At 43.5% G+C, this 72,089-nt stretch overlaps 1 protein-coding gene across 1 annotated transcript; it reads right to left on the bottom strand.

Moving 5' to 3' along the window:
* Positions 1–7,292: 7,292 nt before the first annotated feature.
* GABRA6 (gamma-aminobutyric acid type A receptor subunit alpha6) lies at positions 7,293–48,311 on the bottom strand. Its single transcript, XM_075900192.1, has 10 exons — positions 48,070–48,311; positions 47,738–47,856; positions 47,139–47,206; positions 44,159–44,379; positions 43,988–44,070; positions 42,726–42,869; positions 42,137–42,289; positions 35,713–35,972; positions 14,636–14,902; positions 7,293–8,332 (listed from the first exon to the last, which is right to left on the bottom strand). The coding sequence occupies exons 1-10, from the start codon at positions 48,105–48,107 to the stop codon at positions 8,282–8,284; spliced, it is 1,404 nt and encodes a 467-aa protein (XP_075756307.1). The 5' UTR covers positions 48,108–48,311; the 3' UTR covers positions 7,293–8,281.
* Positions 48,312–72,089: the final 23,778 nt, after the last annotated feature.

The raw sequence follows: 72,089 nt of genomic DNA on the forward strand, positions 1-72,089 counted from the left end.
GGATTGGAGACACCCATCGTTCCCCACCTGGGGATCCCAGCCCAGGAGGAAAAGGAGGAGGAGCTGCAGGAGAAGGAAGAGACAGCAAGCACCATCATGCTGGAGCCAGTACCTCAGGGCCTCGATGTCTCCCACCCTGAGGGATCATCAGGTGAGTGCTCTTAGTTTTTCACACGCACAGGGTGGGAGTGGCAGGCACTGAGAGGATGTGATGCGATTGTCACTCGGCCTTCTCAACCTGGCCCTCGCACTGCAGTCTCTGCACGTGCAGCGCCAGTCTGTGCCATGCAGCCCCAGGAGGCAGCCCCGAAGTACCCAGGGGCTCCTGCTCACAGGCTCTGGGGAGGCCAAACACACTTCTGGCCCCCCGGCGGGGATGCCCTTCCAGACACACTTCTGACCCCAGGGGGAGGAGGAAACCTCTTCCACCACAAGCGTACCTTTTTCTGATAGTTTTTTCAGAAGAGGTTTTTCCAAAATTTGACCCGTCTACACTGGGCCAAATTTCACTCCTCGTTTGGAAGAGCCCTTCTTCCTCATGGAAGGAGGAAAACAGGGCTTCCGAAAGAGTGCATCTGGTCTTCCACAAAAAAAAGTGGAAGAGTAGACTCATTCCCTGGAAGTGGTGGAGTTTTTCCGGGATCCCGGAAAAAACCCATAGTCTAGACGTAGCCTTAGCAGTAAAGTAAAAAAAGTGGTTGTAGAGATCACAATGATAACAAAAGCATATTGAGTTTTCAGGCTCTAATGATCTCCTTTTAAAGGCACTGATCAGTAATAAAGACCTATAGGATCTTAAGCCAGGGCTGAATTACTGCTTGCTATCAGTCAGCTAAAAGGAGAGAGCTGCCCTGGGGGTGGGTGTGCTCACTCCAGTTGTTTAGCTCTGCAAGATAATTAACTGTTAACTGTTGATATGTAAATACAGCTCATACCAGGAGGGGGAAGGAATCCAAGGTGTGGCTATGTAAATCCCATTCAGCCAGGGCTGATGGAGGATCAGTGTTGGAATGGAATGTGGTATATTGTAACTAATTTGGGGCTGTTGTGGGGGTCACAAATCATGCTACCCCTAAATGTGAGAACTGTAAAATATGACACCAGTGCTTTCAGGAGAGACACCATGATTGTAAGAGGTCTCAGAGAAACAAGCCTCCCCCCTGCCAGAGTTGAGTGAACTGAGTTGTGGGGGAAAGGGCTTGAGGCAGCCTGCTACATGGCTGCCAGGTATGAGCTGTAAGGCTGGCTCAACCTGCCCCTTACCCTCTGGTTTTAAGGACAGACCTAAAGCAGACTTCATGAGTGGGGGGGCGGTGTCTAAGCTGTCTAAACGGGCCGTGAGAATTTGCGCAAGAACACTGCTGAACTAATGTAAGATTGTCAGTGTTCTTGAGCAAAAACTCTGACGCTCCCACTCGGGGAAAAAGACCTTTTGTGCAAGTGTTCTTGCACAAGAGGGCCAGTGTAGACAAGGACAGGAATTTTTTGTGTAAGAAAGCCCCGATGATGAAAATGGCTGCCGGAGCTTTCTTGCGCAAAACTGAGTCTATACTGGGCAAATCTTTTGTGCAAAGGCACTTGCCAATATAGATGTTCTTTTGTGGAAATACTTTTAATGGAAAAACTTTTCCGTTAAAAGTATTTCCGCAAAATCATGACAGTCTGGATGCAGCCAAAGAGTCTTTTCGCTAGTCCAATGGAAGCTGGAATCTTTGGCTAGCCTAGGTGGTAGCTAAAGAGTTGAAATCACTAAGAGCTGAAATTACTGTTTGGCCAGGAGCCAGACCCATTGCAGCAGAGGGCAGCCAGCAGAGTGGCTGGCAGGAACCACTGGCGGGAGGCCGGTAGGAGCAGCGGCAGGTAGCCAGTGGAGTGGCTGATGGGAACAACTAGCGGGCGGCTGGTAGGAGCGGTGGCAGGCAGCCAGTGGAGCGGCTGGAGGGAACAACCGGCGGGCGGCCGGCAGAGTGGCTGGCGGGAATGACCGGCAGGTGGCCGGTAGGAGCAGCACAGACAGCTCAGATTTGTTTTCCGCAAAAAAGCCCCGATCGCGAAAATGGCGATCGGGGCTTTTTTGCAGAAAAGCGCGTCTAGATTGGCCATGGATGCTTTTCCGCAAAAAGTGCTTTTGCGGAAAAGCGTCCATGCCAATCTAGACGCTCTTTTCCAAAAATGCTTTTAACGGAAAAGTTTTCCATTAAAAGCATTTCCGGAAAATCATGCCAGTCTAGACGTAGCCCTCCAGTATAAATAAAAGGAAAAACTATGTAGCACTTTGAAGACTAATAAGATGTTTTAATAGGTGATGAGCTTTCATGGGCCAGACCCACTTCCTCAGATCAGACTAACATGGCTACCTCTCTATTACTATACAGTATAAATGATGCTCTGAAAGATTTATCATGTAGTTATGACTGGAAATTGGAATGCAAAAGTGGCATGGCTCTGTGTGTGTGTATCATATTTACACGTTGACAGTGATTTCTATGTCTAGTGTATTCAGATGACACACAATATTCCAGCATAGTAACATCAAGCTGATATCTGAAAATCAAGCGTCATTTTTATTCTTTTGTACATCTTCTGTCAAAACATTTTGGTATCAGAGTTCAAATGGAATTTTTGCTTAAGATAGTTGAGACAAAATGGAATGTAACTCACTCTTGTCACAGCTATGTTGGCTCCATATTGTTAATAACCTGTTTTTCTTCACTAAGCTTAGTGGATATATGTTATAGCAACACAGTGCCTTTTTGCAGTCACTTTTCATATCTCTCACATAAAGGGAGACTGAAAAGATTGGGATTGCTTACCTTAGAAAGCAGGACATAATAAAAATATATATCAAAATGAATCATACTGAGGAAGTAGAATAGTAGCTTCTCTTCTCACTGTCTCAAAAGGGAAGAGCTTTTCAATGAAATTAAAATGGGGATAAATTCAAAACAGGAAAAAGGAAATAGGTTTCACACAGTGCAGAATCAGACTAATATATTTTCATTTCAGCTACATATGCTCAAGTGTCTCAACCTCTTTATATATCTGTTCTTCTCCATTGCTTTGCTTTTGCTGTCAGTGCTAATATATGTCCAAGATAGCTAAAAATTTATAGTAGTTGCAAGTAATTACATTTATTTAAGCTATAACTTTGACATTATTAATATTACTATATAGTACTGAGTATACCCATAAGGAAGATGCAAAGGATTAAAGAACCAAAAACAGATTTATTTATTTTTACTAATATCTAAGCAGATACACAGAGGCAACTGCTGTTCATGTTATCCAATGTAAGAAAGAATTCCCATTGAAGTCAGATGAGGAGAATTTGGGCCTATACTATACAGAATATATACAGTCAAAACCTCAGAGCTCAAAGTCAGTTTTAAAGGCGCCAATACATTGTGATAGGTTTATGATACAAGCATTGAACCAATATATAGTTTAGAACACTGTAATCAGTTGGAGCTCTAGGTACTGAGCAAGCTTTAGGACCATGTGCAGCTTGACCTGCCTGCTCACAAACAGGAAGGAACTAGTAGGGGAAGTAGATGTGGGTGGCAACCTGGACAGCAATGATCATGAGATGGTTGAGTTCAGTATCTTGACCAAAGAAATAAAGGAAAGCAGCAAAATACACACCCTGGACTTTAGAAAAGCAGACTTTGACTCCATCAGAAAATTGATGGACAGGATCACTTGTGATGCTAACATGAAGGGGAAAGGAATCCAGGGGAGCTGATTGTATTTTAAAGAAACCTTATTGAAGGCACAGGAACAAACCATCCCGATACACAGTAAGAAAAACTAATATGATAGGCAACCAGATTGGCTCACCACTGAAATCATTGGAGAGCTTAAACACAAGGGCTGTGTCTACACTGGGCCACTTATTCCGGAAAATCAGCCGCTTTTCCGGAATAAGCTACGAGCTGTCTACACTGGCCCTTGAATTTCCGGAAAAGCAATGACGCTCTACTGTACAAAATCAGCCGCTATTCCGGAAAAGCTACGCTGCTCCCATTCAGGCATAAGTCCTTATTCCGGAACACTGTTCCGGAAAAGGGCCAGTGTAGACAGCCCAGTAGTCTTTTCCGGAAAAAAGCCCCGATAGCGAAAATGACGATTGGGGCTCTTTTCCGGAAAAGCGCGTCTACATTGGCCACAGATGCTTTTCCAGAAAAAGGGCTTTTCCGGAAAAGCATCCTGCCAATGTAGATGCTCTTTTTCCGGAAATACTTATAACGGAAAACTGTTCTGTTTTAAGCATTTCCGGAAATTCATGCCAGTGTAGATGTAGCCTAGTGGAAACTTGGACAGATGACTAGGGAGGAGTATAAATATACTGCTTGAGAATGCAGGGGAATAATCAGGAAGATGAAAGCGCAATTGGAATTGCAGCTAGCAAGAGATGTGAAGGGTAACTAGAAAGGTTTCTACAGGCATGCTAGCAATAGGAGGGTGATCATAGAGGGTGTGAGGCCTTTGCTGGATGAGGGAGGTAACCTAGTGACAGATGATGTGGGAAAAGCTGAAGTACTCAATGCTTTTTTTTTTCCTTTGTCTTCACAGATACGGTCAGCTCCAAGATTACTGCACTAGGCAACACAATATGGGAAGGAGGTGGGCAGCCCTCGGGGGAGAAAGAACAGGTTAAGAACTATTTAGAAAAGCTAGACATACACAAATCCATGGGAATTTAATGCATCTAAGGGTACTGAGGGTGTTGGCAAATATCATTGCAGAGCCTTTGGCCATTATCTCTGGAAACTCATGGAGACTGGGAGAGGTCCCGGATGATTGGAAAAAGGTAAATGAAATGCCCATCTTTAAAAATGGGAAGAAGAACAATCCACAGAACTACAAACCAGTCAGCCTTACCTTAGTCCCTGGAAAAATCATGGAGGGGAATTTCAAGGAATCCATTCTGAAGCACTTGGTAGAGGGAGAAGTGATCAGCACTAGTCAACATGGATTCACCAAGGGCAAGTCATGCCTGACCAATCTGATTAGCTTCTATGTTGAGGTAAATCTCTCTGTGGACATGGGGATGTCAGTGGATGTGATATACCTTGACTTTAGCAAAGTTTGTGGTCTCCCACAATATTCTTGCTAGCAAGCTAAGGAAGAATGGATTGCATAAATAGACTTTAAGGTGGATAGAAAGCTGGCTATATTGTCGTATCCAACGGATAGTGATCAATGGCTCAATGTCAGGTTAGTGGTTAGTTTCAAGCAGAGTGCCTCAAGGAAGAAGAAGCATTACCAGAAGAAGCATTACCAGAAGATCTAGAGAATTGATTTTTCCCCTTTATTTGGCACAGGTGAGGCCATATCTGGAGTATTGCGCCCAGTTCTGGCTTCCCGCCCCCCCGCCCCCCAGAAAGGATGTGGACGCATTGGAAAGGGTCCAGTGGAGGGCAACCAAAATGATTAGGGGGCTAGAGCACATGATCTTTGAGAAGAGGCTGAGGGATTTGGGCTTATTTAGTCTGCTCAAAAGAAGAGTGGGGGGGGGGGGGGTGATAGCAGACTTCAACTTCCTGACAGGAGGTTCCAAAGAGGATGGAGAGGGACTGTTCTCAGTAGTGACGGATGGCAGAACAAGAAGCAATGGTCTCCAGTTACAGTGGGGGAGGTCTAGGTTGGATATTGGGAAAAACTATTTCAGTAGGAGGGTGGTGAAGTATAGGAGTGCATAACCTAGGGAGGTGGTGGAATATCTATCCCTAGAGGTTTTTAAGTCCAGGGTTGAGAAAGCCCTGGCAGGGATGATTTAGTTGGGATTGGTTGTGCTTTGGGCAGAGGTCAAAACTCAATGACATCCTTAGGTCTCTTGCAGCCCTATGATTCTATTATTCTAATTCTCAGGATTTGTTCCAAAGCTTATATTTAGATTGAGCTGTTTTAACTAAAATAAGGTTAAATACATAATTAAGCTTTTTCAATTTCAGTTTAACTTTCCCTTCGTCTCTATACTTTTATATTTTATAAAGAAAATTGTTTAAAATTATAAATTAAGATTAATGGAGATTGCCTATCTCCTAGAACTGGAAGGGACCTTGAAAGGTCATTCAGTCCAGTCCCCTGCCTTCACAGCAGGGCCAAGTACCATTCCTGACAAATTTTTGCCCCAAATCCCTAAATGGCCTCCATAAGGATTGAACTCACAATCTTGGGTTTAGCAGGCTAATACTCAAACCACTGAGCTATCCCTATTTTGAAAACTTTTGTAGATTAGTTACAGAAGGGAGGGTATATGTATTTTATAACATAAAATGTTTATAAAACAAAAATGATTTTACATGAGCCAAATATCCATTTTAATATTCAAATAATCTTTGGGCTCCTAAAGTGTAGTTTGTATATTTATAAATTATAAAATACAAAGTTGGGGGTCTCCATGTTCACTAAAGAGATTGCATGAAGACTAAAAATGGAGAAAGCTTTCACAATTCTAGTTTCAGAACAAATGAGAAATAATTCAGTACACTTACAAGGACATTCTAACATGCCAGTGTGTTGCCTCTGGAATAAAATAAACTGCATATAATGACATATCTGTATGTAGGCTGTAACTACTATATTAGTCCAAGTGTACTGAGCATGAAACTTACTCTCCCTACATAAAATACATATAGGTGGTAACCTAGGCTATGTCTAGACTGCAGGCTTCTTTCGAAAGAGGCTCTTTCGAAAGCATCTTTCGAAAGAGCCTCTTTCGAAAGATCGCGTCTAGACTGCAGGCGGATCTTTCGAAAGAGAAATCCGCTTTTTCGAAAGAGAGCACCCAGCGAGTCTGGATGCTCTCTTTCGAAGACGGCCTCTTTACATTGAAGAACGCTTTCTTTCGAAAGAGGAACTTTCGAAAGAAGGCATTCTTCCTCGTAAATTGAGGTTTACCGCCATCGAAAGAAAAGCCGCGTTCTTTCGAAATAATTTCGAAAGAACACGGCTTGAGACTGGACGCAGGGGAAGTTTTTTCGGGAAAAGGCTATTTTTCCCGAAAAAACCCCTGAGTCTGGACACGGCCCTAGTGTGTTTTGTCTGGTTGCCAGACCATGAGAAGCTACATACATACTGAAGCAGAAGGAAAATAGTCAGACACTAAATTGGTGTAAATTGCCAGAGCTCCAGAGAAGTAAGTGAGAAACTGACAATTTATAAGAGTAGAGAATCTAGTCCCGGAATTTAAACTCAGCATGATAAAGACATTTGGTTTATATAAGCAAAACATCTTTAGCAATGAATCTATGAACAACTGTAGCAGCTAATCATTCCATTAATTTTAATTGCATTTAGATTAACAACAATTCAATATAAATTTTTAGTTCATTTCTACTGCCTGTTGTTCTTGTTCTCAACGCCTACCATATCCAGTGGACTTGCTAGAAAGAAGGTTCAGGTTTTATTTGACTAAGTTCTCTCCAATTATATTCTTAAATAACAAAGATAATGGAGCTGAAGAGTAGATATATAATAAAATGTCAGAAAAAAGAAATAAGTAACATAAACACTACAACAATGGCTAGACCTTTCTTTGTTATGGGAGCATGAATCAAATTATAAAGAACTTCAAATCTAAATGTGATGCCAAATGAGCTGGTAGTACTTTTTCTGTGTACAACTATAGGCAAGATAAAGTGCAATATTGTCATTAAACAGATCAGATTAATAAGTCATGCTTTATATGACCTGTTTCCTTCATCATGGCATATGTTGTCTGGTATTTTTATAACAGTGTATGAATATTCATTTGAAATTTACATTTAAATGAGATGATAAAAATTAGGATACAGACAAATGTATAGCATTAATCATGAAAAACTGATATGGTTCAGCCCTCTGACAGAACACTTCAGCAAATATTAGGTGTAAATTTACAACAGCCCCATTGACTGCAGTGGAGCCAAGCCTATGCATGCTACCTCCGAATCAGGTTTTCATTAGTACTCTTTAAAGTACTTAGAGGAGATGTTGTTACAAGGAATATCAATTTTGATTTAAGATTTATCTTAAAATAGTCATAATAGAGCAAATATAATTCTCAGTCATAAGTGATTTAACAAAACAAGAAATTGAGATTGCACTCCAAATCAGCACTTCAAAACTTTGTACAGAATTTGTCCCTTCAAGTGGCCAAGAGCCTAAATTTCCAGATGGTGTCCCACATAAATACGTTATATATTACATTTACAGCAGGCAGAGATAGACACTCCTCGTTTGAAGTCACTAAGCTATATATGATGGCCAATGATTTGTCAAACGTATGTTCCATATATTAGTCAGGCTGATGGTCATTCCGAAGATGCATTGCCATGGGTTCAAAAAACTGGAAAAAAAGATTCAAGAGAAATGTACCATTAACGATGTATACAAGGAATTTTTTTTCCTATGGTGGTATGCGCTATACCCACCCCTACATTTGAATCTGGTCAACACAGCACAGCTTTCATATATACAAAATAAAGTAGCCAGAGAGATGAAATTAGAGTCAAACTGACTTCTTTGGTAACTGAATAGAAGCCCAACATAGAGCAAGCGAGCAATTTTCCAAAAGTTTGCTAGTTATTTGTGAGATTATCTGATCCAGCTGAGTTGTTGGCCCAGGAAAGAGGCAGTCTGGAATTATACCATTTATGCAACACCCCTCCCCCCCACTCCTGATGTTATGAAGTATAAATTCCATAAAAGAAAACAGCATAGAAGGCTACCAGGTCCATTCAAGTTCAGTTAGTTTCAGTAAAGCCTCAGTGAACCAACTTTCTCCAGCCATGCCCCATAATCCAGATCTTGGGAGGACCATACAGCATAAGACGTGCTGTGTCAGCACTCTACCACCAGTGGATTCTTCTCTCTAGGGAAAATCCTCTACTGCTTGGATCCACTGGGTTCATCACTGCCATCAGGCTGGCCAAGAGCAATTCCAGGCTGCAAGGCAGAACAGTCAATAGGAGTCCACACATGCAGCGGTTGTGCCCACATGAACACTGTACACCTAATTTTCAATGGTGTTATGCCTGCACTGGCTGTTGCCAAGATCTGTCAGCTGCGCTGTGGGGCGCACTCTTCCAGCACAGCCAGAGTTTCTACATGCCTATCTGGCTGCTTTTGATGTAAAAGGGTCTGGGCCCCTTGGCAATTGCTCCCTTTCACATGCTCTTTCAAAAACTGCCATGGATCTTTTACAAATGATTCAGAGCTTGCTTTTATGTCTCATCTAAAAATGGTTGGCCAGTTTCTGAGCTAGCTCAAAGTGGCATTATTCTATTGACCTTGCTCAATGGAGCTACATTCAATTTAAATCAGCTGAGGAACTGACCTATTAGTTCTAGTTACACTCTCCACCCTCAAACATACTGGAACCATTTTGATTCAATACAGACTAGTGGTGGGGTAAAAGTACCACTTTCTAAAATACCTAAACCACTTATTGTAACATGTACTGTATTATTTTCTTAAAGGTCTCTCATCCAATTACTTCACCAGACTAGTCTTGCTCAGATTATGAGATCTGACTGCACAAAGTAGATATTTAAAAAATGCAAACACTCTTGCAAGATGTCGTTCACTTGTGAAGCCCGTGTGCTAAAACTATAGCTTCCATATTATAGTGAATCAGAACTTATAAGGGTTTGCATCTGGGTTCTCTTGTGGGCCCTAATCCTGCAGAGTATGTAAGTACATGTGTAACTTTGCTCTATAGTTAGTGGAGCTGTTCACCAGTTCTACAAAGCACTTAAGCACATTTGTGATGGGGGACGTATCTGAAGCAGCACGGATCTCCCTAGTCCCTGATTATATTACTGAAGGGATATTTGGATAATTTTAAGGTATTTATTTTTAAAAAAGATGTAGTAACTAACTGATTTTAAAAAATCAGTATTGTTATATAAAAATATGCCTAGCCTGCCATTTTTTGAAAGTAAAACTCAATGAATTAAATGTGCAACTTCTTTGAAGTAGACATAATTCTCCTGATTAATCTCCATTGACTTCTTACACAAGTTACAGGCAGTCCCCGACTTACGCGGATCTGACTTATGTCAGATCCGCACTTACGAACGGGGCTTTTCTCGCCCCGGAGCTCACGGGCAGCGGGTCGCCACCCGTGTCCTCCGGGGTGAGAAAAGCTTCTCCCAGTCTCCCTGGTCTGCTGTGGGGGTCCAGCAAAGCCGCTGGACCCCCCCAGCAGACCAGGGACACCCGAGCAAAGCCTCCCAGGAGGTGGCTTTGCTCTGGTGTCCCTGGTCTGCTGGGGGGGGGTCCAGCGGCTTTGCTGGACCCCCCCAGCAGACCAGGGGGACAGGAGCAAAGCCGCGGAGCACACCCACAGCGGGACAGCCAGGCGCGCCTGGGCTGTCCCGCTGCGGGCGTGCTCCGTGGCTTTGCTCCCCATCTCCCTGGTCAGTAGACCAGGGAGACGGAGCAAAGCCGTGGAGGATGCGGGCGGTCCCGCCACCCGCGTCTCCCTGGTCTGCTGGGGGGGGGGTGCAGCTAGTGGCCCCCCTCCCCCCCTCCAGCTAACCAGGCTTTTCTTGCCTATGCCTGGGGTAGAGCAGCTGGGGCGCTGCCGGGTTGGTCCCGCAGCGCCGCTCCTCGGCTCTACTGTACCAACCGGGCAGCACCCCAGCTGCTCTGCCCCAGGCGTCCTGATTCAGCCACTGCTGGTCAGTTTCAGCAGTGGCTGAATCAGGACTCCTGGGGCAGAGCAGCTGGGGTGCTGCTGGGTTGCTCCAGTAGCGCCGAGGAGTGGTGCTACTGGAGCAATCCAGCAGCACCCCAGCTGCTCTGCCCCAGGCGTCCCCAAGTCAGCCACTGCTGAAACTGACCAGGGGCTGACTACAGGAAGGGGCTGACAGGGGCTGACAGGGGCTGACTACTTCCTGGAATCAGCCACTGATCAGTTTCAGCAGCAGCTGACTTGGGAACGCCTGGGTTTCTTAAGTTGAATCCGTATGTAAGTCAGAACTGGCGTCCAGATTCAGCCGCTGTTGAAACTGATCAGTTTCAGAAGCAGCTGATGCCAGTTCCGACTTGCATACAGATTCATCTTAAGAACAAACCTACAGTCCCTATCTTGTACGTAACCCTTGTACAGGGGACTGCCTGTATATGCCGATCTAATGTAGTCAGGGTGTGAAAAATATAAATGACATTCAAAGATGTTATGGCAGGATTTAATTTGTTAAAACAATTTATTTCAGTAGTGCATCCCTTGTTAGTAAATTTAGGCCTGATTCTGCAGTTGTGTTGCATTTGGCCTATTTATATGGCCCGGGCTCTGCAGAATTCACTTATGTCTTGAGTAGCTAGAATTAATAAAGCAAAATGACTATAGGTGTTTAAGACCATAATAAAAAGTTAGTGAGATAGTATAATAGATTGTAATTCTAACAGTGAATATCAAAGCCATTACTCTTCATAAATGAGTAAATAAAAAAGCAAAATGAAATTTATGGAGAGGTCTGAAAAATACTTTGTGATTAAACTCTTTGGCTGCGTCTAGACTGGGAAGATTTTGCAGAAATACTTTTAACGGAAAAGTTTTTCCACTAAAAGTATTTTCACAAAAGTGCGTCTAGATTGGCATGGATGCTATTGCACAAAAAGTGCTTTTGCGCAGAAGCATCTGTGGCCAGTCTAGACACGATTTTGCGCAAGAAAGCCCCGATCGCCATTTTAGCCATCGGGGCTTTTTTGTGCAAAACAGTTCTTCCCTGTCTACATTGGCCCTCTTGCACAAGTTTTCTTGCACAAGAGGGCTTTTTCCCGAGCAGGAGCATGAAAGTATTTGCGCAAGAAGCACTGATTATGTACATTACAAAGTCAGTGTTCTTGCGCAAATTCAAGCGGACGGTGTAGACTCCTGCTTTTGCTCAAAATCTTGCCAGTCTAGACGCACCCTTTGTTATTTGAAACAGACCAAGTATCAATATTCTGCAAATTGTTCTTATCAGCCTCTTGTAACTTGATCAATCCAATTCACTATTTTTTCTCTTTTTTTCTTTTCCTCCCTCTTCTCCCGCCTTTCCTTATTTATTCTTGGATCTGGACTTTTAATATTCCAGTCATCTGAAAAAGTGAGTTGTACCCATGAAAGCTCATGATACCATCTACATGTTTTGTTAGTCGTTAAGGTGCTGCTAGACTATTAGTTGTTTTTTAAGTTTCTCCTTTTTGTAGTTCTGATTCAGAATTTCTGCATATTGTAAGGCTAGTATTGAAAATAATTTCTCAGATGTGTGTCTTTTGGGAGCATTTAAAAGTGAAAAATGAAAAATAATTGCAGTCAGCACTATTTGAGAAGCCTTCAAAGTTTAGGTTTTATATTTATGGTTCATAGATATTAATTAAAATATAAATTTTTCATAAATATTGTGGGAAAACCAATAGTCTTTCATTTTCCATATCTGAAATTATAATTTTAGAGCAAGATCCTCATCTGAGACAAATCAGAAAACCTCCAATAAAGTCAGTGGAATTTACACCACTTTAAAATAGCTGAGGACCTGCCCGCCCCTCCTCCCATACTACCAGAAACAATGAGCAGTCCTGTGGCACCTTAAAAGCAAACAGATTTATTAGATCATGAGCTTTCATGGGTAAAACCCACTTCACCAGATGAGTTGGAGTGGAAATTACAGAATCCGGGGTATATAGCGTAGCAATACAAGTTACCTAACAATTGTAGGACCAGTGTTAAGTCAGGCTGGATGTTTCTCATTTATAGAATGTGAATTAAAAATGCAAATATCAAAGACGGGGAAGTTGACCTTGTAGTGCATTAACCAGTTTAAGATCTTTATTCAAGCCTGGGTTGACAGTGTTGAACTAGTAAATGAACTCCAGTTCAGATGTCTCCCTCTGTAATCAGGTGATTTATTTATTTATTTATTTATTTATTTATTTATTTATTTATTTTGTAGAAGGATGTCTACTTTTAAATTCATTATTGAATATCCAGGGAGGTTAAAATGCCCTATATTACCAGTAACCTGCATCCTACTTCAGAAGACATTCAAATCTGCACTTGAAAGAGAATCCTCTGAACTGGCATTCATGCTAAAATTCGACACTCTCCTTGGAGGCCTGAACAAAGACTCCAGCTATCTTACCCATTAAAAAGATAGCTTCCCTAATTATCACCTCTAACACTATTAACTCACAGACATCTACCCTTCCCCACCTCTAATATCATTATCTCACAGGCATTCAACCTTCCTTCCCCCCCCCCCCCCCCCCCACATCCCCCTTCTGTTCTGAAATGTGATTTGTCCTTTTCATATGTGTTCACTTTTTTTTTAATTGTATCCTTTGGTATATATGGCTGTGACTATTTTCTTCCACTATTTGATCTGAGGAAGTGGGTCTGGCCCACGAAAGCTCATCATCTAATAAACCATCTTGTTAGTCTTTAAAGTGCTACATAGTCCTGTATTTTGTTTTAGCTACACCAGACTAACACGGCTACATTTCTATCACTATTCTATATTACCAGTGTATGTAATAGTTATACATTGTATAGATTTGCTTTAGGGGAACCTGAATATTTCTGATTAGCATGTGCATACATGTGTGTGTGAAACAGAAATATATACTCTATTTGTTGTGTATTCAATAATGTCCAAATGTAGCTATTCTTTCTGTAACCACATGCTAAGTGTATTCGTAACATAGCAACTAAGTTTACACCTTATGGTTTGTATCATTCTTTTGTCTCATCATCTGTAATTAAGAGAAAAATAATAAGTTTACAGGAAAATTTAAGACATTAGAAGAAAGATTTATGATTTTAATGACTGCCTGAGAATGATAAGCCAATCATTATCCAAGGAGCATTCAATTTGCATCATATGTATCTTTTCCACACCACTAGGAATGAAGCTGGGAACACTAATACATTGTGCAGTTTAATGCAAATAAGGCTATATTTTTAAAACAGAGTCAAGCAAAAGGGGACAGTGTGGTGCACGTGCATGTATGTCTGTGTGTGCGCATTCAAACTTTATTGAAGTAAATAAGATGCATCATATATTAATATATGTTATACACATAATAGAAGATATTTAGAGAGTGTACAATGCAAGTGCAGCCATTCTCCCTCTCCTCCCCCCATTTAATATTTAGAATGTATCTTAAACTTTTCTTTCCTTTTTTTTAAGGAGATAATGCAAATAAACTTATCCTCTTAAGGCAATCATGGGAGATAGTAGAGGTTTTATCTCCTTTATTGCACGACTGCAACAAATACTAGTTCAGCATTAGGTCAAAAGAAAAGATTTTTAATTTATTCTCTATGAATCACATTATTTCCTTGTCTTCAAAACTCCATTCTCACTGGTTGCTAATTTATGTTATTACACATTTCCATGCTGCAAAGAATTGAGTAATTGAAGAGCTAAGGCTACATTTTAAAAAAATACTGGCCACTGAAGTGGTGGACTCTTCATCCCTAGAGGTTTTTAAATCCTGGCTTAACAAAGCCCTGAGTGGTATGATTTAGTTAAGGTCAGTCCTGCTTTGGGCAGGGGGCTGGACTCGATAACCTCCTGAGGTCTCTTCCAGCCCTAGGATTCTAAAGCAGACTTCCATTCTGTAACAGTTAAAACAACTATTAGATACGATTACTTACTTCCATAGTGTCTTTTGAAAGGTAAACAACCCAATATACCAAGTTGAATCCTGCAAATGCCACTGGAAAGAGAATCCTGGAATATTGGTCTATTTTACTGGTGCCTCCAATTGCTGGTGGTGGTGGCAGTGGGGGAGCTTGTGGGGGAATAGGTGTTGGTTGATTTTGAGATGCACTGTTAGAAATGATGCTGGCTTTAGGGGACTGGTCCATCTGAGAGGTCATGGAGTTCATTCGCTTCTTCAGGTTACAATTCGAGTCAGAATGCTATAGAGAGAAAACGTGTATTGTACAGTTACCAGATTCTCAGCTGTGAGATGTGAGACACATGTTTGCAGTTTCTTTCAACATAGCGAAATTAGGCTTTCTTCTAACTTTCTATTTGACTTTCTGTTTTTTAAATTTCTATTTGCTCAGTTTAAACTATTCACAACACTAATACATAGCTACGCAAAAGGTCAGAGTGAATTCTGGGGTGTATACATGTGCACCACTCGTTTGACATGAAACATGCAGATATCTGAAGGAAATATTTGGCTTAGAGCTTTGATAAAAGATGATAGAAGAAAAAGTGTTCTACATATCATGTGTTATCATCGTTATATATAGGATTTGGATGAGGGAGAAAAAGACAATTGATGAGGAAGCATAGAGAAAAGACAGATGTGAAAATTCAGAAGAAAAGATATTAAGTTACTAGTTATATGCAGTCAAGACATAAATCTCATACTTCTCTCATGTCAGTGCATCAGTTTACAGGGCCAAATTTTACCCTCAGATATGTGCACACAAATTCCACTGAAAAAGCTTCATATAGATAGCTGAGGACAGACATTGTCTCTAAATAGGATATTTTCTGCCACAGTTTTATAGCATAATCTAGGTATAATCAGGGGTGGCCTCAGGCGGGCTGCGGCAGCTGGCGCCCCAGGTGGAATGCGCGATCGGCGCCCCCTCCTGCATCGCCATCAATGGCGTTAATTGTGTGACGTCAACATCAGGCGCCCCGCCCCATTGAAGGCGGCGCCCTAGGCGACAGCCAAGTCGGCCTATACTCACGGGCAACCCCTGGGTTTAATAAAAATGAAACCCTGCTGTTTCTCATGCTTGTTAGAATAGCGTTGATCATCACTGAGAACTGACATCAACATATGTTCCTCCATTACTCCCCTTGCCAAACTAACCCTCTCAGAACTCATCCAGGCCATGATAAACATAAAATTCAGCCAAACCCACTGAGACACTCTTTTTGCCTTCCCTATAAAGGATCCAGAGAATGCACAGTTTGTCAAATATTTTCCCATCCTGTTTGATTTAGACAGATTGAAAACAGGTGACTGGTCTCATTAGCATGGATGAATTCTCCCATGGCACTTTAACCACCATGGTGGTATCAGTCCTCATTTTCCCTCAGTCTCTCTTCAGTCCACTAATCATCTTCATTGCCCTTTGCTGGAATCTCTTCAGTTTGTCCACATCCTTTCTGTAGTGCCCCTCCCCCCTGAAACTGGATGCAATACTCCAGATGTGGCCTCATCAGTGCTAATAGAGGAGAATAATCACTTCTCTCAATTTGATGGCAATGCTCCTATTAATGTAGCCCTATAGGCCATTAACCTTTTGGACAAGGGCACACTGTTGACTCATATCTCATATGCTGTAATCCATAGGTCCTTTTCTGCAGAACTGGTGCTTAGCCAGTTGGTCCCTAGACTGTTTCAATGCATGGGATTCTCCACAGCTAAGTGTGGGATTCTGCACTTGTCTTTGTTGAACCTCATCAGATTTGTGCCAACTAGCTGCCAACTAGACATTGAGATGTTGATCACTGTAGTAAGTTGAGGGTCAGTAACATGGAGTCAGCAGGCCTAAATAGAGGCCTGTAACATGAAAACAGCAACAGACCTGCAATCTAGTGAGCAAGACTTTGGTTCAGTAACAGGAGCCAAGAAAGAGGCCCTATTGATAAATTGTGTGATTGTGTAAGTTAGGTCAAGCATGGAAGGACACAGGAAGGTACTGGGTACAGACTGTAAGCCAAAGGGGAGTATTGGAACATCTTAAGAAGAAATGTCTTGGTACAAAAACTCCCAAAAAACTAATGCACATATCGACCTAGGTTCGGGACCAGGTCGAGATTGACAGCATGAAGGATAATAAGTAAGCTCCCCTTCCATAAGGTGAGGGGTGGTAACTAGGCAACAGAGGGTGGTAACCTGGTACGTAAAGAAATGATGTAAGTTGTTTGTACCTGTCTATAAAAGGACACCGCAGAGGGTGCTCTCCGGCCGACCTTGGGGGGGGCGCACTAGGCGCCTGAACGGCAGGTGTCATTGCCTAAACTTACAGAGTGCACAGTAGCTTAACTTTGACTAACTGCTGTTAATATCTGTTATATGGCAATAGGCCTGCCCGGTGTTGGTACCTTGTCAACGCGGGCCATAGTGCCCAGTGGTGTAACATTGTACTGATCTCTGTTACCAACTGGTAGAGCTTCGCATTTGACAATAAACCTGCTCGATTGATTTCAAACCTTGCCTGCATCTGTCGTTTCCGGGGCCTCTCAGAGATCTCTTGTGTTGACCCAAGTGCACGGGGTCTAACACTCTAGATAAAGGGAGTACTGATTGTTACGCACACAGCCGAAAGTTTAACAACGGAGTAGAGGTCCTGTCAGGAGCGCGCCAGGACAACCCTGACCAGACGACGCTGACACTGACAGTCCAGACCACCGAAGGTACCGAGGTACGAAAACACTGAGGTACGACAATCACTACTTTGATTGGGGATGCTGTGGAGGCTAAAAGTATGACTGGATTAAAAACATAATTAGATCAGTTTATGGAGGATAAATTCCTCAATGATTATTACCCAAGACAATGAGATGGTGAGGGGTACAATCCCTTAAATTGTGTGCCTTGTGATTCCCAGAAACTAGATCTGGATGACAGGTGATGGAGCACTTGGTCTATTCATTCCCCATGCAGTATATGCCACTGGCCAGTGTCAGATGACAGGATATTGGGCTTGCTGAACTGTTGTCTGATCCATTATGGCCATGTCTATGTTTTTATATTACAATTGTGTAGTACAATACAATGCAGTTGGATACATAATTTTCATTACAAAACTCTATAAAATTAATTATTTGGACATTTATTTTAAGACAAAAAATCATTTAAGAACATCCTAGCATCTTATTGTAAAAGTTTTATGGTTTAATTCTTCAGCTGCTCCATTCATTGGACTTCATTTAAATGCAAAAACTACAGGATTGTTTTTTATCATATAAAAAGATAATCAGGTGTTGAAACTATCTTGTTATTCTCTGATATTCTATAGCTAATATCATACACTTACGAATAACAAGATAACTTGACATACCTGGTATTGACAATATATCTTATATTTGGTAAACAAAAGGGATGTAAAATAATTTTAGTATTCGGTATCACTGCTAGATTATGAGAGAGAACCACACACCCCTCACAGGAGGCCAAATTCTGTTCATGGATGCACACATTGAATTCCCATTGAAATCAATGGAAATTGTGTATCTACATCCACCTGCAGAATCTGATGTAAGAAGACATGAACAGAAGGCAACGGGGGAAAAAACTCCTGTTTGCACAACAGATTTTTCCCCTCTCTCTCCTGTTTTACCTCCATCACCCTGCTTCTTTCCTGAATCTCAAGCTCCCTCCCCATACTATATCAAATAATTGAAGAGTAACATGTTTTGCAGATGGATTATAAGTGACATACATACTGTGAGTCTGTGTCTATCTAGAGCACAGATGTTTGATTTTTTGTATTTTCTAGTTACACTGCAAGCAGCAGACAGGTTGGGGGGAGGGAGGGATCATCCACAGATGTGTCACAGAAACAGAAAAAGGGTTTATCCATGTCCACTGGCACAATCATAATAATCCATCTCTCTAAACAGACTGACTGAGCCCAAGCCATTATTTTCACTCAGAGTCACTATTCTATTCTGATTTTGTGCCCTGCTTTCCAAACCAGAATGTTGGTAGACACACAACATGTAGTATAAAAGGGCTTGGTCTTTCCACAGAACAGGAGAATGAGCAGAATTTTGTAAGTACTTGTTATTTCATCAGATTACTTGTCAATAAGCAGCATTCTAATTACCAGCTTCCGCCTTGCATTACACTGGTGTAAATCAGGATTCACTACATTGAAGTCATGGAGGTACAATGATATATAACTACACAGCCCAGGTAGACAGATGTAGACTCACACTAATGCTCTACAAATGGTTTGTAGACAGGACTTTAAAATTGTTGTTCAGGGTATGTCTACACTACAGAGTTTTGTCAGAAAAAAGGCTGGTTTTCTGACAAAACTTGAATTAAGTCCATGCTGCAAACATATTCTTTCGAAAATAAATCAAAAGAACCGAGGGGTTTTTCCAACAGCAGTACTCCTCTTTCTACAAGGAAGGATGCCATTTCTAAAAAAGCTCTTTCAGAAAAAGGCATGTGTAGTCGGGGAAAAGGGTTTTCTTTTGAAAGAAGTGGCTTCCAGTAAATAACACAGGTGTCCTGGTGGACACTCCATACAAATTAATCAGGACTCTATAGTTTTTGTCTCCTTGTCCCTCTTAAAGCTGCAGGCACCCTGGACAAGACTTATGGCAGGAAGCTGGCCTGAGAGCAGCCCCCCAAGATCCTCCTGGCCCTCACAGGGAGCAGCCCCACACGTCCCAGGACCCACCCAGGGGGACCAAGAGGGGAGCACCCTCTTGGTCTGGAGCAGAGATCATGTCACTCTTCGAGTTGTGGGGTGAGAAGGAGACATTGCAGGATCTCCGCTCCAAATGCCGCAACGCAGACATCTTTGAATGCATGGCCGAGTCCCTGGCGGAGTGTGGACACTCACCCCAGACCTTAGAACAGGTCCAGAGTAAGGTCAAAGAGCTCCGTCAGGGATACATCAGGGCCAGAAAGTGCAGCTCACGCTCAGGGGAAAGACCCCACACCTGTCCTTACTTTGATAAGCTGCACCAGATCCTGGGAGGTGGGGAATCCATTTCCCCACCCATTATGGTGGACTCCGGCCTCGAGACCCCTGTCATCACCTGGCTAGAGGTCACGGAGCAGGAGAAGGAGGGCCAGGACCAGCAGGAGGAGAAGGAGAAGACAGACACCATCACCGTGTCCCTGGAGCTGGTGCCTGTCAGCCAGGACATCTCCCAGACCTCATCTGATGCCAGGGAGTGATGTTCAGGTGAGTACTCTCAGTTTGTCACACACACAGGATGGGGGAGGCAGGCACACGGGGCAGGGTGCAAGCATCGCTCGGGCTGGACATAGTGCTCTGTTAGCGTGCACCACATGGACTCAGCAGGCAGCCTCTGAGCATGGGTAACACGCTGCCAGGCTCAGGGGAGGCCACACAGGCCCAGATTCCAGTTTCTAGCTCCCAGCACCTGCCATTGCTGGAAGCAGACTATCCATAAGGGCACGGGCACAACCCCAGACACATTGAGCAGTGCCGCACACAGCACACAGGATTGCCTGCGTGTGAGGCACCACCTGCTCCCATGGACAGCGCTCCTAGCCTCAGGTGTGTGTGCAAACCCCTGGGAGGGCCAGGCTGCTTCTGGCTCCTCTGCCATCCCTGAGGGGATCTCACTGTGGCCAGACACTTCCCTTGCCTGCTTGTCTGTGGGCTGGGAGGGAGGGGATGAATGGGAATCGGGCCACATGGTCTCCTGGGCACCTCGGGGCCCCTGTGAGAAAGGGCCTGCTGTGCAGGCCACACATGGCCTTGCTCCCAGGACATCCCCCTCCTCTGGCCTGAGGACTGTTGGTCACTGCTCACAGAAGATGGCACGGCCTCAGGGACAGTGTCTGCATGGATGATTGACTGCTTCACTCTACAGCTGGGCCAGTCGGGACTGAAGGGTGAGCCATGCCACCAGAGCCAGCCACCAGAGCCTGGGGGACCCGAAAATGCGCCAGGGTCAAGGAAGACTTGATGTGGCAGCATGTCAGCATCCTGCACGACATGCAACAGACCCTGGCACCGAAGACCCGCAAGGACCCTGAGCTGCAGAACCATGCCTTGGACCAGCTCATGCAGAGATGCAATAGCATGTGTGCCATCATGCATGACATGATGGCACACCTGCCTGTTGTCGCTTCTCCTGCCTGCCACCCTTCTGCCTCCCTTGCTATACCCATTCCCCTCTGCATGCCCCCCTCAATCAATGCCTATGCTCCTTCCCCAAGCAATGCCCATACATCCTCCCCATGTGATGCCTATGTCTCCTCTCCCTGCCATCCCTGACTCCACTCCAGCCCCTCCTCCTGCCCACCCTCCTGTGGTCCCTGGACCCACCCATCCCCAACTCTGATGAGGTCCCCACACCCAAGATGGCACGTCTAGCCACCTCCTATGCCACTCCAGGTTCTCCTCCCCTTCAGGTTATGAGTCCCCTTCCCCCTGCCTATCTTTTTTTTTTTAATGAACGATAAATACAGATTTTGTTTTGTTGGAAACCAAACAGGTGTTTTTATTGAAAGGTCAGGGAAGGGGCGAAGGGAGCAGGTGTGGTGGGAAAGGGATAGTGGAGCAAGGCCCTGGGGAGAGTTACTGGGGTCCTTCAGAAAACCCCTCCCTCAGAGCCGCCTCAATGCACATCCCAACCTGAATTGTCTGGCAGATGGCAGCTGTCTGCAGCTGCTCAAAGGGTCACCTCTAGTGGCTGGCATCTGCCCCCACCACGGGAGGAAGGACTCCCCTTTTCTCTCCACAATGTTGTGGAGGACACAACATGCCGCGACCACTTCAGGGATGTTGTACTTCCCCATGTCGAGGCTGGTCAGCAGGCCCCCGAACCATGCTTTGAGGAGGCCAAAGGCTTACTCCACTTGGCTCCTGGCTCCTGGCTCAGTTCAGGCAGGCATTAAATTGGTCCCTGCTGGGTGTCCAGTATAAGGCTCCATGAGCCACAGCATGAGGGGGTAGGCTGTGTTGCCCATGATGAACAATGGCATGTGCATGTCCCCAACTGCTCTTTCACGGCAGGGGAAGAATGTGCCCAACTCTAGCTTCCCATACAGGGTAGAGTTCTGAAGACATAAGAATCATGTGCCCTGCTCGACCACCCAACAAAAATATCCATGAACTGTCTATGGTGGTTGAACAGGGTCTGCAGCACCAGAATGTTGGTAGACACTTCCTATTAATATACTGGGCTGCTTGATGCTCAGGTGTGTGGATCGGTATGTGCGTCCCATTTATGGCTCCAGTGCAGTTCGGGAACTCCAGGGTAGCAAATCTGGCCACAATCGGGTCCAAGTCTCAGGTGGATGACTCTCCACATCAGGAGTGAGTTGATAGCCCTCACAACCTGCAGAAGGAGACAAACAAACACACAAAACAGCAAATGAGAGAGGGAGTGCCTGAGCCCTTGGGAGATAACCTCCCTCCTCCTTCCCCTCACCCAAACACCCCAGGAGCCACCCCCTATGAGGCCACCCCCCCAGCAGCAGGGCTGTGTGAGGGTGAGATGGCACAAAGGGCTTCCTCCCCACCCCTACTCCACTGCCTACAGCCTGCAACCCCCCTTTCCTGAGGGTCCCCCTTTTCCAGGACTCCCTCCCCCTCCAGGAACTGCAGCCCGAGAGTATCTTACCTCCATGAGGAGGGCCCTGACAGTGGACTTCCCCATGACAAACTGGTTGCCCACTGACCAGTAGCTGTCTGAGGTGGCAAGCTTCCAGATGGTGATTCTGACCCGCTTCTCCAGGGGGATGGTAGGCCACAGGTGGGTGTTGCATCTCTGGAAGGCAGGGGCGACCCAGGCACATAGCTCAAAAAAAGGTGGCCTTCTGCATGCAGAAGTTTTGGAGCCACTGCTGGTTGTCCCACTGCTCCATGACCAGGCAGTCCCACCAGTCTGAACTTGTGTCGAGCCTCCAAAAATGCCTTTTTACTGTAGTGTGCGATTGCCAGAGTGTAGCTTCCACACCCAGGGTGAGGGTCCCCAGAATGAGTTCAGGATTGAGTTTCCTCAGGACCAGAAAGGCTGCTGGCATAAAGTGCTGCAGAAACTGTAGCATGGCCGTGTGGGCCATCACATGCATAAGGGCAGCTCCAGCTCCATGACACAAAGAGAAAAGCTGTGGCATCCAAAAAAGTGGGGCAACCACAGCACGCACTGCAAGAGCTTTGCTGTCCCTCGAAGAGGTGCTTAAGCATGCAGCAGAAAGAGAGAAATAGCTGTCCGGGGTGGTCCCTTTAAGCACATGTCTCAGCTAGGCTTTGGCACCAGCACTCGGAAGCAACTGGTGACCTAAAGACCTGACTGAAGCGGTTCCGGGTGGCCTTTTATGCTAGAAAGCATCCAATCAGCCTGCAATCTGCCTTTGCAATGCACATCTGTGTGTGGACGCTCTCTTTCAAAAGAAGCTTGCAGTCTAGATGTAGCCTCAGGAGGGAGCTTGGACTCTGAAGCCCATCCTCATTCCTAGGCTCCAGAGCTGCAACTTCAAAGCATGGGTTTCTAGAGCACTAGCACAAACCTGATTAGTCCAAGTCTGTCAACCCTGGCTAGGAGGCTCACTCCGTCAGGCTGTGTAAACATATGCAGTGAGAACAAAAACAGGTCCACTGTTTGCTGATGGTTCTTTGGCAGCAAATGCATAAACGTTCTTCCGATGCTCCCTTTTTAATGAAAAGACAGCAAATCCCCTTTTACAGGGCAGTGGAGGTGGCAGTTTTTGTCACAGAGTTTATTAAATCTTTGTTATATAAGTGAGACCTTTCCTGGTCTAGCAGCCTCAGGACTTGAGTGGTCCCAAACCATGGAGTCTGCCGGACCAGGGGAGGCCAAGGCTCTCCACCTGGCTGTAGGCTCTACTCCTGGATGGGGCTGCACTCCCTTCCACCAGCCCCTCTGTCTCCAGTCCCACACTGTGCCAATTCCAGCCAGGGCTGCTCCCTCCACCACATCATCCCTAGCCAGGGCCAGCCCCACTGTTTCCAGCCCCTACTGGTCCTGTGCTGCTCACCGTCAGCCCCAGGCAGCACTGTGCACCTTACAGCACTGCCTGGGCTGTGCACCCAACCACCAGCCCCACTGCTTCCAGCCCTAGTCAGGGCTGTGCCCCCCACCATGCCAGTCCTTACAGAAACTGTGTTCCCCGTTGAATTGGCCCCTCTGGGGCTGTGCTTCCCATCACACCGGCCCCACTGGAGCTGTGCTCCCCACTGCCAGCCTGGCCTGGAATGCACTTCTGAACCGGGCCAGCCAGGGCTCTCTGGCAATATGTTGCCCAACCAGAGAGTCCCAGACTGTAGAGGTTCAAACTGTACTTATATTGCTGCACAGGTAAGCTATTTACAGGTATTTGCCAGACACTGCTTACTGCCAACCTATTTTTAAGAGTTAAGTATTACCAGAGCATAGAGTGGGCAGTTCTTTAGTATAGCAAAATTTTAGAAATAATCATCCCTACCCATAGGTGCTGGAACTAATTGTGCTACCTCATCCCCTGGCTTCCATCAAAAACAGGGTTTCAGTGTGGTTCTATGATTCTCAGCACCATAAATATTAGAGTTGGAAATTCTTCAGTAGGTCATCTAGTCCAGCCTCCTGCTCAAAGCAGAACCAACCGCAACTAAGTCAGCTCAGCCAGGGATTTGTTAAGTTGGGCCTTAAAAATCTCTCAGGATGGAGGATCCACCCTACTCTATACCCCTGTCCTTACCGTGCTATGAAAGACTATATTTTTCACATTAGATGAAGATAAATATGGGGGATGTTTCCCACCTCAAGATGCAAGACACTCATTTCATTTTAATATTTTCCTTGAATTCAAGGGCCCATCTGTATGTCCTCATTTAGCATTGCAGTAACTGAATCTTTGACTGCAGACTCAATATGTGGAATAGATTAATTAGACCCAATTTTTGGGTCCCATTGAGCTTTGCTTAGCAGAAGTCATGAGAGGAGAAAGATAAGGTGTGTTATGCTCCCATCCTTAGACCTCTCCAGAGACTGGATGGGAAGTGGAACAATTAAAAGGAGCATCAAGATTAGTTTAAATTACGCCTTAATGGCAGCCAGAAACAGCCAGGACACATTATTTCTCCAGCCATTAGTAGCTAGGTCTTTGTGCATGCCTGAGGGATACCAGGTAGAGTTGATATAACCATTTTGAGAGGAAACCTCAAATACCTGCTTAAACAAATATAAAGATTCTTGTTTGCTACTTAAGTAATGCAAAAGGAGCAGCTGGAACCCTAGGATTTAGTTTGTTGTGTTGCAATGGAATGTGTTTGCCACTACTATTATTGTGAATTATTTTCAAAGTTTATAATAAAACCTTTTCTTTTCTTGCTAGTTACCAGTGAAGACTAGAAACTCTGGCCAAATGAAGAGCAGCAACAAGAGATAATAACCTGAATCTCTCATTCAAATAAAGCTTGGGCATGGGAATGGTTCATGTTCTGTGACAGCTGAGCTTTGAGAAGTTGCTGTAGTCGTTAATTTTCTCTATGTGGAGGTCCTGAACTACAGAGTAGTAAGGTGCTATCTAAGGGTACGTCTAGACTACAGGGTTTTGTCGACAGAAGTTTTGTCGACAGATACTGTCGACAAAGCTTCTGTCGACAAAGAGCGTCTAGACTACATTCAGTTCTGTTGACAAAGCAAGCTGCTTTGTCGACAAAACCCTGTAGTCTAGACACAACCCGACATGCAATAACACCTTCTGTCAACAGAACTCTGTTGACAGAAGGCGTTATGCCTTGTAAAATGAGGTTTACCAGCGTTGACAAAACTGCTGAGTTCTGTCGACGTTATGTCGACAGAACTCAGCGGTAGTGTAGACACAGGTATACTTTTGTCGACAAAAGTCCACTTTTGTCGACAAAACTCTGTAGTCTAGACACACCCTAAGACTAACTATGGTCATACAACTAAATTTATACCCTTTGGATGCTCACAAAGCAGCCAGGAGTCCATTCCATCCAGATAATGATCTCCCATAGTTCTCATTGACTTTGCTAGGGTTTCCTTTGCACATCTCAGGAGGCTCTCAACAAATTGCAGGATCAGGCCTTTACCTCCAGAAAAGGCAGAGCAGATATAGCTTTGGAGTGTCTATATGCTTTTCACTGGATATTTCTAATTAAAATGATATTGATATTATCAATATGCCTTCCTTTGTACCGTGGAGATGGAATTTTGCTGTTATTGCAGCTTGTAGCATGGCACTACAAATGAGTATCTTATGCATGTACTTAGGTACCAACAAATTCCAAACCAAATTTGTATTTGTTCTTATTGCTGTCTCCTCTGCTCACTTAAGATTATGTAGTTTTCCTGTCAGTGCAGCGACATAAAAATAAATCAATGGCAATAAAGACTAAACTTTCAGATAGAAAAATGTGATATTTCTTATTTCCTTTGCGATGTACTTGGCTAAGGATAGAGAATTTTGCTGTTAGCACTTTGGAATAAAAATGAAATTAGTGCCAAAGCTCAATATGTCTGGACAAGCATTAAACAAGAAAAAAAATCTCCTATTCTCTTCCCTCTTTCCTCTTATTAGTAAACCTATGAATAAGTGACATTCCTACAGTGCTATCTAATATAAATGAAATCTATAACTAGTGGCCTTAAACCATCAATTATTCAAGGGTCTAACTCCTATTGTGGGTGCTAGGTGACTGAATTTTTTTGAGGATCTGGAAATTAGACACTACAAAACTGTGGGTATGTTACATTGCAGAGTGAATTTGAAATAACAGATGTTATTTCAAATTAACTTTAATAACTCTCTACACATATAAACCACTATTTTGAAATAAATTCGAAATAGTGGAGCCCTTATTTCGAATTAGGTAAACCTCATTCTACGAGGAATAACACCTAATTCTAAATAGCTAATTCAAAATAAGTGCTGTGTAGACACTTATTTCGAATTAGGGGGCCTCCAGCCCTTCCCAGTTCCCCCTGGTGGCCACTCTGGGCCAAAGCAGGAAAACTTGTCTGCTCCCCCCAGCCCCGGAGCCCTTAAAGGGGCAAACTCTAGCCACAGTGCCTGTGCCAGTTGCCAGCCTGCCAGCACACAGTCAGCAGACCCTGCACCTGGCACACCATGAGCCAGCCACCTGCTGCCACCAAACCCTCCACTGCTCCCCAGGACCAGGCTGGTGGCTCCCAGGAGTCTGGCAGGAGCTGTAAAAAGCGGGCGCCTTTCTGGTCAAGTGCAGAGATCATGGGCCTCATTGAGATTTGGGGGGGAGGCTCCAATGCCCACGATCTCCACACTAGGTGAAGGAATGCGGCCATCTACAGCTGCATGGCTGCCAGCCTGGCCACCAGAGGCCACATGCGCAGCCAGGTGCAGATGCGGACAAAAATTAAAGAACTGCAGCAGGCCTATGCCAGGGCCTCCCAACCAGGGGCTAACTTGGAGGCTAACAACAAGGCTGTGTCTAGACTGCATCCCTTTTCCGTAAAAGGGATGCAAATTAGACACATCGCAATTGCAAATGAAGCGGGGATTTAAATCCCCCTCGCTTCATTCGCATAAAAATGGCTGCCGATTTTTTCCAGCTCGGAGCTTTGCCACAAAAAAGCGCCAGTCTAGACACGGATCTTTCAGAAAATAAAGACTTTTCCGAAAGATCCCTAATTTCTCTTAAAATAAGGACTGGCGCTTTTTTCCGGCAAAGCGCCGAGCCGGAAAAAAGCGGCAGCCATTTTTATGCAAATGAAGCGGGGGGGTTAAATTCCTGCTTCATTTGCAATTGTGATGTGTCTAATTTGCATCCCTTTTACGGAAAAGGGATGCAGTCTAGACACAGCCTTGTTGTATACTATTTTAATATGTGCTGCTATGTCTACTGAGCTCTGACTGCAATGCTATGCAAAAAATGTCAAATGTTATTGGGGGGAAACCCCTCATATCCTGAAATACAAAACATTTAAGTAGATTTATATATGATATCAACTCTCTCTTCTCTCTCCCAGTCCTATCCTCAAGGTCTGTGGTTCTAGGAAACATTTAACATATGTGGATCCAAATTATGAAGAGTTACTCTCTCCCCCCTTTCAGCCACATCACAATACTCATTAAACATGCCCAACATATTCAGATTGATTTAATCACAGGGAATTAATCCTTTATACTGGGAAGACATAAGGTTCCACTACACTTGAGGAATGTTGCTTAAAGATAGAATAAGAACTGTCTGCTGTCTGAGCCATAATCACTTTGTAGCTTATGAAAAAGAGCCGTTTGAAAAAAAACAGCAAAAACTTTCACAAAAATATTTAACTGGACTTTTATATTTTACACATTTTTTTTATCAGAATGTCAAAAATTCTGACCAGCTGTACTGGGAAATAATCCCCGTTAAGCTCTGCTATTGCCATGCTGCAAAAGCTCTTTTATACTGTACAACAGGCATCCACACAAACTGATTAGATCCCTGTCCTCTTTTGTACTGGTGGACCCTTTCACCCTCTGCAAGTTAATGAAGGACCCTTGCAACACTTTCAGGATCATGGCCCACTGAATAAAGAGAGCTGTGAAGATTTAAAAACACATATTTTAAATGGAATAACATCTAAAAGCTGCACTGCTTTCCTATGCTATAGGTTCTGAGTTTGTTTTTTATATGCTGGAAAAAATGTAGTTACTGTAAGAATAAAAATGGGCTTCCATCAGGGTCCAGGTGCATTCTCAGCTTGGTACTGTCATATTTTGGAGTGCGATGCCCATAGTTTTGTATTTCACACAGGGATCACCTGCAGCTGACAAATACACTGAGCCAAATTGTGCTATGATATAAATTCAGAATGACTTCTTGGCAACCAGTGAAATCACTCTGGGTTTGCATCGCTTCACTGAGAGCAGAATTCAGACTACTGTATCTTACTGAAACCATGGAGTCCAAGGATTTAATGGAAGTTTGCAGCAAATCCACTGGCTATGTCTATACTGGCATGATTTTCCGCAAATGCTTTTAAAGGAAAAGTTTTCTGTTAAAAGCATTTGCGGAAAAGAGCATCTAGATTGGCACGGACGCTTTTCCACAAAAGCACTTTTTGTGGAAAAGCGTCCGTGCCGATCTAGAAGCGGTTTTGCACAAGAAAGCCCCAATTGTCATTTTCGCGATCGGGTCTTTTTTATGCAAAACAATACCGCGTTGTCTACACTGGTCCTCTTGCCCGAACGGGAGCAGCATAGTATTTCCGCAAGAACACTGACAATCTTACACGGAAATTCAAGCGGCCAGTGTAGACAGCTGGCAAGTTTTTCCGCAAAAGCACTTGCTTTTGCGGAAAAACTTGCCAGTCTAGACGCAGCCAACTGAGTGTGACAAAATAGAATTTGGCCCTGTGCCTTCTCTATTTTTAGATTATAGAGTTTTAGTGGGGGACTATGTAATAATATATCAGCAAGAGTTTTTGAATAACCCACACATTTGAACTATCTCAGGGTATGTCTACACTACAATGTCAGTTTGAACTAACGGACGTTAGTTCGAACTAACATTCATAGCCGCTACACTAGCGCTCCGCTAGTTCGAATTTGAATCGAACTAGCGGAGCGTTTAGTTCGAACTAGGAAAACCTCATGGGTATGTGTACACTACAGCGCTAGTTCGAACTAACTTAGTTCAAATTAGTTAATTCGAACTAAGCTAATTCGAACTAACGCGTCTAGAACTAAAAACTAGTTCGAATTAGCGTTTTGCTAATTCGAACTATCAAGTCCACATTGAGTGGATTCTGAACAGGGCTTAAGGATGGCCGGAAGCAGTGCCGGCAGGGCATCAGAGGAGGACTTAAAGTGTGGAGATGCTGTCTCAGGCTAGCCGAGGGCTGCGCTTAAAGGGTCCCGACCCCCACCCCGGACAGACAGTTCTCAGGGGTGCCCTGCTTGCAAAGCAGTCCTGGCTTGGATTGCCCGGAGTTCCCACACTGGGCACATCACAGCACTCGGCCATCAGCCCGGCTGCACTTGCCACAGGCTGCCATCTGGAGAGAGGGGGCAATCGGGGGGCTACAGGAGAGCTTCCACCCCCAGAAGCCCGCAGAGCCAGCCCAGTCCTCCCCATCGGGGGCTCGTACCCCATTCCTCCCTCACCTCCTTCCACTTACCCTTCCCTAGCCCCCCTTCTTATTGATGTACAAAATAAAGATAACGTTTCTTCTAACATTGACTCTGTCCTTATTTAACAAAACTGGGGGAGACTGGGAAAAGGAGGTGGGAGAGGGGATGAGAAAGGATGGGAGAGGGGAGGGCAACTAACATGATCAGGGGTTGGGAACAGGTCCCAGATGAAGAAAGGCTACAGAGACTGGGACTGTTCAGCTTAGAAAAGAGGAGATGGAGCGCGGACAGGATAGAGGTCTCTAAAAGCAGGGGTTGGGTGGAGAGGGTGCATTCAGAAAAGTTCTTCCTGAGTTCCCATAAAGAAGGACTAGAGGACACCAAAGGAAAGGAATGGGTAGCAGGCTTGAAACTAGTAAGAGAAAGTTGTTGTTTACAAGGCAAAGAGTTAACCTGTGGAACTCCTTGCTGCAGGAGGCTGTGAAGGCTACAACTAGAACAGAGTTTAAAAGAGAAGTGAGATCAAGCCATGGAGGTTGGGTCCATGGAGTAGTCTTAGCCAGGGGGTAGGAGTGGTGTCCCTGCCCAAAGTTTGTGGAAGGCTGGAGAGGGATGGCACGAGACAAATGGCTTGGTCACTGTCTTCGGTCCATCCCCTCCAGGGTTCCTAGGGTTGGCCGCTGTCGGCAGACAGGCTACTGGGCTAGATGGACCTTTGGTCTGACCCAGGACGGCCATTGTAAGCTCAGGGCTCAGGGTCGGGGGTCTCAGTGGACCCCCTTGATTTTCATGCATACCTTCTCCTGCCCTAGACGGCCACTTTCCTGTGCCTAGTGCGGAGATCGTGGAGGAGGTCCATGATGTCCGCACTAGCCCAGGAAGGTGCCCGCCTCTTGCGGTCCAGGGCAAGCTCCCGGGAGCCGCCAGCCTGGTCCCAGGAAGAGGGGGAGAGCTGGGGGACATCGGGTGGGTGGCACTGTGCCGTGCCAGGTGCAGGGTCTGCTGGCTGGGTGCTGGCAGGCTTGCACCTGGCACGGGCACCGTAGCCAGCCTGTGCCCCTTTAAGGGGTCCGGGGCCGGGAGGGGGGCAATAGAGTTTCCCTGGTGTTGGCATGGTCTGGCTACAGTGCTTGCACCAGTTTCAAGCCTGCCAGCACCCAGCCAGCAGACCCTGCACCTAGCACGGCATGAGCCAGCCACCCAGCCCTCCGCCTCTTCCCAGGACCAGGCTGTCGGCTCCCAGGAGCCTGCCCGGGGCTGCTAGAGGCAGGCGCTGCCTGTTCTAGTGCGGAGATCATGGACCTCATCGAGGTTTGGGGGGAGGCCTCCAATGTCCACGATCTCCATACTAGGCACAGGAATGCGGCCGTCTAGGGCAGGATAGCTGCCAGCCTGGCCACCAAAGGCCACATGCGAACCCAGGAGCAGGTTTGCGTGAAAATCAAGTTGGTCCAGTGAGACCCCCAACCCTGAGCCCTGATCTTAGAACATAAGAACATAAGAACATAAGAACAGCCATACAGGGTCAGACCAAAGGTCCATCTAGCCCAGTAGCCTGTCTGCCGACAGTGGCCAACACCAGGTACCCCGGAGGGATGGACCGAAGACAATGACCAAGCCATTTGTCTCATGCCATCCATCTCCAGCCTTCCACAAACAGAGGCCAGGAACACCATTCCAACCCCCTGGCTAATAGCACTCCATGGACCCAACCTCCATGAATTTATCTAACTTCTCTTTAAATTTTGTTATAGTTCTAGCCTTCACAGCCTCCTGTGGCAAGGAGTTCCACAGGTTGACTATGTGCTGTGTGAAGAAGAACTCTCAGTTATTAGTTTTAAACCTGCTTCCCATTAATTTCATTTGTTATCCTCTAGTCCTTATATTATGGGAACTAATGAACTTTTCTTTATTCACCCTCTCCACACCACTCATGATTTTATAGACCTCTATCATATCCCCCCTCAGTCTCCTCTTTTCTAAGCAGAAAAGTCCCAGTCTCTTTAGCCTCTCTTCATATGGGACCTGTTCCAAACCTCTGATCATTTTAGTTGCCCTTTTCTCAACCCTTTCCAACGCCAAAATATCTTTTTTGTGGTGAGGAGACCACATCTGTACACAGTACTGAAGATATGGCATACCATAGTTTTATACTTCCCCACCTCCTTCTTTCCCTGGCTTCCCCCTTCCAGCTCCCTCCTCCCAGGTTTCCCCCTCCCCTCTCCCACCCTCTCTCTTCCCCTCTCCCACCTCCTTTTCCCAGTCTCCCCAGAGGTTAATCTCCTCACCCCAGTTTTGTTAAATAAAGAGAGTTTCTATTTTTGAACATACGTGTCCTTTATTTTTTACATCAGGAAGTGGGGCTAGGGATGGGTAAATGGAAGGAGATGAGGGAGGAATGGGGCACGAGCCCCTGATGGGGAGGACTGGGGTGGCTCTGCGGCCTCCTCAGGGTGGAAGCTCTTCTGCAGGGCCTCCTGGATCCTGACAGCCCCCTGATTGACCTCCCCGGATCGCAGCGTGCGGCAAGTGCAGCCGGGCTAATGGCCAAGTGCTGTGATGTGCCGAGTGTGGGCACTCAGGGCACTCCAAGCCAGGACTGCTTTGCTGTCCCTCATCGAGTTAGCCAAGCAAGCGGGGAACTCTGCCTGAGGCAGCAGCTCCACACACTAAGTCCTAACCTGATGCCCTGCCGGCACTGGTTCCAGCCAGCCTTAACTTCGGTTCAGGGTCCACTCAATGTGGACATGCTAGTTTGAATTAGCAAAACGCTAATTTGAATTAGTTTTTAGGTCTAGATGCACTAATTCGAATTAGCTTAGTTCAAATTAACTAATTCGAATCAAGTTAGTTCGAATTAGTGCTGTAGTGTAGACGTACCCTTAGATATTTTACTGCTCACTTGCTGTATTTTACTGCTAGAACAGTGAAAAGAGGAAAGTACTGATGTTACTTACTGTTACTTTGTTTGTGGTTTAAAGTCTTGAGAGGTAAACTTTATAGAGTGAGAATTTTAAACTTCTTTGTTTGCTTTATTGATTCTTTAAGATCGGACTTTTAACTGGTGTTCATCTTGTGCTGCTGTATGGAGAATATGTAAATCCCTTCAGTAACCATGGGAGCTGTCAGGGATTTCAGAGTCAAGCCCTCCTATGACTGGGAAAGCAGATTTGAGGGGCAAGGTCCTCAGCAATCTAGCTCTCACTTAATTTGGTTTGTAGCATCTTTTGCAGTCACCCCACAGCAGGCTATGGGAACATTTGCTTGCTACAATCACTCAATGTGAAGTTAAAGTAGACAAATATGGCCAGTTGTGGGGAAGCTGAAAGTAGAGTTCAAAAATAGGGGAGTTTCTTTGTGAAAGGCCATGGTACTATGGCTTCTCTCCCTGCTATGGATTTTGCACCATTGTAACTTTACTGTAAGAGAGAGCAGAATCACACCCAAATCCCTGGATTGTAGGAGACTCTGACAATTGATGAATAATTAAAGTTCTGACTAGAATTTGGAATCTGAACAATTGCAACATGAATGTAATGTCTTCCTCACTAGACACTCTTGAGTTAAAAAAGGAAGAGTTCTGCTAAACTCTCTGTTCTGAAGGAGCTGAAATCACTCAGCTCTTTGAAGAATCAGATTTATGATGCCTTTGGCAACCAGCACTGTGGGTGGGCCTCCTCACTGCTACTTATGGGAATTGTAAAGAGATGGGCAAGTTTTCCTGCCAGGCCCCCTTGAGCCACCATGTCCTATTCAAGTTCCATTGTTTGTACCAGTATCTTAAAAATGAGGCGAATGTTTGTGTATCTATGAAGAGGAGTTAGGTGCAATATATATATTGCCTGAGTGATTTCCTGTGAAAAAGCTATAGTTGAAAAAATTGGGTGTGAGATCTTTGAAAGTGTTCCTAGTTTTTAGAGCTGTTGCATTTTATCTATGTAACATTAATTTTCAGTTACAATGTATAGCCTATCGGGTATGTAATGTTTTCAGTAAAAGGTTAATAGTTGAGGTATAAAAATTGACCCTTTCTCAAATGTCATGACATTTGAAAAAATTACTTTATGTGAACATTAACAAATATGTATTTTTATTCTTGCAAGTTCTGATGAGGCAACTTATTATTAAGGATTTCTTAGGATAATAAAAATGTAAATATTCTACATATACATTACCTTATGCAAATTTATTTTCGAGTTTCATCAAAATTGAAAATCCACTTTTTTATTATCCATTACCACAAGCTTCTACAAATTGTATTATACATTTCTAACTTTGCTCAATTCATTCTTGCTTGAGTGTTTGCTTGATTGTTTTGTTTTTGAGGAGTTTTTTAACTTCATTTTACAGAGTTTTCTGAGTTGTAATGTGTGATAGTTTCTTTTGACATTCATGAATGTTTAGAGATGCTATGAGAATAATTTTGGGGACAGAGGTTGTCTTTTTCTGGAGTCTTTAACTATCCCTCCAGAACTAAAACAAATCTTATCTAAAATACACTGAAGATTTGTCTAGATATATGGTTAGCATGTAGCAAGCTGCAGTATAAATCTACAAAAGACAGGACTATGCAGCACTTTAAAGACTAACAAGATGGTTTATTAGGTGATGAGTCTTTAAAGTGCTTCATAGTCCTGTCTTTTGTTTCAGCAAGACCAGACTAACATGGCTACATCTCTATTACTATAAATCTACAGTGTGCTAGTTGTTTATGTAGATCCCGTTACTATACTAGAAGTTCTCTAGTACATTTTAATCTGCCATGCTTTACAGGAGTATATTAAACCACATTAGAGAGCTGATAATGTGCTGCATGCTAGTGCATTGCAGAGTTGCACCCTAGCTTTTCGCACACTAATGTTAAAGACAAGCCCTGAGATTTATGAGTCCAATTCTACCACCTACTCCAGGTAACATTTTGTATTTTTATTTCAATGGAGAAGCAGAAATGGGTTATATTACCACATCTTTGTTATGTACTCTACTTCTCATTAAATGGTTTGGGGTACACCTAACCTATTACAGTTTTAGTTTTACTAAACCATATTTAAATAGAAATGTTTTAACTGGTGAGTTAAAATGAAGAAGAATGGCTTTGCGGCTAAGGCAGTGGACTGGTATTGAAGGGAATTGGCTTCAGTTGTACTAACCACTTTCCGGGTGACTCTGGGCAAATTCCTTAATAGCTCATTGCCTGAGTTCCCCATCTATAAATGATAATATTAGCTTATCTTAGATAAGGATTATACATATAAATAAACTAAAGTTGGTGATAATGGGAGCTGTATCATTACTTAGGGAGACTGAGTAGTAAAATTATTTAAAATCAATTTTCAACCATTAAACAGACCTTACTTTGATAAGAGAAAATATTTCTGTCTATCACATGTGCTGAATATTTACCCCCTTCCTTAGAAACTGTATTTCTGTGTCTTTCTCAAAGCTTCCACCAACACAGCTCTTTCTGCAAGTAACAGATGCCAAGTTGATATACAAGCTAATCCCCCTCCCTCCCAAACCCATTTATGGTATGTATATTACAGTGATCCAGTAATCAGGTAACCAATTCATGCTCTCATTCTTCTGAACAACATTCTGAAAATTCTGCACTCTTACTATGAAGTCATTTGAATACAGGTGATTATTTGCCACAGTACGGATAGAGTTGCTTAAAGAAAGCTTTTGTCTGTAACAGTTGAATGTTGTTTTTCTTTAAATATTTTGGTTTATACAAATCAGAATGATTGACGAAGAGTATCTGCCCTTAATATAAGCAACAACTAAAAATGAACTGCTTTCACTTTCTGATGTCAGAGCAATAACTTCCTTGACATTTGAATTGATATGATTCAGTTGTGTAATCTATTCCAGACTAAGATCACTTTAATACCTTTCAATTGTTTTGCACTCACTGCTTTGGCTGTCTCTTCCTATATGATGCTTATTATGAGAAAAATGAGCAATTACCGAGACAATTTCGTCCTCTGCCGGTACAGTTGCTGCTGCTAGTGCTGCTGCTAGTGCTGCTGCCCGAGCTGCCTTCCTCATTGCTCTTTGAGTCTGAAGATTGGTAAAGTAGTTGACAGCTGCAAACTCGATAAGTGCAGAGAAGACAAAGGCAAAGCATACAGCTATGAACCAATCCATGGCAGTGGCATAAGACACCTTGGGCAAAGAGTGGCGTGCACTGATGCTTAAAGTGGTCATTGTTAGAACAGTAGTAATCCCTTTAAAATAACAATGAAAATTCAGGTATTAGGATTTTGTTTATATTCATATTGCTTATAAATTGTTATAAATATATAGATTACACTCTTCCTGTGTATGCTCCGGATCAGATGATTAACAGGTTGCAAAGTACTATTTGTGCTTCAAATAGTTAATACTTATATATACAACTGTCCTGAATAAGGTACCCTAGACTGTATGCTCCATTTTAAAATGGTGAACCAGTGTGAAGTTAAGATACCCACCTACTGAGTAGGGATTCTTTCTAGAATGATGTTCTGTTCATGAACATAATAGCATGTTTGGAAATACCATTTTCTGGAGAAGGTACTTGCCTGAGTCACAGCACTTATGATATCACTTTAAGGAATGCCATGAGGACCATACATGGCAATTCCCATATTAGAAAGGAAAGTGCTTAGATTTCAAAACTACCTACTAACTAAATGAGATAGTGAGTGCCAGCTAGTCCAGTAATCTAGATTAAATACTATAGTTTAGTAACATGTAATTTCTGCATCTTTTTGCCCACTCTTTGGTGTTACATTGGAGGGACATAGCATATCATACAGAACAGTTATTGAACTCATGGGAGCTCTGCATGTGGCAGGAAAAGGCCCTGAGAATTTTTAGATAAGAGCAAGAAGTATATAGTCCTATATGCAGCATTGTGAATTCTTTGGGAAACTGCCTAATTTGATCAAAGTGTTTGTAAAATTTACTAAGATATTTCATACATTTGAGTCCCCCAGCCCCAGTTTGCATATTCCTACATACAAGTATATGTGGAAAATCTCCATAACATTTGAGATCCACATTTATTCTAACAGAACATGTCTAAACATGTGGCTCTTGACCCATATAATGCTTTTCACGTCTTATGACAGACTTATGACTAGTTAGCCTTCTACTCATTCTTGCTATCTGAGGTGATGTAACATCTCAAGGCAGCATCTGAACTGTGTGACTTGATATTGTTAGCATTCTCTCTGGAACTTTCATAAGACGCAGCTTATCAACAATCTTCAGTTGAGTACCAATATACAAATGCAGTAATCTAACATGTTATTAATTAAATGCAAATAAAAGATTTTAAAAAAACCACAGTATCTCCTATTACCCAGATCTGTCAGATGTTTTTGTAGCAAAAGTCTGAATAAGCCTGAGGTATAGTTCAATATCAAAATTCCATGTCTCACATATGCACAAGGGTGAACTTTTCAAGAATATATGTATTGAGATTAGAACATTGCCATGCTCTATTTGGTGATATTTGGTAATGCCAGGATGGATCTATGCAAATAGAGCCCTGTAAATCTGTGGGATATCCGTTTTATATTTGTGGGTATCTGCATCTGCAGACGTGGATGCTGATATCGGTGGCTCATTTTTGCGTATATGGATGCAAATGTAGATACAAATTTTGTATCTGTGCAGGGTTCTATGTATAAAGACCTATCACTAATGGAATTTGATGTTAGGAATCTGGAAGATTCCTCCTACCATTGAGGGCTGAATGATTTTATATGATTTCTTGAAATACTGACAATATGTGCCTTATCTAGTTGAATGCTGAAATACAGTTAAAATTGTGTGACTGATATTTGTTTATCTCTGGGATTAGATTTTGAACATTTTCCATGACTTTTAAGAGAGTTCAGTTAGCATAAAATTAATTTAAAATATAAAATTAATTTTATTTCACTACTTATGCTACAAAAATTTTCCACTTCTGAAGATTTTAATAAATATGATAGATCAAAGGTCAAATTCCGGCTGTCAGTGTGATAGAAAAACAGGAGAAAGATGATCATATCTATCTGTGCACAAGATTTTCCATCCTGAACTTATTATCTAAATCAGGCCTGGGCAAAATAGGGGTGGTGGCCCAGATCGGGCCTTCCGAGCCACAGGATCCAGCTTGTAGATGTAGCAGGGAGCCTCAGACAGATTCCCTGCTTGCCCCACCCCCTCCTGCACACCACTCAGAAAAGTGGCTGCTGGTCTGTTTGTGATTCACAGCTAGGGATGGGGATGAGAGAGGCTTCATGCGTTGTCCCTGCCCCAGTACAATCCCATTGGCCAGTTTCTAGCCAATGGGAACTGTCTGTTTGAAGAACGGGCAGTGTGCAAAGCATCACTCCCCACTTCCCTCTGGCTTATTCACAGACACACACAGTCTCTGCAGCCTGGGCAGGGGGTGGGTCAGGCAGGGAGCCTTCCTGAGAAACATACTGTGCTGCTGGCTGGGAGTCACCTAGGTAAGTCTCCCAGTCAGAGTCTGCCTCTGGCACCCCAGTCCCTTCCTCCCTCCAACACTCTGGCCCCCCACTCCTGCCCCTCTACTCCACATAGCCCAAACCCTCTGCCTCCCTCCTGTAGCCATGTCCCCTCCCAGATCCTGCATCCCAATCCCCTGCCCTAGGTCACAATCCAAACACCTGCACCCCAATCACTTGCCACAGGTCACAAACCAAGCCCCTGTAGCCCTTCTGCACCCTAGTTTCCTGTCCCAGGTCACAACCCCTTCCTATCCTAGTTCACAACCAAAATCCTTGCACCCAGGTCATGACTGACTTCTTCACCTAAACTCCCTCCCAGACTCCACACACCCTCCTGCACCTCAATTCCTTACCCCAAGATCCCTTCTGTACCCCACCTCCATTCCAGGCCCCCGCACCTCCTCCATTAGTATAATTGAAAAGTGCAGCCTTTGACCACTTTCCAAAATCTTGGAATGGCCCCCCATAAAAAATTATGGTCCACCTCTGATCTAATGGGACTCTTTGGGACGACTCTGAGACAGGGATGGCACCTGCATGGAGTGATGAGTCCATGAACACAGTGGGTATGGGCTCAAGGAAAACTTGCCTATGACTCTTAGAGTACATCTAGACTGAAAGCTTCTTTTGAAAGAGCAGACACACTTCAAAACCAGATCGAAAAAGTGATCTGCTTTTTCGAAAAAGAGAGCATCCAGACTTCATGGACACTCTCTTGACAGAAATCCCTGATTGCTAGTCACAGAATGGCCTCTAGGGCACCTGTGCTTTTTTGGATTGCCTCTTCTTTCAAAAAATGTTCCTGTTCTGTGTCCACACATGCCTTTTTTTGAAACAGCTCTTTCAAAAAAAGTCTTCTTCCTCATTTGGGCTGTGTCTAGACTACAAGCCTCGTTCAAAAGAGAGCGTCTAGACTGCAACCACTTCTTTCAAAAAAGCAATGTAGATGCAGGTGAAGTTTTTTCGAAAAAAGGGCAGTTTTTTCGAAATAGCAATGTAGTCTAGACATACCCTTATAGAAGCATACTTAGCTATATGCCCCACATGTCCTTTATTCCATATGTGTGGGAGTAACACACATATGGAGAAAGGCATATTAGCAATCCATTGCCCTCTTCAAGTACACAGCAGTACAAAGGAATACTACTATCTCTGGCTTGGTTCTGCCTACCCTATTGTTTCTTTCAAACATTTTTAGCAAACAGACCTCTATGGCTCCTGCTTCTCCTTAATTTTGGGCTCATAGCATTCCTTATAATATTTCTAGACTTTAATTTTGAGGGGTTCAATCTGCTTAGTATTGCCCCTTTTATATAATATTATAATTGGTTTTAGCAGAGTAGCTTTACTTTCCCATCATTAATTTCTCCTCTTCCCCTCTTTACACCTTTAATTTGAGGGAATTCAGGTGCCTTTTCTAGCCAAATTCATTTAAATAACAATTATAACAAGTATTTTCCAATATATAGTGGGATATCAGGCCTTCCATTTTAAACTTCTGATTTGTCACTGGGCTTGCTATTTTGCTATAGGCAGTGAAGAACTGACCCTGAAATCATTTTGCAGGTGAAACTCTCTGGAGTCAGTGGAGTTTTGTCTGAATAAAGACTGCAGGTTCAGGCTGTAATGGGTGTAAATCCATCAGTCCTTCCAATATAGTCATTAGACTGAATGCCTTGAATAAGGATTGATGGTCTTTGTCCTTTTTATACAAGGAGTCAGGCTTAGTATTACTAATTTTCAGCAAAACTTGCAATGGCAGTTGCATTTAATATGTTTTCTAAGAATATTCCTCTGTTCCTAATTCTGTATTTACTCTTCAGTCTGAAATGGCTCATCCGTACTATCATTTCAAATGCTTATAAATATTTTTTTGTAAAGTCTGAAGACTTATTTAACTCAATAGACTTAGCAGTTACAAGTTACCCATTCAGCCTGTCAGGTAAATAGCATACATTTTACCAAATATGTTTTTGATCATCTGTAACTATTCCATAGACTACACAATACTGGGAGTGTTATATTATGTTGCCAGATGGTCAACCCACATTTGCAATCTACACACTACACTTCAATAGTGATAAAGCGCCCTTCAAAATCTATTATATAAACTCATCCCATTACATAATTATACTTTTCAGTTCTATCTGAATGCTTAAGAAAATAAAAATCAATTCCTAAACTTTCAAAACTGGCCTCTAATTTTAGGTTCAACATTTTTGTTTTTAGGGTGCCCAACTGCAGTTGGGTTTTTAAGAATAAACAAGAATGCACAACCCTATTATGAGCCAAAGATAGTTGTGTGCACTTGGCACATCTAAAAATTGGACCCAAGATGTCCAGTGGCTTAAACATGCACAAGAGTAGTTGTACATATATTAGTAGTTCCATTACAGTCAAGTATGACCTATGAAACCCAATTCTCTCCTTTGAAGTTGCACAACAAAATGTTTAGGTTACTGTTGAAAATATGACCCTACATACTGCAGTTTTAGTATAAAAAGCAAAAAAAAAAAAAAAAAAAAAAAGGAAATTGGTGTGTAAAAACACTACAGGAATTTACAATAATATACCTAGTGCAGATTGAAAAATTACAAACATTACATGAGAAAAACTAATGTATAGTATTCTCAGTTTATCACTGTAAATATTTTGATGAGAATTTTTTAATTCAGCTCTAAATATACTTGAGTCCTACTCACCCATTTGATTAATGGACATTTTGTCCTTGATGTTGATGGGAACAGAGCAGGTCCAAAATTATGAATGAAGTAAGCAGAAAGACAAAACAAACAAACAAAGGCTATGTCTAGACTACATGGCTTGGTCGACGGAGCCATGTAAAATAGTTTAAATCCCCGCTTCATTAAAATAAAAATGGCCTCCGTTCTGTGCCGACGATCAGCTGATCCAGCACAGCAGGGCAGTCTAGACATGCCGCAGTCAACAAGGGAAGTCTTGTCTATACGTGAAACGAGGTTTACCAGAGCGGTCGACAAAGACTTCCCTTGTCGACCGTGGTGCATCTAGACTGCCCCACTGTGCCGGATCAGCTGATTGTCGGCACAGTGCAACGGCCATTTTTATTTTAATGAAGCGGGGATTATTTAAATCCCCGCTTCTTTGCCTATGCCAAATAAACTATTTTACATGGCTCTGTCAACAGAGCCATGTAGTCTAGACATAGCCAAAGAATGCTTGAGATGGGGTTTTTGTTTGTTTTTGTCAGTCTTAACACATCTTTTCATGGATTTCTTCTCTATACATTTGTTTTTCATTATTTTTACTGATAAACCTTTCTTTGAACCTAAGTATTAGTTTTAACAAAACACAAATAAGGGGAAAATTTCTGTTCTCAAATGCGAATGGTGGATCTTAATTCTAAAATTCTCCTTGTACATATGCATGGAATTTCTATGGATATTACATTGCAGAAACAGTCAAAACTGACCGTGCAAAGTTTCTGAGAACAGAATTCTGTTCTCAGTGGTATTTTTAACATTACTTATTTGGTTTCAATATAATTATTTATTTTTTGCTTACCTTTTTCTTTCTCTACTTAAAAACAAATTCACATCACACTACATTAGCTGTTCAATACTGTGGATTCAATGCAACAAATGAATGTCATGGTAAAAACATGAATACCAGCCACAGTTCTTGCAGGAACTGATTCTTTGTTGATCCAAAACACAACTTGAGACAGGACTACAGTCATGGTGCATGGAATGTATGTCTGAATGAGATAGTAGCCTATTTTCCTTTGAAGATGAAAATAGAGCAGCTGAAGTGAATATTCACCTGCAACAAATAAGCAATGAAAAGTGATAAATAAATGGAATGATTAAATAAGCTATTGCAGAAACATTAACACAGCATACCAAAAACTGTTCTGGCTGGAACAGACTCCTTATTAATCCAGAAAGAAACCTGAGAGAGAATGACTGTCATAATGCAGGGAGTATATATCTGTATCATGAAGTATCCCATCTTCCTTTGCAAGTGGAAATAAACTGTCATTATTATGTATTCACCTGTTAGGAGACAAGTATATCAGCATTATTTTGGCAATATATGAAAGAAAATTACTTGAGTAAACCCTGGAATATCTTAAATTAATAGGCTGTGTTTTGAGGAAAGCAATGACAAATGATAGACCTTCTTCTATATGACAAAGTTTAGCTAATGAGCAGAAGCTAAAATGAATCAACTGAGAAAATGAGAAAAGGTGAATAAGTTATTACTTTGATATGTTGTTCTGCTACTGAAAAAGAAATGTTCCTAAAAGTTACATTACACTTGCTCACCTGTGAGCAATATGTTGAAAATCAATCTTTTGCAGGAAACCTTTGCAGAAATTTTAGTTAAGGGAAGAAGAATAAACAATTAAGAGATAAAAATAAGAGCATTTTAACTGGTTTCCAATGAACATTTTATAATGTGTCAATTCCACAATAGGACACGTCTTACCTGTGTTAGATTTAATTGTTTCACTAGATACTGTTTGTCCTATAAGATCATATTGGAGGAGACTGGAAGACTCTTGTGGTACTTCCACTGAATACAGAGGTCCCTTTTTCCATGTGTAAATAATTTCACTTTTTGGATAGGCATCTGGGGTATCATGGAGGAAAGAATCAATAGTATTAATTATATTACAGTATTGCCCAATGGGACAAAATAAATACCATTTCCCAACAGTGGTAGATGCTGTATTAATAAGGAGACTTGTTCCCTACCATTATAACTCATGAGCATAACTAAAAGGAGAAGGGGTAGAAAGGATGAGGGTAATAGTGGATAATAACTTTCCCTTCTCACCCTTCTACTTCTATTCTGGCTCTCATGTTGTAAACATCTACACAGGGTTCTTTGCTCCCACTTAACAACATAGCAAAGGCAAAAGGTGATTAGAAACCATGATGTAGAGCAAACTAACAATATGCCCCATCCTGATAATTTTAAAGTATTCTAATAATTCTAATTTTAAAATTTCCCTGTCAACTCATAATTATTTGTGCTCCCTTAAAATTTGTCTTGTTGCTCCCATAAAAAATTGCAATCTTGTGCCCTTGGAATTTGCCTTTACTTTCCCTCTTCACTATAAACAACCATCCATCTATCTAGCATTAAATGTCTTTCTTAAAAAAAACATAAGTTATCACTATGGCTCCCTAGGATCATGGGTCCTTTTCCCTATACCTGTGTATAACCTCTAGATGTGATATATCTGCCACATTCAGGTCTCTGAAATTGTCAGGGCCTTGAGAATTATCCCACTTGCTTTGCTATTGCCTACAGAGGGAGGTTGGTTCCCTGCAGCTGAGAACAGAAAGTCCGTTGATTGCAAATGGTCATTTTGGCATATATCTTCATTCAAAATATGATAGTTTCTTTAATAAGTGAGGACATCTACTAATAATCTTTCTTCACTGTTAAAACAACAGATTTGTTTAAAAGGTACCAGTATATATTTGGCTCTGTCAGTATAACAAAAAGCAAAAGAATCTATAGTCAATAGTTTGCAACTAGCTTGGATTCCTCTGCCTATGCAAAGTCCAGATTATACACAAGCAGATTTTGATATGGGATGTGAGCCTATAATTAATTAACTCCTATTAAGGACTTCCCTAAGAGCCCATTTACAAAGTTCTTAAAGTCGCTAACAGGCCCTACATGCTGTTTTTCAAATATGAATATATATTAAAATCAGAAATTTTTACAAAACTTACAACTCCCAAACTTCAGTGGACAAGCATGCCCATCCATAGGGAAGTTTACCAGCCGCATGGGACAATCAGCATTAATGGTCAGTCTAAAATACATTGAAATAAATTGTACTCAGTTCCTTCATTAGCAGTAGAAAAACAAATTCAGCAGGAAGCTGCAGAGTAGGATCTTACCTCATTGTATAGAGAATAGTTCCATTCTGCATAATTCTGAAAAGTTTGTTAGGAGTTGTCATATTATGAGCAATTGACTTTTTTCCATTTCTAAAAAAGGTGTCTGGTGTCCAGATCTTACTGACCATTAAATTGTTCAGTCTAAGAATTTCAGTTGGCCCACCAAACTTCAATCTCTCATCTATCCATGTCTGCCGAAAGAAGACATCCATTGTGTATTCCTACATGAAAATAAACTAATTAGAGGTCATGACTAACAGGATTGACCTACTATATCTCAGTGGAGGGCCTACTACCAGTTAACCACATTTAATTCACCACTGCTTAGTCACTTTAATCCTATTATCATTAAGTACTTACTTAAAAAAGTCAGTATATAAGAAAAATATCCTAGGGTATGTCTACACTGCCACCCTAGTTTGAACTAGAATGGCTAATGTAGGCAATTGAAGTTGCAAATGAAGCCCGGGATTTAAATATCCCGGGCTTCATTTGCATCTTGCCGGGTACCGCCATTTTTAAATCCCTGTTAGTGAGGACTCCGTGCCCGCGGCTACACGCAGCACGGAGTAGGTAGTTTGAATTAGGCTCTCTAATTCAAACTACCGTTACACCTTGTAACTCGAAAGCCTAATTCGAACTACCTACTCCATGCTGTGTGTAGCCACGGGCACGAAGTCTGCACTAACGGGGATTTAAAAATGGCGGCGCCCGGCAAGATGTAAATGAAGCCCAGGATATTTAAATCCCGGGCTTCATTTGCAACTTCGATTGCCTACATTAGCCACCCTAATTCGAACTAGGGTGGCAGTGTAGATATACCCCTATTTTCTTACTATTTTAATGAAGAGCTGCAAATTAATCACAGAATAGATAATTGGATGGGAATACAAAGAAAGTTCATTTTGTTCTCACAAAACTTAATTTAATTTAAATGACTTCATTTGTAAGGAGATATAAATATCTAATTTAATAGGCTTTGTAACTGCTAAGAGAAACTTTCAGTACTTAGTGACAGTGAATAGAAAAAAAATGCCCTCAATATTTCTTATTCAGCTTATTTTGCATATTTGCTACATAATCATATACATATTAATTATAGTGTGATTACACAGCATGTGTCAAGTTATTTTATAGTACTATTGCAAATTAATGTTTGCAAAAACTTTTTCTAATGTACATGTTCAAACTTTTCAACAGAAGTATATAAAGTCTGTCTCCTACTTTCATACTTAAGCACTGAAATAAATTATGCAAAAGCTCAACTATAGACATCTAAGCTAGCCACCCAAGTTAGAATATAAATGAGACTGTGACTCAGTATTCACATATCAAAACTGAAACATAGCTGGAGAGTGAACACTATTTCTAGAACGAAAATATGTTTTGTGATTATTTGGGGAGCAGTTTTGATAAACTTTTGCTATAGGTTTCTATATATATTGTAGTAAACAAATAACTTTTATAGGAGTCTGCAGCTACATATATTTAGGTGCCACACTTTATAGCTTCCAGGTTCTACTGAGAAAAGGAAAAGTGATGAGCTCCTCAGCCTTCCTTACTCACTCATGGCTTTATTTTATTATAGCATGCCTGTTAGTCTGTTTCCTAATACGTAGCCCTACTGTAAATCTATGCTTTGTAGCACATGTCTGCAATCTTCCTAATGGGTTGCTCATTCCTAATGGATGCATTGTTGCTGCATCTTTAACCTATTATTTGTTTCATTTTATCATAGCTCAACAAATCAGCAATCACTCTCATTGCGTTAGCTTGTTAAACTTATTTGCAAGACATTGCTCTCCAATTTTCCTTACAAATGTCACAGAAATTACATGCTGAAACTGCATGATCCATGAGGTTGACATAACCAAGGGATAGTAACTTCTATGAGCCCATGGTGTCCAGGCTCCAGGAATATTCTGAGCCTGGGGACTGGCTCCACCAATGTTTTGGCAAGGTCTCTCCCCAACCCCACCTGTCACCCCTATGTATTGCCCCTGAGCATCCCCTAGCCCTGCCTGCCACCACCACACTTCTCTCCTGGAGTATCCCACCATATACCAGCAGCAAGCTGACGAGTTTGGAGGTACAGCAGTACATTCTTTGGGCTTTTTCCTTCTCTTCCTCTCCTTTGCTTTTCTTTTACTTGGTTGTGGCTATAGCCAGGGCACTCCACCCTGCCCTCTCCCCCATGCTTCCTCCTCCCTGTCTCTACTTTGGAGGGGAGAAACTCGGGCTGTTTTCCTATCTTCTCACTGCAAACAGCTTCACCACTTGTCCTCCTCCTCCCTTCCTCTAAGCCAGCTTCTTTCCCCATTGACATCCCTGTGTGCAATGCAGCCTCCTGCTGGCCCATGGCTAGCACTCCTCAGCACGACTTGTTATTGCATTTACTGCATGTGAGCAACTCTTCTTTCAGAGCTTCTCCCAGGTGTAGTGGTATATGTAGTAATGTTGGTCCTCATCCCCTGTCCCACCCAGAGCCTTTATCCCTCTATATCCCAACCCTCTACCCTAGTCTGAAGTCCCCTGACACACCTGAGAGCCCTTCATCCCTCCAACTCTCCCTATTGTGCAATACAGGGAAACTGTTAAATGCTGTTTCTAATCCATTTTTACATTATTTTTAAAAATAGATATTGGTTTACCAGGTAAGTGGGGGTGGGGTTGGGCCTCTTACTGTTCTGGGAGCCATCAAAAGTTACTCAAACCTGCTGCCCTGGATATAGTGGAACTAGCTATATGCAACCCAACAGTAAAATGCTCTCTGTCCCTCAGAGACAGAGATTGTCAAGAAGATTAAGCCTCGTAATCTGCTCTAATGACAGTCCACTCAGATGCCACTGTAATGAATCCTGAAAAACAAGATCAGGGCCAGGGACAAGTGAAGCTCCTATGCTAGAAAGATCCCACAATTTGTGTGGCAAGAATGCCAAAAATGAAGCCCCTGCTGTACATGATTCATAATCAGTCTTACCATCTCCACATCTGACACGGGACCGAAACTGGTCACATAGATGTCCGTTTTGACTTCTGTAACAGCACCTAGCAGGTATTCAAACAAGCTCTGAGCATTGCAGGGGTCAGAAGTAAAGAGATGTATGCTGTTGACTATTTCACTCAACAATCTGTACACCTACACAGCAACTTGCCTATTACATGAGTGTGGCTCCAAGACACAGCAAAGCTGCTATTCAGGAACTTTTTCCATAGTCATTACAAAACAAACTATACATGGGGAATAAACAATTGTCATTTTGATCTCTTGCTTCTGGATTTTTAACATTTTATGTAAATAAAAGGCAATTATTTCTCCTATCAACAACTCCATTATGAAGGGGGTCACATTTAGATACTAAGTTTCTGGGAGTCTCCCATATCTATTTGGAAATGACACATCTAAATTGAAGCATTTGGGGGGAAAATACCTTCCACTAGTGTGACTCTCCATAAGAGAAGGGGGTAGGAATCCAAGGCATAGAGTTGTTTCCTCTCTCTGAGGGATTTACTTTTCAACAACAGATAAGATAAAAGGGGAGGGGGCAGCTACAGTTTAAGATATTGGGTTTCTTCTACCTCCGAATCCAGGTCGGAGCCTGTTGTCATATCCATCCAACAACTTGTCCAGAATCCGCGTAATGTTTTCTGAGTACAGGTTCCCTTCATCAGTCTGGCTCCCCAGCACCTTGTCTATACTGAAATTAATACACCAACAATGCCATCATTTAACCAGTCTTTTCCCTTCTGTGCAAAGTCAAAAGTTGCTTTTCTTTAGCCAGGGCCATCAGTGAAACATACCAGGAAACATACATTCCACCACCCGTCCCTCTCCATAATTGACTTAACCCCAGGCAGGAGAGTTTTCTTAGTTTTTGATTGTCTTGAGTATTGTTGAAAAGTTTACTTACCATATAGTGATGCATAACCAAGAGATCAACAAAGCCATGGTCCAGCACTATGGACAGAGTTCCCAGATATTCTTTTGCTTAGTCAACTGGAGCAAGTTTCATACTCCATCTTTTCCTCTCACTCCTGGTAATTCCTGATGGTTTATGATTTAAACGTGCAGTTGTACAGATGGTGTTTGTTTTTTCCTCTTCTGGTTCTTCTTTTCCCCCACTCTGTGTCTGTCTGTGTGTGCGTGTTTCTACACCACGGTTCTGCCTTGTCTGACTGTTGCAGTTGGAGAATTAGAGTTTGAAGGAACGACGCATGGTCGGAGAGCAGTGACAATAATCGAATAAGGCATTAGGGGAGATTAAAAGGAAGAAATCCACTGCTAGTTTTGGCATGGAATTAGCAGGGACCCGTTAGGAAATCTGGGAAAGCGCTGGCATCTTGCTGATAGAGATTATGTTAGAAATGGCCTCAGCTTTTATTATTTTTGTGGTTCACAGAGAGATTATTATGCAGCTTTTGCATCATTAGAACTTTAAAAAAAATCTAGGTTTTCCAGTAAGCTGTTTTCTTACTTTTCCCAAGAGATTTAACTGTGACAAGGCAGTTAGCCTCCTATTGGGTTTCTTGAATCCCCCAGTAATATATATATGTTCACCCATTCGAAACTGGTTTTCTTCCTTAAGACTAGTCTTTATTGAGAAGTTGCACACAGAACTATTTATATTCAGTTTAAACTTGAGTATTATAAGGCATACTGCTTCTGCTAGGATTGGTGTAATCCTTTTTTAAATGTTGGAGTTCGTGTAATACTACTAATGTAGAAATGATAGTAATTATTGATTAGATCATTAAGGATCCCATTCTTCAATAGCTGTGTTAATAGAGCCTCTTAAAAAGGAAAGGAAGATCAGACCCCTGCATTTTTTCAATTATATTATTACTTCTTCTAAAGCCACATAACGATATTGCAAGCATGCATGCATTTAGTTCAGTTATGACCAAAACAACTAGATTATTCTCTCCAAATAATAATAGGCAGGGAAAACGAGTTACTAGATCAAAGTAGACTAATTGTTTGTAACATTTTGTTGCATAAAATATGTTTTCTTCACTGATGCTGGAAGCAAATATATTTAAGTTCCCATTGACTGCGATTCTATGAGACTGTGGCAGTGAAGGTTCATGTCAGCAGAGATCTTTTCTTAACTGCAACAGTTGGCTTGTTTATTAGGTGTTTTCCCCCTTGAAGTTTGGGGTTCAACAAAAAAAAAAGGATAAAATGGTCTAAAACAGAAAACAATATAATTGCTAATAAAATTAATAATATGTTGTCTTTCAGAGACCTTGTGGCATGTAATTATGTGAGACTGGGAAGCTTTAGCCTATAAATATCATCATAAGTTTATTAAGTATAAAAAGGATTCACTGTGTGAAAAAGAAAAATCAAAAGTGCCATGGAATGGGGGGTTTTATCTCCCTCTGAGGATCGCATACCAGGATCCACGCCCACCACTTTGAAATATACTCCTATTTCTCTAATACAAATAATTTCACTGGCACCTTCTCTATAGCTATTATGTGCATCCCCTCTAGTCAGAACATTCAAACTGCATTTAGCCTTTAAACACCACTAGAATCATAGAATCATAGAACCATACAGCTGGAAGAGACCTCAGAAGATCATCAAGTCCAGCCCCCTGCTCTAGGAAGGACCAATCCCAACTAAATCAACCCAGCCAGGGCTTTGTCAAGCCAAGACTTACACACCTCTAGGGACGGAGAATCCACTACTTCCCTAGGTAACCCATGCCAGTGCTTCACCAACCTCCTAGGCTATGTCTAGACTGCAGGCTTCTTTCGAAAGAGGCTCTTTCGAAAGCATCTTTCGAAAGAGCCTCTTTCAAAAGATCGCGTCTAGACTGCAGGCGGATCTTTCGAAAGAGAAATCCGCTTTTTCGAAAGAGAGCACCCAGCGAGTCTGGATGCTCTCTTTCGAAGAAGCCCTATTTACATTGAAGAACGCCTTCTTTCGAAAGAGGAACTTTCGAAAGAAGGCGTTCTTCCTCGTAAATTGAGGTTTACCGCCATCGAAAGAACGCGGCTTGAGTCTGGACGCAGGGGAAGTTTTTTCGGGAAAAGCCTACTTTTCCCGAAAAAACCCCTGAGTCTGGACACGGCCCTAGTGAAATAGTTTTTCCTAATATCCAACCTGGACCTCTCCCACCACAATTTGAGACCATTGCTCCTTGTTCTGCCATCTGTCACTACTGAGAATAGCCTCTCTCCATCCTCTTTGGAACCGCCCATCAGGAAGTTGAAGGCTGCTATCAAATCGACCCTCACTCTTTACTTCTGCAGGCTAAACAGACCCAACTCCCTCAGCCTCTCCTCATAAGTCATATGCTCCAGCCCCCTAATCATTTTGGTTGCCCTCCACTGGACCCTCTCCAATGTGTCCACATCCTTTTTGTAGTGGGGGGCCCAGAACTGCACACAATACTCTAGATGTGGCCTTACCAGAGCCGAATAAAGGGAAATAATGACATCTCTGGATCTGCTGAAAATGCTCCTCTTAATGCAACCTAATATGCCATTAGCCTTCTTGGCTACAAGGGAACACTGTTGACTCATAGCCAGCTTCTCATCCACTGTAAGCCCAGGTCCTTTTCTGCAGAACAACTACTTAGTTGGTTGGTCCCCAGCTTGTAACTATGCTTGTGATTCTTCCGTCCCAAGTACAGGACTCTGCACTTGTCCTTGTTGAACCTCATCAGATTTCTTATGGCCCAATCCTCCAATTTGTCTAAGTCACTCTGGACCCTATCTCTGCCCTCAAGATAGGATCCTTCTACCTCTCTCCCTAGCTTAGTGTGATCCGCAAACTTGCTGAGGGTGCAATTCAACCCCTCATCCAGGTCATTAATATAGATATTGAACAAAACCAGTCCTAGAACAAAACCTTGGGGCACTCTGCTAGAAACCGACCGCCATCCTGACATCGAGCAATTTATCACTACTCGCTGGGCCCGGGCTTGTAGCCATCTTTCTATCCATCTTACTGTCCATTTATCCAATCCACATTCCCTTAACTTGCTGGCAAGAATATTGTGGGAGACCATATCAAAAGCCTTGCTAAAGTCAAGACATATCACATCCACTGACTTTCCCATGTCCACAGAGCCAGTTACCTCAACATAGAAGCTAATCAGATTGGTCAGGCACAACTTGCCCTTTGTGAATCCATGCTGACTATTCCTAATCACTTTCCTCTCTTACAAGTGCCTCAAAATGGATTCCTTAAGGGTCCTTTCCATGATTTTTCCAGGAAGCGAGATAAGACTGACTCGCCTATAGTTCCCTGGATCGTCCTTCTTGCCTTTTTTGAAGATGGGCACTACATCTGTCTTTTTCCAATCATCCGGCCTCTCTCCCAATCTCCACAACTTTTCAAAGATAATGGCCAAAGGCTCCTCAATGACATTTGCCAAGTCCCTCAGTACCCTCGGATGCATTAAGTCCGGACGCATGGTTTTGTGTACGTTTCGTTTTTCTAAATAGTTCCTAACCTGTTCTTTGCCCACCAAGGGCTGTTCATCTTCATCCCATCTTACGTCACTTAGCGCTTTAGTCTGGGAGCCTACCTTGTCCGTGAATACAGAGGCAAAGAAAGCATTGAGTACTTCAGCTTTCCCCACATCATCTGTCACTAGGTTACCTCCTTCATCCATTAGGGGCCCCACACCCTCTCTGATCACCTTCTTCTTGTTAACATGCCTGTAGAAACCTTTCTTGTTATCTTTCACATCCTTAGCCAGTTGCAATTCCATTTGCGCTTTCGCCTTCCTGATAACCTCCCGGCATTCTCGAGCTATACCTTTAAACTCCTCCCTGATTATTTCTCCAAGTTTCCACTCTTTGTAAGCTTCCTTTTTGTGCTTAAGTTCACCAATGATTTCCCCCGTAAGCCAATCCGGTCTCCTACCATGTTTGCCTCTCTTGCTACGCATCAGGATGGTTTCTTTCTGTGCATTCAGTAAGGCTTCTTTAAAATACTGCCAGCTGTCCTGGACTCCTTTCCCCTTCATGTTAGCATCCCAGGGGATTCTACCCATCAGATCTCTGAGGGAGTCAAAATCTACTTTTTTGAATCCAAGTTGTGTATTTTACTACTCTCTTTTCTTCCTTTGGTCCGGATCCTGAAACCTACCATCTCATGATCACTGCTTCCCAGGTTGTCACCCACCTCCACTTCCCCTATTAGTTCCTCCCTGTTTGTGAGCAGAAGGTCAAGCTGCGCATGGCCCCTGGTCGGATCCTTCAGCACTTGTGCCAAGAAGTTATCCCCAACATTCTCCAAAAACTTCCTGGATTGCCTGTGTACTGCCGTATTGGTTTCCCAACAGATGTCAGCATGATTAAAGTCCCCCATGAGAACCAGGGCCTGCGACCTGGAAGCTTCTCTCAGTTGTCCGAAGAAAGCCTCATCTACCTCATTCACCTGATTCGGTGGCCTGTAGCAAACACCAACCACAACATCACTGCTGTTGTTTGCTTCTTTAAACTTAACCCATAGACTCTCAACAGGTTTTTCTCCCTCTTTATACTGGAATTCAGAGCAATCATAGTGCTCTCTTACATATAGTGCAACTCCTCCTTCTTTTCTCCCCTGCCTGTTCTTCCTGAACAGTCTATACCCTTCCATGACAGCACTCCAGTTATGTGAGTCATCCCACCAAGTCTCTGTTATCCCAATAAAATCATATTTCTTGGACTGGGCCAGGGCCTCCAGTTCTTCTTGTTTGTTGCCCAGGCTTCTCGCATTAGTGTACAAACACCTCAGATAACCAGTTGATCACCCTATCTTCTCCATTCAAATCAGGGGTCCTCCTTTGTTGCTTGTTTCTCTTCGCATTTCTTCCCGGTATCTGACTTTCCCACTCCCCTCAGGGTTTTGGTCACCGTCCCCCGACAAACCTAGTTTAAAGCCCTCCTCACTATATTTGCAAGCCTGCCTGCGAAGATGCTCCTTCCTCTCTTGGTTAGTTGGATCCCATCTCTTCCTAACAATCCTTGTGCCTGAAACAGAGTCCCATGGTCGAAGAAATGAAAGCCCTCTCTGCGACACCACCTGCGCAACCACGCATTTACGTCCTCAATTTGACGATCCCTGCCCAGTCCTTTCCCTTCAACAGGGAGGATGGATGAGAACACCACTTGCGCTCTGAATTCTTGGATCCTTCTTCCCAATGCTACATAATCTGCAGTAACCCGCTCAATGTCATTCTTGGCCATATCAATAGTTCCCACATGGAGAAGCAGGAAGGGGTAGCAATCCGAAGGTTTGATCAGTTTGGTAAGCCTCTCAGTCACATCCTGAATGCGCGCTCCCGGTAAGCAGCACACCTCTCGAGATTCCAGGTCTGGACAGCAGATGGATGGCTCAGTCCCTCTTAGGAGGGAGTCCCCGACCACCACCACCCGTCGTTTCCTTTTGGGTGTGGTGGCCGTGGAACCCCCATCCTTAGGACTACACATACCCATGCCTTTCAGTAGATGGTGTTCCCTTCTGGTTTCTTCCTTGTGAGGTCCCTTCCAAAGCATTCAGCACTGCAGAGCCTGTGGAGAGAGCCTGAAAGCGATTACTTACCTCTATAGCATTGGGGGATTCCCGTGCTGGCTTTTTTCCCCTTCTAGAAGTTACATGCTGCCAGTTCTCTTCCTGGTCCCGTACTGCCCTCTCTGGCTCTTCTTCCTGCCATGCTTGAAAGATGAAGCACTGCCTTCTATCGAGGAAGTCTTCATCCTCTCTGATCGAGCGTAGGTCGACACTTGGGCTTCCAGTCCTCTAATTTTTTCTTCCAAAATGATGACCAGCTTGCACTTAGTGCAGATGAAATCCATTCTTTCTTCCAGGAGGAAGACAAACATGGCACACTCTGTAGAGGTAACAACAGCAGACCTATCACCATCCATCGCTGCTGTCCAGGAGAAGGGATTTAAAAAGAAAGGCAAAAGAACCTCCCGCCCTTCCCTCTCCCCTTCCGAACTCCCTCTCTAAACTCCCTGTTAGCACTCATCTGTTCATAAGCTCCTTGGTCGCTTGCCCACTGCCTTGTAAAGCCCTGGAGTCCCTGAAAGTCCCTCCCCCTACCAAGGCTCAGCCAATCAGCAGAGACTTCTAGAATTAAAACTTTAATTAGAAGCCAACAGTTTCCATCTGCCCATCGCAGCACACATTCCATGAAGGGAAGGAGAAGGGCAAAGGGGAAGTGAAAAAAAAAGCCTCACTCACAAACACAAGCTTAGCACACAGTAAGAAAGCCCCAATAACAACACACACATCCCTCAAGAGTCCTGTATCTGCTTCTCCTTTACTTGGAGAACTCCCTCTCTAAACTCCCTGTTAGCACTCACTAATACCCATTTTTAGCAAACATGCTTCCATTAGTATTAAATATATAAACATTTCTGTCTTTTTTTTTATCTGATGTGAGACTTTGTTATGTTCATTGCCAGGCTATTTATACTCCCTGAGGGTACGTCTACACTGGCTCGTTAATTCGAGCTAGGTAGGATAATTAGGGCAAGCGGAGTTGCAAATGAAGCCCGGGATTTAAATAGCCCGGTCTTCATTTGCATGTCCCCAGGCACCACCATTTTTAATTCCCTCTTAGTCCGAACTCCGTGCCCACGGCTACATGCGGCACGGAGTAAGTAGTTCAAATTAAAGATCCTAATTTGAACTACTGTTACTCCTCATGCAAATGAAACCCGGGCTATTTAAATCTGGGCTATTTAAATCCCGGGCTTCATTTGCAACTCCGCTTGCCCTAATTACCCTACCTAGGTCGAACTAACGAGCTAGTGTAGACGTACTCTGACTTACATTCACTTCCTAGAATGTTATCTTTTCACCTTCTACATAAGAAAATAAAGGTGTTGCTCCAAAATAAAAGCAAGAGCATCTTCTCAGATGGCTAGCACCCCGAGTGTTCCAATGGAAATCATGAAATGAGAAGAACTTTGAGAAATGAGACCTAAAGCACAGGGCATTAATTCTCCAAAAATGCTTTGTACATATCAACTGAAACTACATTTCACATAAAAATACATAAACCCAATTTTGTATCTTTTTTTAAGTCTATATAAAAGCTACTTCAGGGCAAGACACTTCCTGGGGATTAGTAGTTCAGTGCTGCAAGGCCATCAGCTCAACCCAGCCAAAGGTGCACTGGTCAGAGCATGGCTGGGGACAGGGCTCTGGATGCTGCTGGCCAATGTACACAAATAACTTTCCCATGCTGGTTATGAGCAAGGGCAACCCACCCTCCCCTTCTGTCCCCCTTTCTATCCTTGTCCCCCACTGGGGACCAAACCACTCCCCTTGTGATGTCCAGACTCTGCGTTGGACGGCCCAGGATGGGGTGGGAGGGGGGGCAAGACTCCAGCCCTGGTGGGCCCAAGCTAGCACCTATATCCCTTGGGCATCACAGCCATAGTGTCCCCAACACCCGCAGGCTCCAGTCCCAAAGCTCAGGGGACTGGGAGCCACAGTCCTCAGCCAACCCTGGTGCTCAGGCAGCTGTGCAGCATGGTCCCTGCCACCCAGGGGATCTGGCAGCTGGGCAATGCAGTCTTCTCAGGGATTGGGCTGTCCAGGCAGCATGGTGGCCACACTCCCAGTCCCAAATTTCCCTCTACCTCCTGCTCTGAGGCCCCTCACACACCTTAGTCCCCTGCAAGTGCAGGGAGGATGGCTTGAGAAGAGGAAGTATGGACTTGGTCATTGGGCCATCAGCAGCTGGCACAATTTAGGGCAGCATTTAGACTATTCCAGCCTGTACAACTATACTAGACCAATACATAGCAGTCTCAGGGTTAAAAGAGCACAAAGTTTCTCTGAACCAGTTTTCTCTCTTCAGTTGTACCAAACATACTCCGTTTGTTGCCTAACCCTATATATGCCTGGTGTCATGCCTATCATGCTTTATGAAAATTGACTTATGTATATGAATATGCATAACTTGAAGATGCTTTATGCAAAACCATTTATGCAACATATCAACGTTAAAGTCACAATCTGCTGAATCTGTATATTCTATTTTTGTGCAGGTATCACTCTTGCATGTGAAGTTAGAAATATGAAGTGTAGTTCTATTTATAGATCTAAACATGCTAATGGGGGCTAATACTAATATTCCAGATCTTAACTCAGTACTCAAACCAACAATCTGTGAATAATCGTCTTTGTTTTGTATGCCCAAACTGTGGTTGGTCCTAGAAAGACATATGATCATGCTCCCTGGTGTTGGAATCCATCCTGAACCTGGTATTTTTCCGTGAGGATGTGGGATACTGAACAAAGGTTTCCCATCCTGGGGAAAAGTCTATTTAAGCAAAGGAAATCCATCAGTCCTTTGCCTTCAGAACTCCTCTGAAACTGCCTAGCCCCCTTTAAGACGGTAAAAAGAACTATGAAAATGCTGTAGATACAGGCCAGTGTAAAGATCAATCCTGACTTAAAACTTTTTACGTGAGGCCATGTGTACATTATGAGATAAGCTTGATTTCTTACTACCCAATTTTGTAAACTGAGAGCCCATATACCCACTGGGCATAGTAATTCAATGTATTTGCACAGCCCAAGTAAGGAAACTGTAATTGACTTTGAGATCAATGCACTGAGTAGCTATCCCACAGTGCTCTTGCCACTTTGCATTCTGGGTTACGGTCTTGGTGCACGCTGGGATCAAAACTGTGCAGTGGATGATTCTGGGTTCAAATCATCGGCATCCCATAATGCATTCATTTACTCACTCACTTCTTGCTTGAGATTAAATAAAAACAGTCTTTTTGTGCCCATTTTGATCCTGATTACCCACGCAGACACCACAGCAGTATATGTGCAAGCATAGCCCCCCTCAGGAATCCCATTGTGCATCAAACCAAACCATTGTGATGTTGATGTCTCCTTGGTACACCTAATGGTGGAGTATGTCTAGATCATATGCACATCATTCCAGGAAAAGGATGAGGATAACGAGTCTTGTGGATAAGGGAGAAGTGGTGGATGTGGTATACCTAGACTTTAGTAAGGCATTTGATACAGTCTCGAATGATATCCTTTCAATAAACAAGGTAAATACAACTTAGATGGGGCTCCTATAAGGTGGGTGCATAACTGGCTGGATTACCGTACTCAGGGAGTAGTTATTAATGTTTCACAATCCTGCTGGAAAGGCATAACAAGTAGGGTTCCGCGGGGGTCTGTTTTGGTACCGGCTCTGTTCAATATCTTCATCAACGATTTAGATATTGGTATAGAAAGTACGCTTATTAAGTCTGCAGATGATACCAAGCTGGGAGGGGTTGCGACTAATCTGCAGGATAGGGTCATAATTCAAAATGACCTGGACAAATTGGAGAAATGGTCCGAGGTAAATAGGATGAAGTTTAATAAATACAAATGCAAAGTGCTCCACTTAGGAAGGAACAATCAGTTTCATACATACAGAATGGGAAGCGACTGTCTGGGAAGGAGTACGGCAGAAAGGGATCATAGTGGACCACAAGTTGAATATGAGTCAGCAGTGTGATGCCATTGCAAAGAAAGCGAACATGATTCTGGGATGCATTAACAGGTGTGTTGTGAGCAAGACACAAGAAGTCATTCTTCCTCTCTACTCTGCGCTGGTTACGCCTCAGTTGGAGTATTGTGTTCAGTTCTGGGCACTGCATTTCAAAAAAGATGTGGAAAAATTGGAGAGGGTCCAAAGAAGATCAACGAGAATGATTAAAGGTCTAGAGAACATGACCTATGAGGGAAGGCTGAAGGAATTAGGTTTGTTTAGTTTAGAAAAGAAAAGATTGAGGGGGGACATGATAGCAGTTTTCAGATATCTAAAAGGGTGTCATAAGGAGAAGGGAGAAAACTTGTTCGTCTTGGCCTCTGGGGATAGAACAAGAAGCAATGGGCTTAAACTGCAGCAAGGGAGGTTTAGGTTGGACATTAGGAAAAAGTTCCTAACTGTCAGGGTAGTCAAACACTGGAATAAATTGCAGAGGGAAGTTGTGGAATCTCCATCTGTGGAGATATTTAAGAGTAGGTTAGATAAATGTGTATCACGGATGGTCTAGACAGTATTTGGTCCTGCCATGAGAGCAGAGGACTGGACTCGATGACCTCTCGAGGTCCCTTCCAGTCCTAGTATTCTATGAGGCATATCTGGGTGCTGTGAGCACACCGTTCAGGCAAGTCCTTGCATTAAGGGTATTGGAAATGCAGCTGGCATGTGGAAACAGTGAAATGTCAGTTCTGGTGTCATTAGACAAACATAGACTGGTGGGACCGCACAGTGCTGCAGGTATAGGATGATGAGCCATGGCTGCAAAACTTCTGAATGTACAAGGCCACTTTCTTGGATGTTTCACCAACATTGATATGGGATGGTTGAGAAAGATGCATGCTGCACACAACTTTAGGTAATCCTGCCTCTTCAGAAAGCTGCAAGCTGGAACTTTTTTTCCCAGACCAAAAATAAGTATTGAAGAGGTGGAAATGCCAGTACTGATCTTTGGCAACCCAGCCTACCTCTTGCTCCCATGGCTCATGAAGCTATACATGCGTAGCCTGGACCACAGTAAGAAGTAGTTCAACTACAGGCTGAACACAGAATCGTGGCTAAATGGGAATTCAAAGGAAAGGTTTAGAAGTCTACTGACTAGGTTAGACCTCAGCAGCACAACATTCCCTTTGTGGTGGCAGCCTTCTGTGTGCTCCATAATATTGGTGAGAACAAAGGAAGAAAGTTATCTGGTAGGGTGGGCAGGATAGGCAGCTGAGGCAGAGAGCCTACCCAGAGATTTTGAGCAGCCAGAGAACAGGGAAATAAGGATAGCACAGCACAGGGCAGTGCAAATCAGTGCAAATTGGAGTGGCTTTGATAGAAATTTTTATGAACAGCCTGTTTTGAGAGTCATGCACATTGCTCTCAATGAGGTGCCCATGCATTCGGTGTGTTTGCCTGTAATCCCACCCCCTTCCCCTACAATACAAGCAATAAGGAGACTATTGTTCAGAAATCATGCATTTTAATTTAGGGAAGACAGTACAGACATAAAAGGAGTTCATGGTGGGACCTGAAAGAAGTGGGGAAATCATAAATGCAGGAAGGACAGCTTTTTGTCTCATGACATCATAGAGGATGAATAGGAGGCTTCCTATGAGTCCCTTTCATCCCCGTGTTCCAGGGCCCCTGGGAGTAGAGGTTATGGAACGGGGCAAGGTGGGAAAGTTGTTCTGCAAGGGATGGGGAGGGTATCCTCTCCAGGCACTCCACCATGTGCTCCATCACAGACATCAGGGACAAAAAGACATTCTCCTGGTGCTTCACTTGCAGTTCCTTGCATATTATCCTCTCCTGCCACTCTACTTGCATCTTTTCTAGTAGCATATTCCTCCACGACAGAACAGAGGGCTCCCCATGAGGAATAACTCTTTTTTGCGCTACAGCTCTTGTGCAAAAAGGCAAGTGTGGATGCTCCAAAGGGATTTTTGTGCAAGAAACCCCTATCAGAAAAAGCACTTTCTTGTGCAAGAGCGTCCATGCAGCGTGGATGCTCTTTTGTGGAAAAGCACATCACTTTTGTGATGCGCTTTGAGGTCTGTGCGCGTTTTTGTGCAAGACGTTTTTGCACAAGAACTCTTATGCAAAAAGCTTCTTGTGCAAAAACCCTGCAGTGTAGACAAAGTCTAACTGCTGGTTTGGCATGGGAAGGTGTTCTACCATGGAGACTGGAATAAGGCAGGCCTCTCCAGAAAGCTTGTGAGAAGGATCAAAGAGTTCCTATATGAGAGCTTCATGGAGATATGCAGAGATATGCAGACATTAGAAGTAAACATTTCCTGACCCCCCATGCTGTATAGGTTCAGCGTGCATCACACATCACACCCAATTGCCTTAATCCACTTGCAGCAAGAAAAAATATATATAAACTCATTAGAAGTGCTCTTAACTGTCAGGGTATGTCTACACTAGCCCCCTAGTTCGATCTAGGGAGGATAATGAAGGTGACCAAAATTGCAAATGAAGCGTGGGATTTAAATATCCCGTGCTTCATTAGCATGTTCCTGGCTGGTCTCCATTTTAGAAATTGACTATCCCAAAGTAACTGCCCGTGTCTACACGCGGCAGTGAAACGGGATTCTGAATTAAAGCCCTAAATCGAATTAGCTGGCAAACCTCATTCCAGGAGGAATAACAGCTAATTCAATTTAGGGCTTTAATTCGGAATCCCGTTTCACTGCCTCATGTAGTCGCGGGCAGTTACTTCAGGCTAGTCGATTTCTAAAATGGCGACTGGCCGGGAACATGCTAATGAAGTGAGGGATATTTAAATCCCATGCTTCATTTGCAATTTCGGTCGCTCTCATTAGCCTCCATAGCTCGAACTAGGGGGCTAGTGTAGACATACACTCATATATCCTGAGAGGAGGGGATTGTCTCCATAGTGATGAAAAGTTCTTTGCTCTCTCTCCTCACGAGCTGGACATTTCTCCTCCTCCTCCTCCCCTTCCATCACCATGCTGTCCTCCATGCTGCTGCCTTGAGGATTCCACAGACTGGCTTGGTTGGGAAACTGGTCCAGGATTGTATGCAGCTGGTTGTAGAAGCAGCATGTTTTCAGTGATTCACCAGACTGTTTGCATCCTTTGTCTTGTGATAGAACTGTCTCCGCTCCTTTATTTTAAAACAGCACTGCTGGGCATCCTGTGTCCTTTCTCCACCATGCATTTTGCAATCTTTGCATAGATATCAGTGGTTTTGTTGCTGGTTCAGAGCTCTGAGAGAACAAATTCCTCTACTCACACCTCCCGGAGTCACTTCATGCCAATATTCTTCTGCCCCTGGGAACTAGAGTTCATGGAACTTGAACTCATGAAACTCATGGCCTTGAGAGCTACTCAGACGTGCTGCCTGGCGTGCTTCATGGGAAATGCAATTCAAACTTTCCTGGAGCTTTTCTTGTTCACCTGGTGAGCAGTAGAGTCGCAAGTTGGAGCCAGAGAGGTCACAGCAGAGCACTGTGGGATGCTGTCTGGAGGCCAAAAATATTGATTTTCATAATTCTGGGTCTACGCTACCATAAATTTGACCATGCAAAGTTTAATTTTGTGTTACTTGTCATGAAAGCAAGAGTACCAAAGTAGACTTCAGCAGCCCTTAAAGTCAATGGAACAAGCTTGGTAGTGTGGACTCACTGTTTAGAAAATTAAGCCTATGCTACTAAATTTGACCTAAATTCCTAGAGTAGACCAGGGCTGAGATAAGAACAGTTGTTTAGTGTAAGAATTTTCATGTAACAAGTTTCTTAGTGGATTAGAACTAGCTAGCATTTTTTGTTAATTTTAATTTAGTAATTTACTTTGATCTGACTGTTTTCACTTCCAACCCCTTAAATCCTACTTTTTATACTTAATAAAACACTTTTGTTTATAAATGTGTAAATAATTGTTACCTGGGATGAGGGGCAGCAACTATTGTGCATATCTCCTTCATTGATAAAGTGGGTGAACATTATACAGAACAAGATGTATTTGTTTGCGGTACTGGTCCCTTTAAGGGGTTAGTTTACTGAGTACTGAAACCCTATAGCTGAGCCCTCCTGGAGCTGAACTGATTCATTGTTTATGCTGCTCTGCATGGGAGTTATCCCAACTCTGTTCCTTTGCTAGGGGAGACTAGAGCTTCTGTCAGAGCAGGACAGTGTAATGGGGAGTCTCAGGGGGAAAGAAGGCAGGCATCAGATATATGATCAGCACATCAGAAGATGACCCCAAGGGGACTTCTGCCACTATACACACGTATAACTACCCACTTGCCTCACTCACACTAACTCTTGGTAGCTGAAGCAAAATGCAGGACAATGTAACACTTTAAAGACTAACAAGATGGTTTATTAGATGATGAGCTTTCGTGGGCCAGACCCACTTCCTCACATCAAATAGTGGAAGAAAGTAGTCACAACCATATATACCAAAGGATACAATTAAAAAAAATGAACACATATGAAAAGGACAAATCACATTGCAGAACAGGAGGGGGATGCAGGGAGTCCCCGTCCCCCCCCCCCCGCATCCCCCTCCTGTTCTGCAATGTGATTTGTCCTTTTCATATTTGTTCATTTTTTTAAATTGTATCCTTTGGTATATATGGTTGTGACTACTTTCTTCCACTATTTGATCTGAGGAAGTGGGTCTGGCCCACGAAAGCTCATCATCTAATAAACCATCTTGTTAGTCTTTAAAGTGCTACATTGTCCTGCATTTTGCTTCAGATACCCCAGACTAACACGGCTACATTTCTATCACTAACTCTTGGTAGATTCTCAAATGAGGTATTCCCCTGCATATCTTGCATGCAGGACTCGATCTGGTAAGCCTGCTCAAATGCCATGTAAAAATTTGGCACTATAGAAAATGTCAGAGGAGGAGATGCTGTTATAATCCCAGAAGTTAAGGCAGTGCTAATTGTGCCAGGGCTTGCCAGGACGTGGCTCAGAAACCTCTGTGCATGGTCATTCAAAGCCCAAACATCCCTGGGCTTGCTGCATCAGTTTTGAAAGAAGAAAAAATTGCTTGAGCCTGGCACCTAAATGCATAATCTCCAGCATCTCTTTCTTTACAAATGTAACCTCTTCTTTCCTCCCTGGGTCGCTTGGGAGCAGGCAATGCTCTCCGGGGTTCTTGAAGGAGGGATGTGAACGCGTAATTGAGTAGTTGACTACCCAATAATCGGGAGCTTGTTGGGTAGCACTATCGACTGCTCAATCACTCTGCATTCTGAAGGTGACAAAGCAATGGCAGCAGGTCCTGCGGGTCAATCCCAGCACAAACCTCCACCCCTGTTGCCACTCTGCATTTTTAAAGGGACAAAGCAGCGGCAGCAGGTCCTTTAAGTCTAAACTCAAGTTCCTCCACCCCACTCTGCATTTTTAATGGGACAGGGCACTGCTCTGTCCCTTTAAAAAATGCCAAGTGGCAATGGGTGGTAGAGGTGACTTGTGCTGAGAGAAACCCACAGGACAGGCTGCTGCTGCTCTGTCCCTTTCAGAATGCTGATCAGTGGGGGGAGAGGGGTTGTTCTGAGACCCAGCAGGGGACCAGAGCTTGAGCCAGTGTCTTTGCGTGCCAGATCCTCTCTGTCCCTTCAAGAGTGCAGGGCAGGGGTAGGGGGGAGCTGCTCTAAGACCCAGAAGTGAGCACTGTAACTGCCTTTCCCTAATGATTAGTTGAGTCCCTATCTTGAAGGTTTCGATATTAAAGGAAATCCTCTATCCACCAATATGCTGCTATTCCTTACTTCTAAAGGAATTAAAAATATGGTGGTGCCTTGGAAACCTCCAGGAATAAACCCTTTCTAGTTATGATCTGTGGCTTGATCAAGGCCCTAGCAGGCTCTCAGCAGCAGAGTCTACATTCCCAGGAGCAGAACTTGATCTGGATGGAGCTCCACACCAGCAACCTGGCTCCTCTCTCCAAAATGGAGCTAGCATCTAGTGCATGCTTTTTCTGCACTGCTTGGAAGAAAGCAGTTTCCTCTTTTTCCCCAGGGCATGATGAAAGTTGTAGTCTCCCAGGCTAGATTGAAGCACACAGGATCTTCCCAATAAAGATCAGAGGCTCCTATATTAAAAGGGACCTTCACAAAGTAAGCACTAGGTTAGAGCACTCACCCAGGATGTGGGAGATCTGGTATTGTCCAACTGATGTGGAACAGGGATTTTTATTTGCAAATCTTATTTATCAGAAAAGTGTCCTTGAGCTGTGGTAAAACAAAAGACAGAACTATGTTCCGAGTCTAAGTCGAAAGAGTTTATTTTGAAATTTGACACTCTCCACATAATTTCAAAATGAGGCGCTATTCCGACAAATCCCTTAACCATTGTGGAATGAGGGTTACAGGGATGCTGGAATAGTGCACCCACTATTTCGGGAAATAGCGGGCACTTTTAAAGACACGACATTGCTATTTTGGGATATAAGAACGCGGTTTAGATGTACCCCCAGAGGCCCAAAAAGAAAGATGATTGGTCACTGCCACCACCAAATGTAAATAAAAATAAATCCTTTTCCTGGGAAGTGATCACTTGGAATCTCCTACCTGAGGCAAAGCTCTCCCCCTGCCCCAACCTCTGTTTTGCTTGGAGTTGGGAAAACAAGCAGAGATAATCCACAGAGAACAACGAAGCTCTGCTCCTCCTAGGTAACTTAGGCTATGTCTACACTGCCGCTTTTTATCAAAGAAAGGTACACAAATTGAGCTCTACAATTCGTGTGCATTTTTCAGATAGTTTTGTCACAAGAGGCTTTTCCAAAATTTGGCCCGTCTACAGTGGGCCAAATTTCAGAAAAATCTCCTCTTTCAGAAGAGTCCTTCTCCATCATGGCACAAGGAAGACAGGGCTTCCAAAAGAGAGCATCTGTTCTTCCGTAAAATATGTCAGAAGAGCAGATGTGTTCCCTGGATGCGGCGGAGTTTTTCCAGGATACCAGAGGAATCTATAGAGGTATCTATAGAGAACTTTCTGGGGGTATGTCTACACTACCCCGCTAGTTCGAACTAGCAGGGTAATGTAGGCATACCGCACTTGCAAATGAAGCCCGGGAAATTCAAATCCCGGGCTTCATTTGCAAGTGCGGTATGCCTACATTACCCTCCTAGTTCGAACTAGGAGGGTAGGGTAGACATACCCTGGGTGTCTGGCTGGTGAGTCTTGCCCACATGCTCAGGGTTTAGCTGATCGCCATATTTGGAGTCGGGAAGGAATTTTCCTCCAGGGTAGATTGGCAGAGGCCCTGGAGGTTTTTCGCCTTCCTCTGTAGCATGGGGTACAGATCACAGCTGGAGGATATCTGCATCTTGGGGTCTTCAAAGTATTTGAAGGCTTCAATATCTGAGACATAGGTGAGAGGATTATTCTAGGAGGGGTCGGTGAGATTCTGTGGCCTGCACTGTGCAAGGGGTCAGACTGGATGATCATAATGGTCCCTTCTGACCTTAAAGTCTATGAGTCTATGAGTATCCCGGAAAAACTCCATAGTCTAGACATAGCTTTAAGCATGTAGGTTTAAGGACACAAAAATCAATCAACACCAGTTAACCAAACAAAAAGAAAACACTTTTATTATTAAAAGAAGACTTCTGTTACAAGCATAGTAAATGTCTGGGTGTTAAAAGACATGGAGTGAAATAGACTCAGGCAGAATTCCTGAGCTGCAATTCTTAGTTACAAAAAAGAAAAACAATTAACCAGCTCAGACATGATTTCTAAACCCCCAAACAAGGAAAACAATAAAACCTGACAGACTTATCTAAACTTTCCCTATTTACACATTTCAATGAATTCAAGGGAGAGTCTGTCGTTCCTGCTGCCTGGGGAAAAACTGCTTTGACCCAGAACAATGGAGGAGAAAAAAAACCCTCTCTACGTTTGAAAATCCTTATCTCCATTTCATTGGTTGAATGCTGAAAGCCCCCTCCCTCTCGTGCATCTCCAGAGTTGCTTAACCCTTTTCTCGCTGTCTAGGTAAATTGGACTCTCCTTTTCAGCTCCTATTCATGATAGCATTCTACAGGGAGCCTGGGCATCTTCACTGGGGCTGTGTTGTCCACTAGGCAATCGGGCACCTAAAGTTAGGCATTTCAACTTGGGAATAGATTCCTTTTTGTGAATCTAGCCTTTAATAGACAGAAAGTTTGGAAACCTGATAAGAAAAATGAATTGACTAGCTGGGAAACTGACAACAGCAAAATAGCAATGTGTGAGTGTGGCAGTACAGTTTCACTCTCCAGCTGTTAACTTTATCACCTTATGGAACATCATTAAAACTGTGATGAAAAATAGTGCATCTGAGTCACTAGAGCAACAATACTCCTGAAAGTGAATGAATGTCTTGTCTAACTAGAGGAGGTGAGAGAGACAATTGAAAATGTGCAGACAACTTCCTAAAAGAACCATGAAATGGAAATTTCTTTAAGTAACTAGTCTGACTGAAGTTACGGTAGCAGCTCATGGGTTAAAGTAAGGATGTGTCTACACTGCACTGTTTTTCTGGAATAACAGTCACTATTACCACAAAGCAATTGCATTGTTTCAAAAGAAAGTCGAAATATTGGTCGGCTTTTTCCAACAGCAGTAAACTTCATACCACGAGGAATAAGGCCTTTTCTGAAAAAGCTTTTTTAGAAGAGAGTGTGTGTGGATGTGGAATAAGGAATTTTGTCAAAAAAAGAGGCCTCCAGGGAATCCAGCAAGTGCCTTCTGGCCACTCCATCCACACTCATCACAACTCTATAGTTCCTGTTTCCCCGAAGCTCTTAAAGTTGTAGACACAGAAGACATGACAGGGCCTGTGCCAGGAAGCCAAGCCTCAGAGCCTCCAGCCACAGTGCAACTCACATTGCCTGTCATCTGGACACCATATCCCAGCCACAAGCCCCTCAGAAGTCCCCTGTCTATCCCAGAGAGCACGCACAGGGCTTCCAGGAGCCTGCCAAGGGCTGCAAAAGGCTTGCACCATCCTGGTCTGGGGCAGAGATCCTGGCCCTCCTTGAGGTGCGGGGTGACAAGGAGAACCTCCAGGATTTCCGCTCAAGATGGCACAACGCCAACATCTATGGCTGGATGGCTGAGAGCCTGGCCACAAAGGGCCACACTAGGAAACTGGAGCATGTTTGTAGTAAAGTAAAGGAGCTCCGGCAGGGCTACACTGGGGCGAGGGAGCACAGCTCATGCTCCAGGACAGGACCCCATTCCTGCCTCTATTTTGATGACCTGCACTGCATCCTGGGAGCTGGTGCAGCCTCTCCCTGACCCCTGGTGGTGGACTCAGGGCTAGAGATGCCTGCTGTCACCCGCCCAGGGGTCCTAGCCCACGAGGAGGAGGAGAAAGATGATGAGGAGGAAGAAACGGCGAGCACCTTGACCACACTAACGTTGGAGCCAGTACCCCACAGCCTGAATGCATCCCAGGAATCCTCCGAGGCCAGGGAGGGATCATCAGGGTCTTCGTCTTTTACACACTCAGGGTGGGGGCAGTGGGCACTGAGGGGCTGGGATGTGATCATCGCTTAGCCCTCTCGGTCTGGCCATCGCGCTGCAGTCCATGCATGTGGATGCATGCGCAGCACCAGTCTGTGCCACACAGCCGCAGGAGGCAGCACTGGACCACCCCTGGGCTCCTTTTCACAGGCTCTGAGGAGGCCACCTATACTTCTAATCCTGGGTGAGGATGCCATCCCACCACAAGCCATTGCTGGAAGATGGCTGGGGACAAGGACACACACACACACAGATTCTGCAGTGCTGCACATGAGCATGCCTGCACACTCGAGGTAGCACCCACTCCCGGAGACAGCACTGCAAGGTGGAAGCCCAGGCTGCTCAAGGCCCCACTCCTGGCCATTGGATCCCAGTGTGGCCAGCTATTTCCCCTGCCTGCTTGTCTGTGGGATGAGGAAGTTGGAGGGCCAGGAGCATGGTGCCCTGTAAGGCAGGGCCCACTGTTCAGGCTACACATGGCTTTGCTCCTGGGACTTCACCTTCCTCTGACCTGGGAACTGTTGCTCTCAGCTCACAGACTTCTGGAACAGAATCTCCAGGGATGACTGACCATCTCTCTTTATTGTCCCCAGCCAGACCCATCGTGACTGTGGGGCAATTGACACCAGCCAAGCCAGCCTCCCAACGCTGGGTGAGCCACAGGGAGACCTCATGAGGGAACACATCTCCAACCTATGGGACATGCAGCAAACGCTGGCCCAGAAGGTCCTGGACAGTGTACGGTCATGCGACTAGATGTGGACTGAGCTGCTCCGGCAGCGACACAACATGTATGCAACTATCCAGGAGCTCCTTACTTACCCGGAACCAGTTCCAGTTCCTGCTCCTGCCTCAGTACCTGCTACTCTTCCCATGCCTGATCCTGCTCCAGCCTCGCCCCCTCATCCCGCCTATTCCCCTATCCTCCCTGGATCCTCTCATCCCTGAGGTCACAGAGGTCCCAACCCTGAGCCTCTCCTTCCCCCTCCAAGTTTCTCTATCCCTCCCCGCTCAAAGGTTCTCTGCCCTCTCCCCCATCCCTATTTCCAGGTTCTCAATCACACTCCTCCCCAGTTAGTTCTATCCCAAATAAGCAAACAGTTCTTTTTTTTTTCAAACAAAACAATTGTTTTTATTGTATTTTCAGAGATGAGGGGTGGAGGGGGAAAGGGAGGGGTTGTTGGAGGAAAGGCAGACAGGGACAAGGCACAAGCCCTGAGAGGAGAGACCCCGGGAAGACTTACTGGGGTTCTTGGAAGAAACTCTACCTCAGGCCCTCCTGGATATGAACCCCACCTCCCCCGATGTCCCTCCTGGCTGGCCTCTGCTCCCTACCCCAGAAGGAAGGCCTCCCGCTTCCTCTCCACAATGTGGTGGAGCACACAACAAACAGATATCACCTGGGGGATGTTCTGCTCCTCCATATGCAGACAGGTCAGGAGGCATCTGAACCTTAACTTCAAGTTGAGGAAGTTGCATTTGATCTGCATGCAAGCCCCTGCCCAGGCAGCCATTGAACAGGTCCTTGATGGGGTTTCTCCTGGTCTGTAGTTTCCTGGGTTGTTGTTATTTCCCTTTTTATAAATGGGCACTATATTTGCCCTTTTCCAGACTTCTGGAATCTCTCATCTTCCATGATTTTCCAAAGATGATAGCTAGAGGCTCAGAGGGTATGTCTACACTACCCTCCTAGTTCGAACTAGGAGGGTAATGTAGGCATACCGCACTTGCAAATGAAGCCTGGGATTTGAATTTCCAGGGCTTCATTTGCATAAGCGGGGCTCCGCCATTTTTAAATCCCCGCTCGTTCGAACCCTGTGCCGCGCGGCTACATGGGGCACGAACTAGGTAGTTCGAACTAGGCTTCCTAGTTCGAACTACCGTTACTCCTCATTCCACGAGGAGTATGCCCTGCTTAGCTTTGAAAGCAGAACACTCTAAATATACAATAATAGCCATTTAAATTATTACTGTTAATTTGTCACAGCATTGAACTTGATTTGTTTAGTCTGAAGGACCAAGTTCCTCAAGTTTTCAGGTTTCTGAAAAATGAGAAGCAATGCAACTTTAATCACTCAAAACCAGTTCTTCAGAAGTGACACGCTTTTAAATCCAGCCTCTAATACCAAGCATTTATTCTGATTTTCAGCAATATAAATTTTTTCTGAAGTGTTTGCAAAGTCATTGCCTACATATTTTCCTGAATAACAATCTTCTGCAAATAAAGCCAACTTTTAAATTAACTTTGTTGATGATTGTTAAAAAGTATCAGAAGGGTAGCCATGTTAATCTGTAACTTTAAAAACAAGAGAAGTCTGATTAAGTTGGTTTTACTCACAAAAGCTCATAATTCTATATATTTTTGTTAGTCTCTAGGGAGCCACAGGAAATGTATGGATTGAATCAATTATAAATGTTTACATATTCAAATATATTGTATTCAAATATACAGTACTGTGAAATAATATTCAAAACATTTGAGTGATGTGATGATGTAATATAATGATAGTTTGGTTTAGGAAAGGTGAAGTATTTCAACATTGTAACACATTTACAATGTATACTCTCTATAATTGGAAATTGCTTTCAAACATGTACAATGTATTTGCTTTCTGAGCTCAGGGGACATGCTGGTTGCTGCTTCCCATAGCTCCCATTGGCCTTAGGTGCTAAGGAAGGCCTATGGAGAGCCAACATTTATAATTTATCACAAGTATAAAATTGCAAATATAGTCTATTTTATCTTTGCAGTAATTTATCCTTTTAATATGCTTCTCTTAATTTTTTTAGCTACTCATATCTGGATCCTCACTAGATTGTTTATAACTTTTTAAAAATAATCTCCTGCTTAATGTTGTATTAATCTAGATCTCCACTTACACATATTAGCCTCTATTTCCTTTTAGGATAAATTTCTACATCAGTGCTTCTAATTGGATCTTAAATATTCTCCACTTCCATTCGGTAATGTTTTCATTATTTGTAGATTTACAAATAATAACAAATGGTTAATTTAGATCCCAATTAAATCAATTTGGGATTTAATGAGTTAAGTGAACTAGTGTCCAAAATCTCTAGAATATTCTCTGAAATTCATCTTTCCGAAAGTAGATTTTCATACTGCTTATTCTAGCACTTACTAATTTGTTATCAAGCAATATTATGATCATTGTATACTAGACAGTCTCTGGCTGCAACTGCTTTATCCTGCTTGATTGTTTTCCTCAGAATCCAAAATAGCCTCTGGCCAATAGACTTCCAGCAATGTGCATAAGAATCAATCCTTGGGGTTCATTTTCCTACTTATTTTTTCATATCTGTTATTCCAGTAAGAATCTGAGAAATTAAAATCCCCTGTACTCAAACCTCATTTTTCCCCACAAGCATCGTCTTTAATAAATAAAACAGAAGTCCATTGTGAAAAGCTATAGCTATAATCAAAAATCATCTGACAATTTATTTTCTGAAACTTCCATAGAGTTTAATAACTTTGTATAAATTTCTATCATTTTCCTCCATTACTTTGCTTCAGCTTGCTATAATTTGATTGTTCAAGAAATTCCTGAAATGTTAATTCCACTATCATCTCCTTAGTCCAACAATATGTGTATTGGTCTTCAGATGGTTAGGGTTAGGGTTTAGGTATCAGGGTTTCTTTATGGTGTAACTTATGCATAAATATTCGCATAAGCAGGGCTCGACAAACTGTGGCAAGAGCTACTTGCCAGCCCTGCACCATGCGTATATGCAGCACTGGTGAACGGGGCACACAGAGTGACCGGCTGAAATCTACTCACCACAGGGAAGGAGAAACAGTGGTTTGTCGAACCCTGTGCATAAGGACCCTGTTCTTGAAACTATGAAAGTAATAGGGAGATTCCTACCTCATCACCAATTTTTTTATATGAGACTTTGAGCTGGTCATTTAATTTTTCTATGCCTCAATTTCCAACCTCAAAAAAAGTAGAGAGACCTGGTTGGAAAAATTCTGACAGAACTGTCTTTCATTGGAATGCACTGATTTGTTGAAATCAAAGCATTTTGCTGAGACTGTTTGACAGTTCTCACAGATCTCAGGCAGAGTGTATTTGGAAGCCTGCCTTTTTACTTGCCAGCCCACTTGGGAAGTCCACCTGACTTACTGATGGGAAGCTGAGAATCTGGACTCTCTATTAGTCCTGGCTCTCAAGCTCCTAGGCCATGTTTACAATAGGAAACTATTTTGAAAATTACTAAATTCGACTTAAGAACTCCTGATTTAATAGATTTGAACTAGTGTGTCTTCACTATGAGGAAGCCTTGAAATTAGTCTGAATTAGTCCGAAATAGTGTGTTCACATTGAATGGAGTCTGCCTCAGACTTAGGGTATGTCTACACTACAAAGTTAATTCAAACTAACAGACGTTAGTTCGAACTAACTTTAATAGGCGCTACACTAGCGCTCCGCTAGTTCAAATTTAAATCGAAGTAGCGGAGCGCTTAGTTCGAACTAGGAAAACCTCATTTTACGAGGATTAAGCCTAGTTCAAACTAGCTAGTTCAAATTAAGGGGTGTGTAGCCCCTTAATTTGAACTAGTGGGAGGCTAGCCCTCCCCAGGTTTCCCTGGTGGCCACTCTGGCCAACACCAGGGAAACTCATCTGCCCCCCTCCCGGCCCTGGACCCCTTAAAGGGGCACGGGCTGGCTACGGTGCCCGTGCCAGGTGCAAGCCTGCCAGCACCCAGCCAGCAGACCCTGCACCTGGCACGGATCGAGCCAGCCACCCGATGCCCCCCAGCCCTCCCCCTCTTCCTGGGACCAGGCTGGCGGCTCCCGGGAACTTGCCCGGGACCGCAAGAGGCGGGCACCCACCTGGGCTAGTGCAGACATCGTGGACCTAGTCCACGATCTCCGCACTAGGCACAGAAAAGTGGCCGTCTAGG

This window comes from Pelodiscus sinensis, chromosome 17 (assembly GCF_049634645.1).
Source record: "Pelodiscus sinensis isolate JC-2024 chromosome 17, ASM4963464v1, whole genome shotgun sequence".
Taxonomy (NCBI): Eukaryota; Metazoa; Chordata; order Testudines; family Trionychidae; genus Pelodiscus; species Pelodiscus sinensis.

Coding starts and splice junctions, on each gene's coding strand:
- GABRA6 (XM_075900192.1), bottom strand. CDS start 48,107: ATGGCTTTGTTGATCTCTTGGTTATGCATCACTATATG. Junction 47,857..48,069: donor TGGTTATGCATCACTATATG/GTAAGTAAACTT, acceptor TATTAATTTCAG/TATAGACAAGGTGCTGGGGA. Junction 47,207..47,737: donor GCTCCGACCTGGATTCGGAG/GTAGAAGAAACC, acceptor AATACCTGCTAG/GTGCTGTTACAGAAGTCAAA.